At 42.8% G+C, this 71,717-nt stretch overlaps 5 protein-coding genes and 1 long non-coding RNA gene across 6 annotated transcripts; 1 reads left to right on the top strand and 5 right to left on the bottom strand.

Moving 5' to 3' along the window:
• Window positions 1-25,247: 25,247 nt before the first annotated feature.
• LOC136942571 (uncharacterized) lies at window positions 25,248-26,836 on the bottom strand. The gene is made up of 5 exons (XR_010876609.1): window positions 26,742-26,836; window positions 26,608-26,643; window positions 26,131-26,324; window positions 25,713-25,872; window positions 25,248-25,495 (listed from the first exon to the last, which is right to left on the bottom strand). It is a non-coding gene; the product is annotated as an uncharacterized lncRNA (long non-coding RNA).
• A 12,422-nt stretch (window positions 26,837-39,258) lies between these two features.
• Window positions 39,259-47,598, top strand: lmf2a (lipase maturation factor 2a). Its single transcript, XM_067234482.1, has 14 exons — window positions 39,259-39,392; window positions 40,111-40,364; window positions 40,447-40,475; window positions 40,758-40,951; window positions 41,062-41,240; window positions 41,386-41,524; window positions 41,607-41,735; window positions 41,814-41,919; window positions 41,996-42,092; window positions 42,242-42,424; window positions 42,579-42,747; window positions 46,034-46,145; window positions 46,233-46,341; window positions 46,497-47,598. Exons 1-14 carry the CDS (start codon window positions 39,299-39,301, stop codon window positions 46,950-46,952), a joined length of 2,250 nt encoding a protein of 749 aa, XP_067090583.1. The 5' UTR covers window positions 39,259-39,298; the 3' UTR covers window positions 46,953-47,598.
• Window positions 47,599-47,703: 105 nt separating this feature from the next.
• On the bottom strand, window positions 47,704-51,168 carry LOC136941721 (inositol oxygenase-like). Its single transcript, XM_067234278.1, is given in 9 exon segments — window positions 47,704-47,826; window positions 48,166-48,346; window positions 49,378-49,449; window positions 49,541-49,650; window positions 49,759-49,826; window positions 49,886-50,048; window positions 50,265-50,345; window positions 50,448-50,525; window positions 51,136-51,168. Coding segments are annotated over 9 exon segments (894 nt in total). The 5' UTR covers window positions 51,154-51,168.
• Window positions 51,169-58,012: 6,844 nt separating this feature from the next.
• On the bottom strand, window positions 58,013-58,728 carry LOC136941693 (zinc finger protein 83-like). The gene is given in 3 exon segments (XM_067234244.1): window positions 58,013-58,252; window positions 58,254-58,661; window positions 58,720-58,728. Coding segments are annotated over 3 exon segments (657 nt in total).
• Window positions 58,729-60,269: 1,541 nt separating this feature from the next.
• Window positions 60,270-63,260, bottom strand: LOC136941720 (zinc finger protein 271-like). Its single transcript, XM_067234277.1, has 2 exons — window positions 63,160-63,260; window positions 60,270-62,424 (listed from the first exon to the last, which is right to left on the bottom strand). The coding sequence occupies exon 2, from the start codon at window positions 62,191-62,193 to the stop codon at window positions 60,748-60,750; it is 1,446 nt and encodes a 481-aa protein (XP_067090378.1). The 5' UTR covers window positions 62,194-62,424; window positions 63,160-63,260; the 3' UTR covers window positions 60,270-60,747.
• A 5,513-nt stretch (window positions 63,261-68,773) lies between these two features.
• LOC136942223 (inositol oxygenase-like) lies at window positions 68,774-71,238 on the bottom strand. The gene is made up of 10 exons (XM_067235061.1): window positions 71,206-71,238; window positions 70,449-70,526; window positions 70,266-70,346; window positions 69,884-70,046; window positions 69,752-69,819; window positions 69,534-69,643; window positions 69,375-69,442; window positions 69,244-69,293; window positions 69,001-69,113; window positions 68,774-68,918 (listed from the first exon to the last, which is right to left on the bottom strand). The coding sequence occupies exons 1-10, from the start codon at window positions 71,221-71,223 to the stop codon at window positions 68,810-68,812; spliced, it is 858 nt and encodes a 285-aa protein (XP_067091162.1). The 5' UTR covers window positions 71,224-71,238; the 3' UTR covers window positions 68,774-68,809.
• Window positions 71,239-71,717: the final 479 nt, after the last annotated feature.

Raw genomic sequence — 71,717 nt, 5'->3', positions numbered from 1 at the left:
TACGTTTTGGGGGGCATATTTTCAGTTAGCAGATGGTACCGTTTGAATCGCGATTCCATCTTCTACTGCCGGGTAACGTCGTAGAATAATCTTCAAAGGGGTTGTTTATTCATGAATGAATGCAATATGAGTAGGCTAAATGCCTGAAAATATCATGAAAAGAGAAAAACTTAAAATGACGTTTAAATCATAGAGATTAGGTCAATTTTTACACCGGTCTGCAATAATGTCACGAAAACACGCGTGACTACCTTTGGCAGAACATTCGTTTCGCATCTGTTAACTTGGGGGATAGCTAGGCTAACTATAGCTTTACTGCAAGGCAGCTGCAGAAACGCCACAAGAAAAGAGGCCAGGGTGATAACTCTTTACTCATTTTACTTTGTGATATGACACACAATTGTGATGTGTAATGTACAATATAAGCTGATATTATTAAGGAAGTACATCTACTTTCGGAAACGGTAGTCTACTATTTCACTGAAGTATTAGCATCATGACATTAGCCTGTGTTGCCCGGGCAACACATACTACAGTGGTCTATGATGTATCTGTTTTCAATCGTTAAAATAAACATTCCTCACATATACATTTTCGTTGTAGGATTTATTATGACATTAGAAAACGATTTGTTGGTGAAATTACCATTACCTGTGGTTTCAAACCAGTGTAGCTCACTGCAACGCTGTAGCCTACCCGAGACACTAGTGTGAGTAGCTAACAAAAACTCCTCAGCTGTTCAAGTCAAACGGTGACAGAACATGTTCGGCACTCCCCTTACTCAAAAGTCTTTCAATAGTTGAAACAATCTGACTACTAACCTGAACTTCATTGCCACAGCCTAAACTTTGTCAATCTGTTCATGAAAATAATTAATTTCAGCCTAAACCGTACAACGGAACGTTAAATCGAATTCAACCAACGCAATCGCTACCAAGACGAACACAGCAGTAGTCTAGTACTGTACTGTAGTAGTACAATTTACCGGGGCAGCTTCTCCACACAGGGCTATATCGCATTTTGCGTTGTTACTGACAATGATCGCTACCAGTGAGCTTTTTATGAATGAGCGATTTTCCACTAAATAAATGTCAAGCTTATTTACGTTTTTGGGGGCATATTTTCAGTTAGCAGATGGTACTGTTTGAATCGCGATTCTATCTTCTGCCGGTAAAGTCGTAGAATAATCTTCAAAGGGGGTCCTTTATTAATGAATGAATGCAATATGAGTAGGCTAAATGCCTGAAAATATCACGAGAAGGGACAACTTAAAAGGACGTTTAAGTCATAGAGATTAGGTCAATTTTTACACCGGTCTGCCAAATGTATTCGTTTCGATTCAGCCTGTCAGCTGCCTCTTGCAGGGGAAATGAGAAGACATCATATTTCATTCTACACTTCACTCGTATTTTGAGTTGTAAATGAGCAGCAAAAAAAAGATGCTTTTAAATCTATGTAATCTTTATAAATAATAAGTAGGCCCGATGCATTTTTATATAAAATATACAGACCCCTGTGCAACCGACGCAAGCAAGCACACCCTACAATTTCCCCAGAAATTGTATCCTCTCTAGTAATAATGATTGTAATGCCAATTATGACATTCTTTGTGCATTATTTATTTAGGTCTACTACCCAGACACACCCTACCTTCAACAAGGATGTTGTATTGTTACCTCATCCAGAATGGAGTGAAGTTTGCAAGCACAAAACCAGAAGAAGGCTTCATGAAAGTGGCTATATTTTAAGTGCCTTTGAAATGAGAAAAATGTGGGACTGCAGGACTGTTATTGCAGAGATTAGAGAAGCCTTCAAGGACAGAATTCCTGAGGATGTCGGGTAAATATTCTGAATATTCATGGGTTAATTCACACATTGTTTTGAAATGTAATTTAAATTTGTTCTTTTTCCATTTTCTTTCCAGTATTGAACTTTTGATGCCATTTGGAAACAAATTGATTTCACCAAAGTTGCGCGAAGGACTGGAACTGAATGGCTTAATGATTCACAAAGTATTCAGATCAAAGGCTGTGTACATTAGACCATCAACCATCCTTCCAGTTCCTGTAAGCTTTAAACAAATAATAATTGTAAAGCAGAGCTTTTTGCTCTGTTTGAAGCACACAGTTTTCATTACCTTCCCCTCTGCCTTCAAACAGGCTAGAGTTACCCCTCTACTCAAAAAACCCTCCCTTAACCCTGCCGTTCTCCAGAACTACAGACCGGTATCACTGTTACCCTTCCTTTCAAAAACAATTGAACGTGCTGTATCTAACCAACTGTCTAACTTTCTCTCTCAGAACAACCTGCTTGACCCCAACCAATCGGGCTTCAAGACTGGCCACTCCACAGAGACTGCCCTCCTTTCAGTCACCACTGCCCTCCAGTCTGCCAGAGCGGCTTCCAGGTCATCCGTTATCATTCTGCTGGACCTTTCTGCAGCGTTTGATACGGTTAACCACCAGATCCTGCTCGCCAGACTTTCTGAGATGGGCATCACTGGCACTGCACTCCAGTGGATCTCATCCTACCTGTCGGGAAGATCCTACCAGGTTTCCTGGGGAGGCAAACTGTCGGGCCCTCGCCAGCTCTCCACTGGTGTCCCACAGGGCTCCGTCCTTGGACCCCTCCTCTTCTCTCTGTACACCACCTCACTTGGACCAATCATCACCTCCCATGGCTTCTCCTACCACTGCTACGCTGACGACACGCAGCTGTACCTGTCGTTCCCCCCGACCGATCCGGGGATCTCAGCTAGGATTGAGGCCTGCCTCACAGACATCTCCGCCTGGATGACCGAGCACCACCTCCAGCTGAACCTCGCCAAAACAGAACTTCTCATCATCCCGGCTAAACCCTCCATCTCCCACGATCTCTCAATCACCCTGGGATCTGCGACGGTGACCCCTTCATCCTCTGCCAGGAACCTTGGGGTTACCATGGACGACGAGCTCTCCCTCACGGCCCACATTGCTGCGGTCTCCCGGTCGTGTAGATTCACCCTCTACAACATCCGGAAGATCAGGAGATACCTGTCTGAGCACTCCACCCAGCTGCTAGTCCAAGCACTCGTCCTCTCCAAGTTGGACTATTGCAACTCGCTGCTCGCTGGTCTCCCAGCATGTGCAACCCGCCCTCTTCAGAGAATTCAGAACGCGGCGGCCCGCCTGGTCTACAATCTACCCAGACGCTCCCATGTTACCCCGCTCCTCATCTCTCTCCACTGGCTACCTATCATGGCCCGTATCAGATTCAAGACCCTGGTATTGACCTTCCGAGCAGTGAACGGGACTGCACCCGTCTACATCAAGTCTCTCCTGCAGCCTTACACCCCCACCCGCCACCTACGGTCTTCTTCAGACAACCGCCTGGTGGTCCCACCGCTCAAGACCGCCCGGTCCCAACACAAGCTCTTCTCCTGTCTGGCCCCCCAGTGGTGGAATCAACTCCCCACCTCCATCAGAGACACTGACTGTCTCTCCACCTTCAAGAAAAGGCTCAAGACGCACTTGTTCCGGGAGTACAACGGTACTTAGGAACGGTTCGCTTGACCCGATGTTAGTTTCCTCAAGGATCACAATGACTCTTGCTTAGAGACTTGTTGCTCTTGTGGTTAGTGGTAACTGATGAAAATTTTTGTTCTCGCTGTGATATATTGTTTTATTACTGTTGCTTGCTTTTTTCCACAGGTACACTTGCACTTATAGCTGTTCATGTTGTTTAATTGTAACTTGTTTAACTACATGCTCTTATGGTTCTTCCCTTTGGCACTTACTTTGGTTGTTCACAATGTGTGCTTCATGTTTTGGCTACTTGCGATGTTTTTTGGCTATCTTGTTGTTATGATCAGTGACCTATGCACTTTGTAAAGCTCTCTCTTGGAAGTCGCTTTGGATAAAAGCGTCTGCTAAATGAATAAATGTAAATGTAAATGTATTAGCCCCTTAATTTTTTTGATTGATTTTCTGATTACATTTTTGTCATTTACTTTTCCCTTTTTATGTTTGTTTTAGTTTAACAGTTCAGATTCAGAGGACAGTTGCGTAGAAGTTGACGCGTCATCAGCAAATGACCACACAGCTACCACTGCCAATCAGACCAACAACTGTATGACTACAAGGGCTAGGGGAGCCCAAATTGTATCAACACAGCAGGTTTCTAGGTATCCTTTCACAAGGAGAGCCAGAGCGAACCAGTCCTCTGCAACACAGCAAGGGTCCAGTGGAACCATTGCTGGAGCGAACCAGTCCTCTACAACACAGCAAGGGTCCAGTGGAACCATTGCTGGTGCGAACCAATCCTCTGCAACACAGCAAGGGTCCAGTGGAACAATTGCTGGAGCGAACCAGTCCTCTGCAACATAGCAAGGGTCCAGTGGAACCATTGCTGGAGCGAACCAGTCCTCTGCAACACAGCAAGGGTCCAGTGGAACCATTGCTGGAGCGAACCAGTCCTCTGCAACACAGCAAGGGTCCAGTGGAACCATTTCTGGAGCGAACCAGCATGTGGAAAATGTTGAATCAGCCAGCAATGACGACTACGCAACCTACCTTTCAATCATGGGTTCCATCTCAGATTTTTCTTCTGACGATGAGGAATTAACCCAAGCTATCACGGCCAGTCTCGAGAGTCATGTGTAAGTAACTGGGTAGTATGACATTGTTAAATGAGTAGATGTTATGAGTTAACAACTTAAAGCTATTCTGTAATAATTTAAGTACATTTAAGTTAAAACAATTCTCTTTCTCTTTCAACAGGGCTTCTGAATTCCATAACACTAAATCAGCGCAGGATGTACTCCTCAGTCTTGCATCCCAAATGATCAGTAACCAAAAATACAGATTCAACATCAATAGGTCCTCAGTACTGGATGGTGCCATGCGTGGCTTCAAACGACTGTCCTACAATCCCTCATACCAGATGTACATCAAGTTTTCAGATGACTTGGGAATAGATGAAGAGGCTGTGGACCTCGGTGGTCCTAGGAGAGAATTTTTACGATTGCTTATGGAAGCCTTGATACAGTCACCGATGTTTGAAGGAAAGGATGGCAAAATGAATTTGGGTCTGGACAGTTCTGGTAAATGCTATATTTGTGGTCCCAAATATTGATTGCTTTAGATTTCCCATAAACCCAGCCCTCGTTTTGTCCTATTCATGTTATCCTATGTTTTGTCTGTCAATGTTATGTTTTCTCCAGCTTTAAGAGAAGATCGCTATTTCATTGCTGGTCGGGCCATTGCTGTAAGTCTTGTTCACGGTGGTCCTCCTCCAGGATTCCTGGCACCAACACTGTATGCCTATCTAGTTGGTGAAAAGTCCTCAATAAAGCCTGTCTTGGAAGACATTGCTGATCCTGACCTGTATGAGAAGGTTAAAAAGGTAATTGGACTTAAAATATATTGTAAAATGCAAATATTGAGTGTATATTGTATTCCATGTTTGATTGCTGCAGCTCAATGGTTAAAGCAAGGTATCACTGGTCGAACAGAAGTGAAGAAAACAATAGCTGCACAAATGGAGGCACGAGTCTTTGGAGAATCATTATTTTTCCATTGCAGAAAGTGCATGTTTTTTAACTAATTTAAATTAATATAATTGAATAAAATATAAAACGAAGATTTAGTGTGTCCCACACAAATAATCAGAATACAGAGTTATAACTAACAAGTCTGATGCATTCTGAAGTGTGTGGCATTTATAGCAGTGAAGCAAATGTATTAAACATATACTGTCTGTTTGCGTTCTTGTTTGCTTAACCATGCGTGAAAATCTAAAAAATATTTGCAAATGTATTGTTTTGTTCCTTCTCTTGAGCGTTGTTTTTTTAGGTGTCAGAATGTACATCTTTGGATGACCTGTTACACACCACAGAACCACTGCAAGATTACTTGGCAAATGCTGGGTGCCTCAGGCCATTAAAAGGCATAGAAGACAGAGATCTACTTGTTCAAGACATCCTCATGTTTCAGGTGGTCCACAGAGTCTGTGGGGCACTTAAAAGGTCTGTGTCACTATTGTTAAGAAACCAAATTAGCAAATTAGCAAAAACCAATATGTATTTAAGATGATCAAATATCATTGACTATTTTCTGATAGCATGTTGCATTTTCTAGCTCATTCTGCATTAGTAATACAAATCATCTCTTTGCCCATCGCTATCCTAAAGATAAATCATTAGCATTCCAATTTGGAACATAAGTATTTTTTTTTTTTACAGATTTGGGGAGGGGCTGAATACCCTTGGTGTTCTGGATGCAATCCGAATGCATCCTAACAGTTTTAGGCCCTTAATGTGCCATGAACCATCTGCACTCACTGCTGACATAATGGATCACCTTTTCCACATTCACCTGTCTGAAGTGGGAAGCAACAAGAGAAGTGCAGAGGAACTTGTGGTACCATTTTGGAGGGACTACCTGCAGGATGTTGAAGGTAAATACTTTAGCTAGTTATGGCACCGCCTCTCATGCTATTGGTCACTCCAGATGTACACAATATTGACTAATGAAAAAACATTTGAACTACGATTTTCATAGTTGCATGACAATTGTAAACAACCCTTTGGCCAATTTGTTAACTGCTTTCAAATTGTCTGTATTTCCTTCTCTTTCATTTCCATTCACTATTTGTTATACAGGTCCATCTCAAAGTTGATTTATTTTAGTAATTCGATTCAAAAAGTGAAACTCCTATATTATATAGATTCATTACACACAGACTGATATTTCAAGTGTTTATTTTGATGATAACTGACAACCCAAAATTCAGTATCTCAGAAAATTAGAATTACTTAAGATCAATAAAAAAAAGGGATTTTTAACACAAATGTTGGACTACTGAAAAGTATGAACATGTACAACACTCAATACTGTTAAAGAATCGGGCTAGTAATCAGAAGGTCGCTGGTTCGATTCCCCGCCGTGTCAAATGACGTTGTGTCCTTGGGCAAGGCACTTCACCCTACTTGCCTCGGGGGGAATGTCCCTGTACTTCCTGTAAGTTGCTCTGGATAAGAGCGTCTGCTAAATGACTAAATGTAAATGTGGTGTGGCATGGCATGGAGGCAATCAGTCTGTGGCACTGCTGAGGTGTTATGGAAGCCCAGGTTGCTGTGATAGAAGCCTTCAGCTCTTCTGCGTTGTTGGGTCTGGTGTCTCGCACCTTCCTCTTCACAATACCGACTGCGAGCAAATCAAGCACAGGGATACCATGGTCCTTAACCCTTGTGTTATCTTCGGGTCATTGTGACCCATCAGTCATTGTGACCCACCGTCATATTGCGACAACTTTACTGCATACAAAAACAAAGTGAGGAATTTTCTTTTAACCGTCGGGCTGTCTAAGATACCCCACATTGCGAAGATTAAAAGTGCTAAAAATGCTATTTATTGTTTTTGTATTGGGTAAAAACAACGATGGTTCGTTGAGAACCTTTGGGTCATGGGACCCGAAGGCAGTACAAGGGTTAAACCAGGTACTGGTACCTTTGGCAGTGTGTGCAGGTGCCAAGTCCTGCTGGAAAATGAAATCCACATCTCCATAAAGCTGGTTAGCAGAGGGAAGCATGAAGTGCTCTAAAACTTCCTGGTAGACGGCTGCGCTGACCTTGAACCTGAGAAAACACAGAGGACCAACACCAGCAGGTGACATGGCACCCCAAACCATCACTGACTGTGGAAACTTTACACTGGACCTCAAGCAACTTGGATTCTGTGCCTCTCCTCTCTTCCTCCAGAATCTATGACCTTGATTTCCAAATGAAATGCAAAATTTACTCAGAAGAGAACTTGGACCACTGAGCAACAGTCCAGTCCTTTTTGTCCTTAGCCCAGGTAAGACGCCTCTGACGTTGTCTATAGTTCAAGAGTGGCTTGACACAAGGAATGCGACAGTTGAAGCCCATGTCCTGGATACGTCTGAGCGTGGTGTCTCTTGAAGCACGGACTCCAGCTGCAGTCCACTCCTTGTGAATCTCCCCCAAATTCTTGAATGGCCTTCGTTTCACAATCCTCTCAAGGCTGCATTTATCCCTGTTGTTTGTGCACCTTTTAAAAAAAATCGGTTTATTCCTCTTCTCTCCAGCATATACCGGGCCACTGCTGTGTTCTCCATGCCATGGTCACAGCGCATTCTTAAGGGAAGGCCAAAGCTCTGTACACCAGTGCAAAATAGTTCCAATACACTTGAGGCTCTATTGTTATTGAGGCACTGCAAGTATATGATGGTCCGACTAAAACCGTCAACACATCCATGAAAGACCATCCTCCACCTCACCAGTTTATGGTTTCCATCCATATGCCTGTGGGAAAATTGAAATGTCAATGAAAAAAATAACTATAACCGTGGTAAATATTTGTACAGAGCCAGAATGTGTTCCTAATTTGCTTAACCTATTGGTTGTCAATTTTTCTCAACTCTCATGATTTACGACATATCTGAAGCCTGTGATATGGCATTTAATGTAACCTTAACCCCCTTTACTGCTGTTGATGTGCATCAAGTCAAAAACCTTTGTGTGTTTGTACATTGATTTGTACAACCCGCAAAAAACATTCTAAAAAGTGTTTCATTTAGAAGGTCCATTGCCAGACAAATAATAAATTAAATGTTTGTGGTATGTCAACTCATTTACAGAAAGTGTTTAAAACAAAGGGTGAACTATAAAATTGACATGAAATTAAACAATAATATTGTATCATGTGGTAAATGGATTCCAGTGTTTTGGTATAAAAAAAGAAAAAAAAAAAGAAGAAAATAAACGGAACCATCTGAAACGTAAGAGTAGTTCCAACATTTGTATTTAATGTTACTACAAACATTTTCTGTGGTATATGGACTTCTACTGTAGTGTACTGTTGCAATAGTAAGTAAGTAAAGTAAAAAACATAAAAGTATTACTCGGCCAGTTTGTGTAAAATACTAACCATAACTTATTGGGCGTTTGAACATTGTAAATTCTTCGTCGAATTGCACGGCATCGCCGGAAGGCCCGTCCAACTGGATCAAGATATTGCAGACAGCGGCTCACACGCCAGCGTTGTATTCTGATGTTGCGTGATCGCAGCCCTCCTAACACATACCTTTCCCCTGCATTAGGGGTGGTTTGAAGGATCTCTCTAATAATGTCAGTCAATACCTCGTCAGACATTTCTGTATAAGTCAGTGGTCCAATTTCAAGTTGCTCTCTATGTCTGTTCAGTGTCCTCCTGCTGATTCCAAAGCATAAAGCTATTCTTTGCCAACTCATTCCAAGAGATAAACAGTGGGTAATTTGATCATGTAGAATACTGTACTGAGGGCGACCAGGAAGACCATTTCTGATAGTTGGAGGTGCTCTTGAATCAAATATAGCTCGTTGTCTCACTTCTAATGATCTCGAATTTTCATTTGAATTGATGATTGAACAAAGACAGGCATGCGTAGCCTCAAGTGCACCCAAACTTTCCCGACTGTCACTCCCTCCTAACTGCTGGCTAATCAAAATAAAGGAAAACATTGTCCGTGTGTAAGAATCAAGCTCACTAAATAATCTTTGCAAAACCATGCTGTCAGGTCCCATGCTGTCAGTTTCCCTTATAATGTCATGAACACACCGCATTGTATTTGTAAAAAACAACGTAATGTCCTCCTCATTACCATTAACTTCCACAAAAACAAACGGGCCTTGCAAAAGAAGGTAAATAAAATAAAAAATCATGTCTACCGTGCTAAACTTGCTAACATAAAACCGTAAAAGTCTATTTTAAGCGTCGTTCTACTGCTTGTTTTAATTGTGCCTTGTTGCTCCAGTTTAGCAAGCACTGCTCTGGAAACAAGGCTGTAAGCCAATCAGGAACTGAGAATTCAGTACTACTTCCTTTTCAATCAAACTGCCTTCCGTTTCAATCAAACTCTCTCACATAGACAAGTATTCTCTCTTGCACATATAACTATTCTTATTCACATAGACTAGTAATCTTACTTACATATCCTATCATTCTGTTTCACACATACTATTTATCTCTCTTACATATATTTTCATACTTTGGTATGATGGTGCATATAAGAGGGTATTTTTGTCTGTGTAAGAGAGTATGATAGTAAATAAAGGAGAGTTTGACTGTGCATGTGCGAGAGTATAATGGTGTATGTGCGAGAGTATAATGGTGTATGTGCGAGAGTATAATGGAGTATGTGTGAGGTTATGGTGTTGTATGTGAGACCAAGACGTTTATGTGCAAGAGTATAATGGTATATATGTGCGAGTATAATGGTATATATGTGAGGTCATGGTGTTGTATGTGAGACCATGTCATTTATGTGCAAGAGTATAATGGTGTATATGCGAGAGTATAATGGTGTATGTGCGAGAGTATAATGGTGTATGTGCGAGAGTATAATGGTGTATGTGCGAGAGTGTAATGGTGTATGTACGAGAGTATAATGGTGTATGTGCGAGAGTATAATGGTGTATGTGCGAGAGTATAATGGTGTATGTGTGAGGTTATGGTTTTGTATGTGAGACCAAGTTGTTTATGTGCAAGAGTATAATGGTATATATGTGCGAGTATAATGGTATATATGTGCGAGTATAATGGTATATATGTGAGGTCATGGCGTTGTATGTGAGACCATGTCATTTATGTGCAAGAGTATAATGGTATATATGTGAGAGTATAATGGTATATATGTGAGAGTATAATGGTATATATGTGAGGTCATGGCATGTATGTGAGACCAAGTATGAATTATGGCCTATACGGTCTCTCATAGAAATCCGATCATTTGCCGATGCTTATCCGATGTTATGAATAGAACACGACGGTTTTGCACATATTAAATCATCAAAATGCATAACTGTCCCACTTTACCTGATGTCCCATTACCTGAACTCACCCTATGTGTAGCCTATCTAATGGCTGGTTAAAGGGGTCATTGATTGCACAATTTAAAAATGTAGCTAAAAAACGCGATTCAAACGGTACCATCTGCTAACTGAAAATATGCCCCCCAAAACGTAAATAAGCTTGACATTTATTTAGTGGAAAATTGCTCATTCATAAAAAGCTCACTGGTAGCGATCATGGTCAGTAACAACGCAAAATGCGATATAGCCCTGTGTGGAGAAGCTGCCCCGGTAAATTGTACTACTACGGTACAGTACTAGACTACTGCTGTGTTCGTCTTGGTAGCGATTGCGTTGGTTGAATTGGATTTAACGTTCCGTTGTACGGTTTAGGCTGAAATTAATTATTTTCATGAACAGATTGACAACGTTTAGGCTGTGGCAATGAAGTTCAGGTTAGTAGTTAGATAGACTTTTGATTTAAGTAAGGGGAGTGCCGAACATTTTCTGTCGCCGTTTGACTTCCTAAACAGCTGTGTACTGTAGCTAGATGTTTTTGTAGGTTGTCTCGCGTAAGCTACAGCGTTGCAGTGAGCTACACTGGTTTGAAACCACAGGTAATGGTAATTTCACCAACAAATCGTTTTCTAATGTCATAATAAATCCTACAACGAAAATGTATATGTGAGGAATGTTTATTTTAACGATTGAAAACAGATAACGCTACATCATAGACCACTGTAGTATGTGTTGCCCGGGCAACACAGGCTAATGTCATGATGCTAATACTTCAGTGAAATAGTAGACTACTGTTTCCGAAAGTAGATGTACTTCCTTAATAATATCAGCTTATATTGTACATTACACATCACAATTGTGTGTCATATCACAAAGTAAAATGAGTAAATAGTTATCACCCTGGCCTCTTTTCTTGTGGCGTTTCTGCAGCTGCCTTGCAGTAAAGCTATAGTTAGCCTAGCTATCCCCCAAGTTAACAGATGCTAAACGAATGTTCTGGCAAAGGTAGTCACGCGTGTTTTCGTGACGTTAGTGACGCAGTGACGTTAGTAACGTCAGTGACTGTGGCTAGCAAATTAGCCACCGTTAGCTTCACTTTTCGCCACAAAAACTTAACTTACGCTTAAACCATGCAACGGAACGTAAATTCCAATAGAAGCAACTCAATCGCTACCAAGACGAAACTTTTGACACCTACGTTGTCTATGTAGGCCAAATATTGACTGAGTTTTAGGGGGGCAAAAAGAAATAAAAAAAAGAAAAATATATATGTGAGAGAACAAAGGTTGTGCTCTCGCCGAAGGCTTGAGCACACCCAATTAGGATTGGTAGTAGTAGGAGTAGTCCCGCAATCATATCATTCTACTAGACCTTTTTTTCATGGTCAAGTGTGTGGGATTAACTGATGAGGGCGCTGATTTGCAACTAACTGGTAGGCTACTCACATAGGGTGGGAGGTAACAAGGAGGTTTGAAGAGGTTACAAAAAGTGATCACGGACACAGATTTAAGTTAAGGAGTAGCGTCACACATATGTGATCGTTCGATTTCTGGTCTCACAGCGTAACATCGCATATATGCGATTTCGAACATTCCAACGGAATATTTTCCGATGGACAAAAATTATGCGACATATTCTTTAGTATGGCTTAAACATGTACAAATGAGAAGGCTAACAAGTAAAACAAGCATGGTAGTAGCACTGCAACGGGTATTGTGCTAGCTAACTTAGCCCGGAAGCTAACTAAAGCCAGCTAGCTACTGTTTTGGAAAAAACTGTGGGGACCAAATACGGTTACTGTAAAGGTTAAACTGCGGGACTGTTTCACTTTGAAACGCTCTTTCATACAGATGCAGTTCATTTCAGATCATAAATCTCTACTTGCAGTCGAACACGTATAAGTAAAAAACATTCTATATTTTAAACAGAAAGTGCACATATAAGTGCAAATAAAGACAGATCTAACAGATAATTACTCCTCTTAATTTTAAAGTTAGCCTCGTTTCTCTAAAAAGTGTGTCTATCAGTGGGAGAGCCTTTTCCAGTGTTCTGCCCTATAATCACAGACTATCCATTGGCCCCAGCAGACATGATATCGCGCCACGTGTTAACTAGCCTAACGATAACGTTAGTTTATCAGCAGTAAAAAGCGGTGGCTTTAATAAAACAATATTCGCGGCTACAGGAATAATTTTACCATAATGAGTAGTTAAACTCACCTCTTTCTTGCCTTTGAAGTCCATCCACCGAAATACTGCTGGGTTTGGTATCGGGGTTGCGCCATCACATCACTAGCATTAAGACTAGAGCTAACGCTAGCTGCTGAAAAAGTGCTGCTGCTGCCGCCGCTCCTTGATCGCGCACCTGATCCCGGTCTGAATAGCCGGCGCCTTTCGTCTTCAACATTAGAGCTGGGGTTAGAAATAGCCCCTGTTGACAGCTGTCGTGTTTCTTCTAACATGTTTGATAATGATGCCGATGCATTTGAGGTATTTAAAATTGTGTTAAGTAGTCCAATGGCTTCATTCAACCGCCCACTGTCTGCCATCTTGTCATGTCACTCTTGACAGGGAAGGTGGGCGTTAGTTACATGTACCCGAAATCCTTCTTCTTCATGTATAAACCAATCAGGAACTGAGAATTCAGTACTACTTCCTTTTCAATCAAACTGCCTTCCGTTTCAATCAAACTCTCTCACATAGACAAGTATTCTCTCTTGCACATATAACTATTCTTATTCACATAGACTAGTAATCTTACTTACATATCCTATCATTCTGTTTCACACATACTATTTATCTCTCTTACATATATTTTCATACTTTGGTATGATGGTGCATATAAGAGGGTATTTTTGTCTGTGTAAGAGAGTATGATAGTAAATAAAGGAGAGTTTGACTGTGCATGTGCGAGAGTATAATGGTGTATGTGCGAGAGTATAATGGTGTATGTGCGAGAGTATAATGGAGTATGTGTGAGGTTATGGTGTTGTATGTGAGACCAAGACGTTTATGTGCAAGAGTATAATGGTATATATGTGCGAGTATAATGGTATATATGTGAGGTCATGGTGTTGTATGTGAGACCATGTCATTTATGTGCAAGAGTATAATGGTGTATATGCGAGAGTATAATGGTGTATGTGCGAGAGTATAATGGTGTATGTGCGAGAGTATAATGGTGTATGTGCGAGAGTGTAATGGTGTATGTACGAGAGTATAATGGTGTATGTGCGAGAGTATAATGGTGTATGTGCGAGAGTATAATGGTGTATGTGTGAGGTTATGGTTTTGTATGTGAGACCAAGTTGTTTATGTGCAAGAGTATAATGGTATATATGTGCGAGTATAATGGTATATATGTGCGAGTATAATGGTATATATGTGAGGTCATGGCGTTGTATGTGAGACCATGTCATTTATGTGCAAGAGTATAATGGTATATATGTGAGAGTATAATGGTATATATGTGAGAGTATAATGGTATATATGTGAGGTCATGGCATGTATGTGAGACCAAGTATGAATTATGGCCTATACGGTCTCTCATAGAAATCCGATCATTTGCCGATGCTTATCCGATGTTATGAATAGAACACGACGGTTTTGCACATATTAAATCATCAAAATGCATAACTGTCCCACTTTACCTGATGTCCCATTACCTGAACTCACCCTATGTGTAGCCTATCTAATGGCTGGTTAAAGGGGTCATTGATTGCACAATTTAAAAATGTAGCTAAAAAACGGTAGGTTTTAGACCAGAGACAAAAAAGGTGGAGCCACGTACCTTTGTCACGCCCCAAAATGTGCTGCGCCCTGTTCTGTGTATTTCCACAGAATTACAAAGAAGAACGTTATTGTAGCATATTAAAATGGATGACGGTGGTAAATGCAGTGTTCCAGGCTGTACAGGGAATGCTGACACTTTTCAGAGTCTTCCTAAGGAACCAAACACTCGACGGGCTGTGATTGCAATCACTAACCCTAACCCTAAAACTTATGATAAATTACTATTTCCCTTTGCAGTTTCACTGGCCCATTTTACCTGAACAGCTGGCCCATTTTACCTGAAACTGCTCGTGCAAAAAAAGTTGGCACAGATGATGTTTCAAGAACTGTAGGGCCTATAATTATATTTTATTACATAATTTCAACACAAAATGATCAAAAACAGTCATTAGTAATCATAAAAACACATGGAAAAAGCATATATGGTATTGTATTATTATCCCAAACGATTTACCAAAAAGTGTCCCATTATACCTGATATCACCCTACAGAAATATCAGTTGTAAAAATGTCTGTATAAAAACTGACCCACCTGCAACCGACGCAAGCACACCACAATTCTGCATCCCCAGAAATTGTACCCTCTCTCAATAATAATTGGAATAAAGACCTGTTCAATTAAATGTACTCTTTCATCAATGTGAGCACATTCTCAGAATAATACAGCCCACCCCCTGCCTCTACAGAAAATAAGAGTCTGGGCCTGGCGAAAAGTCTTAAGAGAAACTTTCTATTTCTATGTCTATCTGTACTGTATGTAATGTTTTTTACCTAAAATATCTCAATTTTGGGGCATTCCAAGTAAACATTGTTCAAGTCTTTTGTCTTTTATTGTTAGGTACACAGGCCACCATGGTTAGACTGTGCACTGAAATTCTTAGGACAAGACAACTCAAAGTAACCTGGCATATAATGACTGTTGAGTGAATAATATCATCACTTTTATTATTGTTTTTATTGTTACTACTACTACTACTAATACTATTACTATTACTACTACTACTACTACTAGTACTACTACTCCTATTATTACTATGACTACACTACTACTACTACTACTAATACTACTACTACTATTACTACTAATACTACTATTACTACTACTACTACTACTACACAACTTCTATAAAGGTTCTTTAATCAAAATTGAAGAACCTCCAAAGGTTCCTCAAGGATTTTGTTGTTTTAACAGTGAGTGCTTGTTGAAAGTTGGTAAGTGTGCCAGTGATCCAAATGACTGAGCAAAGGTGTAGAAAGGCAGTCCCTGATGTTTGTCACGGTTGGTGTTACAGTAGATGGAAAGTCTCTCTTATCAGTGGAAATGAAAGGCCCTCTTTATCTTCTCGAAGAAGCCACATTTTGGCAAAGACCCCATTTCCAATTGTCCTTTTTCTGCCTTTTTCTCTTCCTTTTCTTTCTTCTTCATTTCCTGTCTTTGCTCTTCTGCTAACCTTTGCATCTCTTTCCTTTCTAGAGCTTTCATTTTGCGTCTCTCATTCTCCAGCTTAGTTTGAATCTCCATGTTTCTTTTTTCTGCCTGCTCCAGCTGCTTCCTCTGTTTCTTTTCCATCTTCTCCTGCGCCAGCTTTTCTGCTTTCTTCTGCTTTTCTATGAACTCCCTCTCTTTCTTTGCTGCTTTACCCTCCTCAGCCTTTATCTCATTCTCAATTTTCATCAACATGTCACTGTTGGAACTCTCCTCAACAGATGCCTCCTGTACTTGCAGCTTTGCCAGTCCACTCTCTAATCCTTCCTCCTGGTTGGCCAAGGGGTGGGTGTAGATTTGAGTGTTCTCAGGAAGAGGTGTGCAGGTGGGATGCTTGACCCCGTGGGGGTGCCTGGCCTGAGCTTCAAGGGGTTTGGTGGTGGTGAGGCCCAAGTATGCTCCATCTTTACCCAGTGGGAGGGGTGTGGGGGTTGGGGAGACTGGCTGATGGACGGGGGACATTGATGGCAGTTTGATATCTGCTGTCTGTGTTGGAGACAAGAAAATTGTTAGCACTGTAATGTAATACCCAACACAAAGGACACTTTTCTGAAGTAAAAAACAAATGACATGTTGGCATATAGTCTTACCTCCTCAAGCAGTTCATCCAGTATCTTCAATTCCTCCAAGATGGTAGGAGACTTAAGCACCTGTGTGTGAGGTGTCTTGGTCTCCTGCAGAATTTCAAGTTTTTTCTTAGAGATGAGCTCCTGCTCTTTCTGTCTCTGCTCTGCCTCCCACAGCTCTCGTTCCTTCTGCCTCCACTCTCTCCACCTCTCCTGCCTCTGCATGTCCCGACTGTCTTCTGCCAGCCTTTTCTCTGCCTCCCTTAGCTCTGCCAGCCTCTTTTCACGCGGCTTCTGTAAGATCTTTTTCAGGTCTACCCACCTTTTAATTATAAGCCTCGTTTCAGCATCCTTCTGTGCTGCCTGCATCTTCCGGGCCCATCTCTGTTCTGCCAGTATCTGTGGCCCGCTTTTTACCGCCGGTGTCCGTTCTTTCTTTTTCTTATCCATCCGCTTCTTTTCTGGAAATCCGCTCATGTTCTCTGTTCTGTTGGGAAAGAAAAGTGACTGCAGTGTTGACATAGACTTTTATAGTTATTTTACTCATTATGACCAACAGATATGACACATTGCTTTGTGACATCATAGCTACATTGTGACAACATTCTGACTTGTCTGCTGGACATTTGAATCTCCGATATTTTTCTAACATATGGCAAAAACATGGCGCATTCTATGCTATCACTGTAAAACATTAAAAATTCAAGCTTGCTGCGCACAATGCACTACTAAACTCCCCTTGCTTAACCCATTATACAACAGTTCAGGGACGCAAGTTTGATATCAGCTTTGGCAGGGACATCAATAAGAGCGCACAAATTTTTTCGCATTCATTTGAGCCCAAATGCTGTTTTTTTTTAGCTTCATGTAATAATGTTTTTATGTTTCAGTCAAAATAAGATGATCAGGCATCTCATTTAGAAACTATCTTTAGTTTTGTAATGTTTTCTTACCTATTCTGACTTGTGTGCCGAGTCTTCTGTGTGCGTGCTGCAGTGGCTATTTGGCAAGCTCAGAAGAGCGCGCTGACATGGAATTCGGTTTGTTTTCGGTTAAACACTTTTACAAGCGTTGATTGGGATACTGCGTATTTTTTTCCGGAATTATCAATCTAAATTAATGCACTGACTAATAAAGTAAATTGTTAAAACTCAAACTTTAGATTTTACTGGGGCACAGCAGATTTATACTGGGGCACGTGCCCCAGTTAAAAGGGTCTAACGACGCCCATGAGCCCCATAGTTATGACCACTTCTTTTCAACTCAAAGCTCTGACAAGTTTTGGATTTTGGACTCAACTGTATGAGTTTTCGAAAATGAAACCTGCATTCATTCAATGGTTGACTGCCAGATGTGTTGATTGAACTTGGGTATGTAAGTTAAAAGTTGAAGAAAAAAAACTTGCGGGGATGGGAGCAAGATTTTTTTTTTTGCCGCCTCTTTTGAATTGAGGGAGCAACCATCCTCAGTTCTACTTTATGAGCGGAGTGCGTTAGGGCTGAACTGCAGTGTGCACGGAGGTGAGTTCACATATCTTAAATCAAATATTTTCCATTTAACTTAGGCATAGTAATGTAATAACATTGAGAACATAATATAGGCCTACGTCTGCTTTTTAACGGCCTGGAAAGGCTAAATTCGTGGCCTTGATGTTAGCTAGCCCCACACACACACATTTTCAGACATTCTTTTTCATCAGTCATGCTTTGGATTAAAAGTAGCCTAACGTTATATTATGAACATAAATGTAGTGCCAATTGGTTTAGTTTTAAACGTGACCGCAATATTCGTTTTTTATTTCCTACGCCACAGAAACTAACAGAGTCCGTCTGTCCAATCAGGAGGGTCCGTCTTCTGCTAGATAGACCCTACCTTTTCCGTCAGAAGTTAATGTCGTTGTGTTTTCCTATTTGCCGTTGTGTTTTCCTATTTGCCGTTGTGTTTTCCTATTTGCCGTTGTGTTTTTCTATTTGCCGTTTGTGTTTTGCACTTTAGGGCCACCGTACATATCGCTGTCCTTCAATCAGCACAGGAACCATCGACATCAACGTGTCAATGTTTATGATGTAGCCCAGGACAGAGAGGAACCTTCAAAAGCAAATATTGCATCACTATGATGATTCTGCCAAAACAGGACACAAGAAAGCAGGGATGCAAACTTACAGGACAGAGCATCTTATGAACTCGATGCAGACAGGAGGATAGAGCATCTGAACTCGATGCAGAAGATAGTATATAAACAAGAGAACAGAGCATCTGTTGAACTTGTATCATGGACTTAAGGGATGCACTGAAACCGGTAGAGTTTTACCTTAGATAATTTAATGATTTGTAAATTGACTACTTGTATACATCTAACGAAGAATAAAATATACCCTTATTTTCTAAATCAGCAGTCTCATGCTGATAATTTAATTATAATTAAGAATTTGTACTGGGTATTGGCGACTACAAATGGTGTCAGTGCATCACTAATTGAATAGTCACTATTTTAAAAGACCTCTTTGTTCGGTAAAGGGGTTTGCCATCCTCCATCTTCAAAGTGAGCAAGTACCCCCAGGCTTTTATCAAGTACCCCCTGACTTTTATCAAGAACTCCTTGGTGCTTGTGTTACGGTGTGGTACAGAGTGGATCCAAACACAGCACAAATACAATTAGGTGATTAATTGGGTGTAGTCCTGAGTTGTGGTCTTGTTTGGTGAATCAGCGGGTCGGCAGGCAGGGACTGGGTTCACGGATGATGATCCTGTGCACAAAGAAAACAGGTTTACAGAAGGCAAGTGAATCAAGCAATGCTTGAGGGTCAAAAGCGCATACTACCACAGTAGCTGTGACAACGATCTGACGAGGAGTGGTTGGAAAGCCGGGTTGAAGTATGCAGGATGATGAGGTAATGGGCGGCAAGTGTGTAGGGTCTAGGCAGGATGATACCGGAGAACCAGCAGGGGGTGTAAAAGGGACAGGGACCAGGTCGTGGCCGTAACAGCTTGTCCAATTCCTAGAACCAAAGTGGGCTTTGAACCCTTTGGCTCTGGGATTGCGACTGTTCAAGATGTCAAACAGCCTGTCTGTTATCTATAAGCAAATATCTAAATGAACTGAAAGCACTGAAAAATATCACTTTAACTTAGTGTCAACAGGTATCAGATAGTAAACACCCAAGTATGAGGCATAGTTTGATTTCTCTCCATTTCCTCTCCATTTCCTCTGTGGCTATGCTTTTTAAAATTCAATTGCTGCATTGCTTTAAACCTGTAAACCTCGTTTTGGGGTAGCTGACCAACAGATCAACTTCAACGGGAGGGTGGGTGTTAAAGGGTTAAAGGTGTTAAAGCAATTAATCACTCAAATGTTGGTACGAACAGTAGAATGTTGGGAAATGTTTTTGGTCAATGATGCAAAACCCTAGCTGCATGACCTTAATTAATTCTGAAGTAGCCTCACAATCTTTGAACTCTGCATAGCCCATGTCTTGCAAAGTGTGGAGCGCCACTGCCACAGAGTCACTCAAAGTCTGAGCAGCCAGGGAGACCTTGATTGAGTTTATAAGGAGAAATGAAGAGCACATAAGCGCTACAAGATACAAACATCATCAAAAGGTATAAAAAATAATAAAGCCCTAGAGCCCATTTCCATTGCGGCCCTCTATACATAAATCATCATGCAACTATACCTTCATCTTCTGATTAGCAAAGTTCACATGCTTATCTGTGACTCGGTTGGCAGCATGTAGTCCACTTTTCTTTTGGACATTGTTCAGCAGAACTATGTACTTCCAATTGATACTGCCAGTTATGCTTCTAATTGGGCTGTATGCCTGCAGAATCAGATTTTTTTTTTCACTGCACACGTCAACTGTACAGCACCATAATCTGCACAATTATGTAAATACAATCAAAATGTATAAAAACAGTCAACCAGACCAGATAAGCAATAATGAGCATGTACCTGCAACATTGCGTGTCAGCTTCAGCATGTGGCAAGCGTCCATCATAACAAAAACATTGTCATGGGTTACTGGATGTGGGAAATGGGTCTTCAAGGGCTCACAGGGGTCTGCTTTTACATCGCACCAAAGTTGGGAGCACATACTGACATTTGATGCATGACCATCCATAGTCATGCACACCACCCTTATCTGACGATGATGCAGCTCTTCTAATGCATCTTCTACCAACACTTTCTGTGATTCTGGTGTGAGGGACTTGGTCAAATAATATGCGATTGGGGCTTTCCAATAACCTTGAAGCCCAACCACCATAAACACAAGAACCTCGGGAGCTGTGTCAGTCTCATTCAAACGATCCCCCATGTCCACATAATCCAAACATTGTTCGTGTCTGAGGATCATGTTGAACGTGTTTTTTGATGGACATGGCATCCAGCATCAGAGTGACACATCCGTATTTGACCTCATCTTCCTGGCGCCGTCTTTCCAGCATGTCCAACATCATTGTATTGAGACCAGGTCTGGCATCAAGAGAGCTCAGTCACCTTGTATAATTATAAAGTAGACATTTAACCACATAACCATTTAAGGCTCCAGACTGCGACCAGTTTTTGAGACAGTGCGAGCAACATGTGCGACCAACACATTTGGAATGTATTGGGTGTGCACAACGTCAGCACACGTTAGCAACGACGCATTGATATCACGTTCTAGTAAGACAGCGATATCAGCGAGCCCTCAGCATTAGTACCGTAGCTAAAAGTCTTGGAATGTTTAGGCTATTTTTCGCTAGGTTCCTACGAACATGTCTTTATCTGCCAGACAAGTGGCTTCGTTCTTTTGGTGAGCTGTCTCACGAGCCCTTCTTACCCGGCGTCATTGAGCCGAGCAGCTAAATACTTATTTAGCATTAGCGTTGTTAGCTACTGTATCCCTGAATGTGTTTGCGCTGTTGCTCAGCAAGTGTGGTGTAGGACAGGGGAGATTCTAGGATCAGACCTTCAGGGGTGCCCAGCCCCCAATGAGAATGTGACATGAATACAGTGCCATGCAAAAGTGCTAAACCCCATTGCTATTAAATCCCTAATTTCACTGGATAACAATTAATTCATTTATGTATTATGATGCAAAATATTGCATGAATGAAAAAACTAAGGACTACCAGCATCAGATGATAATAAACAATAATAATTGCCCAGATTTTTTTAGGGGTGCTGAGATGAAATGCTTGAGCACCCCTAAAAAGGGTCTAAAATCGCCCCTTCTAGGAGGACTGATTGATAAGTGCATCATACATTTAAGGCATAGCTAAGACTTGCATACAGTACGTAATGTCACATTAGATAATGTATTTAAACTCAAGCTTGTGTGGTGCGTCGCTGTATATCAGTTGTAAAAATTACCCATCTGCAACCGACGTAAGCACACCCCACAATTTCCCCAGAAATTGTACCCTCTAGTTACATTAATAATTGCATTGCAGGCAGTGCTTGAAGTGGAGAAAAAAGGGTGCCGGTACTCTCTTGCATTGGTAAATCATTATGAAATTTGAGATTTCTACAGTGAAAAACAAAACTTGGAGATATTGCTGGTACAACAACAAATTATTGTTAGCCTATTTATTAACAACATAAATGCATAGCCTCAGGAACATATTTTATCAGGGGGGTGGCTTAATGTTCCGGGGCGGCAGGGACGGACTAGGAGTAAAAATAGGCCCTGGACTTTTATCCAGACCAGCCCACCAGAACCGTCCCCCGTATACGCCACCACAGCTGCCTGTAATGCATGCATAGTCTGTTTGATGTGATGCTAGTTCGGGAGTTTGATACTTAAAGGCCAACTTTTTTGGCCTTTATTTGAGCACAAAATAGTTTTTTGAGCTTTGTGTAACATAAAAATTGCCGTTTTTTAATTGGTAAAACCTTGTCTAGTGAAAGTCATGTATTTTTTTCTCTTTAATTTTCAGCCCCACCCTTACGTTTCTTATCCTGGTTTTCCATCGTTATTCTTCTCCCGGTGTTTCCGATGGCCAGTCCGCTACTGCGGGGCTATTCCGCGGTGGTGGATTTTAAAGTCATATCATTTTAAATTCTTGTGCTGTCAGGGGGTGCTGCAGCACCCTCTGCACCCCTAGTTCCCGCAGCCATACATAAATGTATGTATTTATTTAAACAAGTTTGAAGCTCATGATTCGTAGCCTACCCGATGTTTCTGGTTGGACTTGGACCTCTGTTGACGTGTCTGTCTCTGGCACACGCGTTCTTTTAGTGCCTTTCTGAAGACAGGCTAACATAATTACTTACAAACGAAAGTCGTTTAGTTTCTAGGTTTGAAAGCAGCAGTGAAAAATCTGTTTTACTCAGGCATCAGCTGATGCTGTCTAGATAACTTTTTCGAATCTAGCGTACCGGCACGCAAGAAAAGGTGCCGGTACGCTTAAGAGTAAACTGTAGAGGTGCCAGTACTGCGTACCGGTGAGTACCGGCCCACTTCAAGCACTGATTGCAGGTCGATTTTAAAGGTGTGCCCCTAAATTTTCTGCTACCGCTCCTAAAATTTTCAGTCAGGGTGCTCCTATTATAAAAAGTTAGTCTGGAGCCCTGCCCTTGTGCTGCCTTTGGGTCACATGACCCAAAGGTTCATAACGAACCATCGTTGTGTTTACCCAATACAAAAACAAATACAAATAATGTTATTTTAACCTTCGCAATGTGGGGGGTCTGAGACAGCCATACGGCTAAAAGAAAATGCTTCACTTTGTTTTTGTATGTGGTAAAGTTGTCGCAATACGACGGTGGGTCACAACGACTGATGTGTCAGAATGACCCGAAGATAACACAAGGGTTATCCAATTCAGTGTAAAATTAGACATCATGAAGAATACCTTTGCAATGAACTGGGATGTGGTAGGTGTATATGCAGAGTATCTCTCAGGTAGTGATATGCCTTTGGACTAGGGGTGGAACGTAAGCGTGACCACTAACGCTAGTCCAACGAAATGCTATATATATCGTTATAACGCATCGTGACTAGCTAGCTAGCACATAGACTGCAGATCACTAAGGTTTACATCATTTACACGTTATGCCTATTGTTTAAGTCAAAATGAATCTTGCCACACCCTTGCACCTAGAATTGTTGTATATAAACTAATTATTATTAATATTAGCAGGCTGACAGACATGACTGTCCCACTTACCACACAAGCTGTCCCACATTACCTTAAAATGCTGCCTGAGTAAAAGAGGGGGTCATGTTATGTTTGAAAGTGTGTAGCTCCTAAAATACTGTGCATTCCCATTTCATTCCAACATGAAAATGTTCCTAAGCCCTAAAACCATTTACAGAAACACCACTGGGGTGAGTTAACAGTTCCTAAGTTTACTGGAGCCTCTACCAAAGAGTGTCCCACATTACCTGAAATCACCCTACAAATAGGGCCAAAAACATTACTGACGCAATCGGAATTTACATGTCATCTTCAATGTGCCGTATTCACTCGTAGAGGACCCTGGTTTGTTTTGCTTTTCCCTCCGTTGTACCGAACTTGTACCGAACCGTGATGTCTGAACCGCGGTATCCGAACCGTGACTTCAGTGTACCGTTCCACCCCTAGTCCAAAGGCATATCACTACTTACAAAGCGCTGGTTCGATGACAGTGAAAGTTGTTATTGAGTTGGGAATTTAAGTGCAGTGTGATGCAGTATTAAAAATGTGAGAACCGTCGAATTAAAATACTTTTATAGCATAAACAAAGCATTACTATATGTCCTACTTGAAGAATGCTGTCCCACATTACCTGCCCAGGTAGCAAAATTTGTCTGGCCCATCTCTGGGCCACATCCTTGCTCCAGTTCTGGCCCAGTTCTGGCTGGGTCCCCGGCCCAAAACTGATCCACGTACTGAAAACAGACACATACGATGTGTTCTGGCCCAGATGCGGCCCCCACCCTGTAAAATTGTAATATTGTGTTATGTGGGCCAGGTCTGGCCCAGACACTGTAAGACAGATATGGCTGAGTGTCGGCTTGGTCCCCAGCCCAGTTCTGGCCCAGACACTGTAAAGCACCTATTGTGTTATGTGGCCCAGGTCTGGCCCAGACACTGTAAGACAGATATGGCTGAGTGTCGGCTTGGTCCCCGGCCCAGTTCTGGCCCAAACACTGTAAAACTGTTCTGGCTGACTGTCGGCTTGGTCCCCGGCCCAGTTCTGGCCCAAACACTGTAAAACTGTTCTGGCTGACTGTTGGCTTGGTCCCCGGGCCAGTTCTGGCCCAAACACTGTAAAACTGTTCTGGCTGACTGTTGGCTTGGTCCCTGGGCCGGATGTGGCCCAAAAATGGCTACATGTATTCATTTTAGAAGGACAACATAAATTCAAAAATTTTAAAATATATAATCTTTTATAACAAATATAGTTCACTATCAGGAAAATGTACAAAAAAAACAAAATAAAAAATAAATATATCTTACATTATCTCTCACACCCACCCACCCATGTTACAACCATTTTAAACCACTATGGACAAATCACAATTAAAAATAATTTATTCAACATATGTACAGCAAAACAGAGATTGAGAAAAAAAACAGATTAAGAAACAATTTAAAATAGAACATGAACCAGCAAAACCAACCAACAAACTGATTAAAAAACAATTGAAAATAGAACCAAAAATAACAACAACAAACTTACTATATATATATAAATACATTTAAAGACCCTCCTTTAGCATCAAGCGCCTTTTTCTTCCTCCCTCCAGATCCGACGCCAGCTGAAGCCACCTCTTCATGGTGGCCTCAATGTCCGCCTCAGCAGCATTGGCTGTGAGGGGATTTCTTCTAACTGCAGCTTTGAAATAAAGCAATACATATTGTAAGATCACTTATCATTTCTAAATCAATGCGCAGCCAACATGCACATGTAAATAGACACTCATGCATACAGACATTCCTTGCCTCCAAGTTATGCATTAATATAATTGAATGCACACCTAACCGTGGATTAGTCCTTCATACATATCATCTGGAAGAGACAGGTAATTCTGTTGGTAAACAGATGTACTTACCAATCACAACTGCCCTGAGCTGCAGACTGGCCAGGCATGTCTTTCCATTGACTCCCCGCCAATTAATGTTTTTGGCGAGAGAGTTGGAGATGACCCTTTTTAAGGTTCTCCAGGTGCAGTCGCGCACATCCGCCCCCCCAATCAGTCCCAACCAGTTGACCTGAAACCGATAAAAAAACAATAATATAATAATATAGTTATATTCAAAAAATGAATAAACATCAACTGTGTCTGCAGTTAACCTGCCCTGTCTGTTTTCCATGTTTTCCTCCTCTACCAAAAATGTGATCCTAATTGTTCCCTCATATCAAAGTGGTGTTGAATCAATTTGGGTTTGAGTGTGTCGTTTTGAGAAAAAAACTTTCAGTAGCTGTGTAATAGTGCAATTGTTACGGAAATAAATAAATCCAAATTTCACCAGTCTTTGGTTGAACTCTGGACTTCTGAGTTTTTCCTCCAGACTGAGGAGTTGAGGAAGGTCTTGCAGAGGCAGTAGACCTTCCTCAATGTTGCCTGGCTGGAGCTGAACCTCTCGGTGCTGGAGAAGCCTGAGAATCTGTGTTTGTTGGTCCAGCACCATCTCTAATTTAGTCAGGACCTCCCTCAGTATGGCTATAACAAAGAAGTTAACAATAATGTTTTTAGATAAATACACTACAAACCTATACAACTCCATCCTCAAGGCCCATTCACACCAAGGACGATAACAATAACTATAAGTATAAGATACAGTTTTAGAAATCATTCTATACATACAATAATAGTCCACGCCACAACTATAACTGTAGCGGAACAATATAGTTTGGATCACTTTCAAAACTATTTTTTTCAAGGTGATGAACAAAAAACACAAATGCCAGTAACATGGCTGAGTAGAAATCACTATTGACCCTACCTGGTTCTGCTGATTGCTGGGGTGGGCCTGGCAGCACTACAAGAAAACAATATATTAAGGAAGTGAGGAAACATTATCTACAAAATGAATACCTACAAAGGAAAATCAATCAGAAAACAAAAGAATACACTCACATGTCGAATTGATAGGCTCCCAATGTGATAGGAGCTCTGAAAAAGAGCAGTTCTGGGATGCTGCTGACAAATTGGGGATGGTGGGGACTGCAGGGTATGCAATCGGGGGGGCAGGTTGACATGAGATTTTAGGGGCCGGCTCGTCTTCTGAATCTTCTTCAGGGGTGCCAATCCGGACACTCTTCCTATAAAATAAAAAAAATGTATCAAAGTAAAAAACAACTGTAAATATGACCTCAAAGCATCAAGGAATAGTAATGGTACCCATACGTTTTGCGCCTTTGTGGCCTTTGTGGTCCACTCCCACAATCAGTGTCCGATTGGAGGTCAGACCACGTCTCTGCCTCTTTGGCCTTCCTCCTGCCCTCTTCATAGCTGTCTGTAAAACCCAGTTACATTTAACCTTATTAGACTCAGGCTAAGAATTACACAAACACCATAAGAAATACAGTGTTGAGCCAAACAACAGGTCTGTTATACTGGCAAGTGGACAATATAATCTACATTTACATTTAGTCATTTAGCAGACGCTCTTATCCAGAGCGACTTACAGTAAGTACAGGGACATTCCCCCGAGGCAAGTAGGGTGAAGTGCCTTGCCCAAGGACACAACGTCAGTTGGCATGACCGGGAATCGAACTGGCAACCTTCGGATTACTAGCCCGATTCCCTCACCGCTCAGCCATCTGACTCCCTATCTAGGGACCACAGCATGCTGCAATTTACCAATCAAAGTCATGCATTGCGGAGGGTTGTGTAACAATGTACCTTAGCTAATGGTCATGCATACAATATGTCAGAATAAGTGAAACCTAGCTTTAAAAGTCAAATTTACCTGTTGTATACATCGTGCGGACCTCCCACCGGTCCCAGTCAAGGCTAGGAGCCATTAGGTTCTTGACGGCCTGGTGGAGGGCCATGCCCCTCAAGTTTGGCCAACCACACTGGCCATTCTCCTCCCAAATTGCTGGGACCAGCTCCACCTCATGAGTTTCCAAAAACTCAACTATTTTAAACATTCTGTTTGAAACAAATCTTAGTTATTGCAGGTAGGTATGGTACCAACACAAATAACTGACAACATCTGACCAACGTGAAAACTGAAACTATTTACAACCTCAAGTAAACAAAATAGCTGTGCTTGAGTATACAGATCTCAGCATACATGCAGCCCCCTTAACAAAGTAGCACTTGTGTAATGACCGGCTTGTTTGATGTTTGTGGGCTTTTCACGTCATCACGTAGGTGCGTGCAGCTGTAAAATGCTAAATGACTTGAATGGAAAGAAGTTCAATGCAGACGTTATGAAAAGAAGCAGCATTTCGTTTCTAAATAATCGTGTTTGGTGAACAGAATAATACTACATTTGGTTTCCCTTTGGAAAGCGGAGCGAGGTAATATGTATATGCGTTGCACTTGTCAAACTTGTCTTATTCTCATTCCTTTGTAATATTTTACCTCCGCACGTGCTATGTATGTAATTGCTAGCAGCACACGTTCGAGACATAATTCCTTTGTGCTATAACCTGTGTGTATTTACATTGTTGTATTTGTGCATTCTTTTGTATAGTTTTACGGTGTCTACGTGTACGATGTATCTTGATGCAAAGAAATCAACGTCGAACGGCGATAGCTAAGACATCAGTGAGAACCCTCTGCCCCCTCGTGCTTCCACCAAGGGGTTGCTAACAACTAATGTTAACCACAAACCGAGGCTATCCAAAAGTCAGGAGTCAGGTGGCTGAGCGGTTAGGGAAGCGGGCTTGTAATCAGAAGGTTGCCAGTTCGATTCCCGGCCGTGCCAGATGACGTTGTGTCCTTGGGCAAGGCACTTCACCCTACTTGCCTCGGGGAGAATGTCCCTGTACTTACTGTAAGTCGCTCTGGATAAGAGCGTCTGCTAAATGACTAAATGTAAATGTAAATGTAAAATCCAAGCACCAGAAGTCCACATGATATTAACTTTAGCATCAACCAGTCAACGGCAAAACAACCTCCCCAATTCCAGGGAGTCTCCAATCAAATTCTTGGCTAGCCTCTATATTTTACAACCAGGCTCAAGACATCAAGCTTGTAAAGGTAATTATGCAGCAGAGGTAAAAAGATAGTGGAGATGCTACTGGCTTTTATATCCTGCTCAGTAGAATGGTGAAGAGATTGCAGACTACAACATTCCTATCTATGCGTTTTTTGGTGCTACATAAACAACTGACTCTACAGAGAACCAAATGGGGAAAGGACTGTCTTTATCCTGCTGAAAGGGCTAAATTAAATCACTGACACAAGTGCAGTAGTGGCACTGCAACAAATTTGTCTTTTTTTGGTAACCTCACATATTTCTCAACATGGTCAAATAACTCAGTGATTTTCAGGGTTGATGAAATGTTGCCAACGAGGAAGATACCCAACTTACAAGAATTCAGAGGATACTCAAAAAATGGTTCGATTACTTCATATTCCCTGAAAACAATATGTATCTTATCCTGACACTGAAGGATGTTGTCAACCAAAACAATGCAACCACCAATCTTAACGCATCTGTCTCCTTCACTTGATACATTAATTTTGGTACCACCTATGAAAAGCTCCTGGAACTGAAGTACTGGCAGGCCCACTATAGAGGGTGGAACTGGGCCACGGTCATGCTCCTTCTGCAACTTTCTCTTTCCATGTGAAGCTTCATCATTCACTGTAAAAGGGGCCATTTCTGAGATCCGACGAATAACCTGGGCTAGTGGATGATGCGGGGTTCTTACCGTCTTTTTGATTTGACCTAAATAATCCTCAAACGGAAATCCCGATTTAAGGTCCAGATTGCCGTGTATCCTAACATCCTCGGAAAGATGGGTTAGCCCATGAACATTGTAAGTAACAAATTCAGTACCATACAATTCACCAAAATGTGTCACAAATTAAACAAGTAATGTGTGTGCAAAGTCATGAAGATTTGCTGACAATGAAGGACTAGCAAGGATGAAAATGGCAACCGATAACAACATGAAATTATTGTAGACTGAAGCTGACAACACATTTCGGAGAACCACTGGACCTGTGTACAACAAGAACTGTCGCAACTCTGTGGCTTTCCACCTGAGCCTCTCTGAAAGCTGTCTGGGTTTACGAGCAAAATCCATGGGAATGAAGCTTCTTAAGCCTACAAGTTCGTTTGAGATAAGCTGCATCTGATGAGAAGACAAGCGGCAGAGTAAGGGCCCTGATGCAATCCACAAATCCAACAGTCTACGTACTACCCCAAGACAGACGAGATGCATGTAATCATGAGGAAAAGAAGACACCATGCCTATGCCTGCATCAACTAATGGTGACTTCCTCATATGATGCTCATCATCAGACATCATTTCAAACGACAGATCAGTTCGGACTGGGCTATTGACTTCTGGAAATGTCATCCTATGTTTAAGATAAACGCCTGTTTGGAAACACTTGTCACAACCTGAGTAACCAGTGTGAGATTTTGTTCCTTTTAATGTAAGCTCTTGCTGGGGCATCACAGATGACAGAAGTGACCTTAAGGAAGCATTGTTTCCCCTTAATAATGAATCCTTTGCTCAGCCCTTGTAACTCACTGACAAGATCTTTTAGATACTCAACCAGACAACTTGGCTTTGAGTTGCCACAAAACAAAGCAATGACAACTGGCTTTTTGACAACACCCTTTATCAAGCCAAGGATTGGCCAGAACTGGACTGAGGAACTCTTAAACAAAGGTAATCCATCAACATTCAGCTGCAATTTGAATTCATGTCTGTTAGGAATGTGACACCAGATTCTTTCAAAGCTTTTTGCAAAAGCTTTTAAAATGCCAATGTAGTGGTAAGTACCACCAGCAACAACTTGGAGGGTGTAGGAGGTAACCGTATTAAGTAGAGTTCTGGCATCTTTTGGTAGAAAAGGATGATACACTCTCAAGATGGCCAGAAGTGCAGTCAAAGCTACTAAAGACACCCTGAAATGAACTGCCCAGTCACATAGAGAATCAGTAAGGGATGGACTAACATTTTCCATGTCATCATCATCCTGGGAATCATCTTCGCTGTCATATTTTAGTCCCTCATCAGCTTGATCCTGGTATTCCTCTGAATTACTAGCATTATCTGCAGGTCCACAGGCCTGTGGACCTGTGGAGGCTAGATCCACAGCTGCAGACTCACCAGGAAAGGAAGAAAATGTAGAACTCACCCTTTTAACTGCTCGTTTTCTAAGACTACGCCTATCCATGTTTTACCTGAGTTGTTTTTCTTTCTTTCTACTTTCGTTTTCTTTCTCCAACCTGAGGAAACAAACAAGTGAGAAATCAACATGATGGTGTTGCAGTATAAACATGTATTTTTCTGTTTATATTATAAAATACAGCATGTGGTAATCAATTAAATATAGATAGATATAAAACACTCAAAATATTGAAAACAAATGAGTTAATGGTTTATAAAAGTTGTTTAAAATCTAAGCAGAACATAGTGAATGGCATATTCAAAATGTCAATTTATTAAACGACAAACATGACATGATTTACTGATGACTTATTTGTAGAAATGTTGCCATTACGTTACGTCCATTCATATTTCTGTTATGAAAAACTTCTCCCATGCCGCCTTTTCCATACTCTAGCGCTCTATGTTGATCAAATTACTGTAGCATTCTGAAATCTGACACAAACTACTACACAAACTTACTGTAGTCTTAGAGAGAAAATTATTGATCAATACATTGAATTCCAACTTTATTTAATGACCCCATTCTAATTTAGAGTCATACATAAATCGAAATTACTATGATTTGTATAGCTGGGATATATATATACTTCTAGTGCTTAAAAAAAAAAAGACAATTTACAAACGCCGCTAGATGGCGCTACACTTGCAGCCGTTTTGAACCAACAAGTGCATGCGCGCTAAATCGAAGTAGAAGTCTTAGTGAGTTTGATAGTATCGTTGACATCGTTGGTCTCCATTATTACCAAGATGCCTCAGGAACATGGCAAATTACCCATAGCATTGGATTTACTGATTAAATACAAGTTTTTTAAGGGTTGTGAGTAGCCTATCAACATCAAAACGTTTAGTAGCTCTAAATTACTTCTAGACAAAAATACATGACCACATTTCTGTAAAACTTGCTAAATAAACATTATTTACCAACACTATATAGGCTACCTTTTAAGCTATGCTAAATATCTTGTTTAGCCAGTGGTCGATTGTGAAAAGAAGATACTGTAGGCTACCTACTAACGCTAGCTATAGAGCTAATGCTAGCTATTTTTTTAATTTGTGGAAATTCTGTTCTTTACCTCCTATAATCACTGGATGGTCATACCTTTTAAACAATAGATTATATTTGTAATCTGTCCGCTATTCTACATTGCTGACAAAATAATGTAGGCTATATTTCACACACTATTTAGCTAGTTAAAATGTGTTAATAATTAAAGGGTTAATCAAGGCTTCACTTACCGGTTCTGAATTCGAAAGTGAGCAGTTTCGCGCTCTGCAGTGCGGGATGGTCATTAACGGCAGTCGGCCTGTATCCGTTCCAGAGGTAGTGGGCCGATTGTCGCTTTACGGAATCGGGCCTAGGGCTGGATTGACATCTGCCGCAAATATTAATTGGCTCCAAACTGTAATTTCCACTAGCATCGGGCCACATAGTGTATTATGTCTGTCTGCCGCAAATATCTAGTTATGGTAGACAGGGTGTGGGCCACATCTGGGCCGGAGGAAATTGTGTCTGTTTTCAGTGTGTGGGCCAGTTTTGGACCGGAGACCCAGCCAGAACTGGAGCAAGGATGTGGCCCAGCCACATTTTGATGATCCAACTTGCCAATATGCCTATGGTGATAGGAGTTTCCAGTAGGACATCAGCAAGTAGAAGAAAAATACATAGGCCTAGATAATTAAAAAACACGGATACATAATAAATGCATATATGGGTTTGCTGACTAGACTCTACCATGCCAGACTCGGCCCAACCTAATGAGACCATCGGCTGAAGTTCGACCTGCACGGACTTCAGTCGATGGTGCCACTGAAGCGCCGCTTAATTGCACCAGTAACACATAACTTAAACCATAATCGGGCCAGGTACAGTGCAATGTAATCAGTACGACGCCATGCCAGAATCGGCCGACTTAATGAGACCGTAAGACTACTTCAGCCAACTGGACTTCAGCCGATATAGGGCCAACACTAAAGCATGCTCGTGAATCAACAACGTAACACATAACTTGAACCATAATCGGGCCAGGTACAGTGATGTAGTCAGTACAACTACACCATGCCAGAGTCGGCCCGACTTAATGAGAACGTATAGCTTCAGCCAACCCTGATTTCAGCCGATAGAGACAACACTCAGACTGAGCAGCATGCTCGTGAATCAACAACGTAACACATAACTTGAACCATAATCGGGCCAGGTACAGTGTGATGTAATCAGTACGACACCATGCCAGAGTCGGCCCAACTTAATGAGACCGTATAGGCTACTTCAGCCAACCCGGACTTCAGCCGATAGTGCCGACACTCAGGCTGAAGCTTTGCATCAACAACGTAACGCATCATTTGAACCATAATCGGGCCAGGTACAGTATGATGTAGTCAGTACGACTACACCATGCCAGAGTGGGCCCGACCAAGTGAGACAATACTTCAGCCGACCCGGACTTCAGCCGATTGTGCCAACATTCAGCCGGAAGCGGGCCGACAGTGTGGGTGACACGATCAGGTAATGTGGGACAGTCACATAAAACGTTTTTTTGTTTGTTGCTTTTACACATTTTTGTGTGTGTTTCAATCAGTGGTTAAACCCCTTCATTATGTTGCAATAGTACTCATTGTAACTTAATTTAAATTCCTTTGCCAGCCTTAATCATTGAGAAATAGAATGTCATGAGCATAATACGTTCTTCCTGAAGCAGTCAGTGATAAGCCCACGATGAGCCGACGTATCTGCGACGTTTGAAATAGAGCACAGAGATGAGAAGAAATCCGATCATTTGCAGATGCTTATCCGACGTTATGAATAGAACACAACGTTTCGATCTTAAGCCGACGTCGGCAAGACTAGGCTATGTGTGGGATATGCCGCTGAACTTTCGATGCGTTTTTTTCTGTACGGACCTCCTGTCAAGCCAGATCACGCATACTCAGATGATGTCAGACAAATAAAAACCACTGCATAGTGACTAGAAGTGTTGTGAGTCCAGATCAGCTCTGGTGATTGGATGTCGGTTTTGCACATATTAAATCATCAAAATGCATAAATGTCCCACTTTACCTGATGTCCCATTACCTGGACTCACCCTATGTGTAGCCTATCTAATGGCTGGTTAAAGGGGTCATTGATTGCACAATTTAAAAATGTAGCTGTAAAACGGTAGGTTTTAGACCAGAGACAAAAAAGGTGGAGCCACGTACCTTTGTCACGCCCCAAAATGTGCTGCGCGCTGTTCTGTGTATTTCCACAGAATTACAAAGAAGAACGTTATTGTAGCCTATTAAAATGGATTACGGTGGTAAATGAAGTGTTCCAGGCTGTACAGGGAATGCTGACACTTTTCAGAGTCTTCCTAAGGAACCAAACACTCGACGGGCTGTGATTGCAATCACTAACCATAAAACTTATGATAAATTACTATTTCCCTTTGCAGTTTCACTGGCCCATTTTACCTGAACAGCTGGCCCATTTTACCTGAAACTGCTCGTGCAAAAAAAGTTGGCACAGATGATGTTTCAAGAACTGTAGGGCCTAAATAATTATATTTTATTACATAATTTCAACACAAAATGATCAAAAACAGTCATTAGTAATCATAAAAACACATGGAAAAAGCATATATGGTATTGTATTATTATCCCAAACGATTTACCAAAAAGTGTCCCATTTTACCTGATATCACCCTACAGAAATATCAGTTGTAAAAATGTCTGTATAAAAACTGATCCACATGCAACCTACAAGCACACCACAATTCTGCATCCCCAGAAATTGTACCCTCTCTCAATAATAATTGGAATAAAGACCTGTTCAATTAAATGTACTCTTTCATCAATGTGAGCACATTTTCAGAATAATACAGCCCACCCCCTGACTCTACAGAAAATAAGAGTCTGGGGCTGGCGAAAAGTCTTAAGAGAAACTTTCTATGTCTATCTGTACTGTATGTAATGTTTTTGACCTAAAATGTCTTAATTTGGGGGCATTCCAAGTAAACATTGTTCAAGTCTTTTGTCTTTTATTGTTAGGTACACAGGCCACCATGGTTAGACTGCACTGAAATTCTTAGGACTAGACAACGCAAAGTAACCTGGTATATAATGACTGTTGGGTGAATAATATCATCACTTTTATTATTGTTTTTATTGTTACTACTACTACTACTAATACTATTACTATTACTATTACTACTACTACTACTAATAGTACTACTACTCCTATTATTACTACAACTACACTACTACTACTACTACTAATACTACTACTACTACTAATACTATTACTACTACTACACAACTTCTATAAAGGTTCTTCACAGAGCTTCAAAAGGTTCTTCAAGTAACCTAATGAAGGGGTTCTTCTAAGAACCTTTTCTTGAAGGTTCCTCAAAGCACCATAAGAGGTTCCTCCACAGTTCAAAATTGAAGAACCTCCAAAGGTTCCTTAAGGATTTTGTTGTTTTAACAGTGAGTGCTTGTTGAAAGTTGGTAAGTGTGCCAGTGATCCAAATGACTGAGCAAAGGTGTAGAAAGGCAGTCCCTGATGTTTGTCGCGGTTGGTGTTACAGTAGATGGAAAGTCTCTCTTATCAGTGGAAATGAAAGGCCCTCTTTATCTTCTCGAAGAAGCCACATTTTGGCAAAGACCCCATTTCCAATTGTCCTTTTTCTGCCTTTTTCTCTTCCTTTTCTTTCTTCTTCATTTCCTGTCTTTGCTCTTCTGCTAACCTTTGCATCTCTTTCCTTTCTAGAGCTTTCATTTTGCGTCTCTCATTCTCCAGCTTAGTTTGAATCTCCATGTTTCTTTTTTCTGCCTGCTCCAGCTGCTTCCTCTGTTTCTTTTCCATCTTCTCCTGCGCCAGCTTTTCTGCTTTCTTCTGCTTTTCTATGAACTCCCTCTCTTTCTTTGTTGCTTTACCCTCCTCAGCCTTTATCTCATTCTCAATTTTCATCAACATGTCACTGTTGGAACTCTCCTCAACAGATGCCTCCTGTACTTGCAGCTTTGCCAGTCCACTCTCTAATCCTTCCTCCTGGTTGGCCATGGGGTGGGTGTAGATGTGAGTGTCCTCAGGAAGAGGTGTGCAGGTGGGATGCTTGACCCCGTGGGGGTGCCTGGCCTGAGCTTCCAGGGGTTTGGTGGTGGTGAGGCCCAAGTATGCTCCATCTTTACCCAGTGGGAGGGGTGTGGGGGTTGGGGAGACTGGCTGATGGACGGGGGACATAGATGGCAGTTTGATATCTGCTGTCTGTGTTGGAGACAAGAAAATTGTTAGCACTGTAATGTAATACCCAACACAAAGGACACTTTTCTGAAGTAAAAAACAAATGACATGTTGGCATATAGTCTTACCTCCTCAAGCAGTTCATCCAGTATCTTCAATTCCTCCAAGATGGTAGGAGACTTAAGCACCTGTGTGTGAGGTGTCTTGGTCTCCTGCAGAATTTCAAGTTTTTTCTTAGAGATGAGCTCCTGCTCTTTCTGTCTCTGCTCTGCCTCCCACAGCTCTCGTTCCTTCTGCCTCCACTCTCTCCACCTCTCCTGCCTCTGCATGTCCCGACTGTCTTCTGCCAGCCTTTTCTCTGCCTCCCTTAGCTCTGCCAGCCTCTTTTCAGGCGGCTTCTGTAAGATCTTTTTCAGGTCTACCCACCTTTTAATTATAAGCCTCGTTTCAGCATCCTTCTGTGCTGCCTGCATCTTCCGGGCCCATCTCTGTTCTGCCAGTATCTGTGGCCCGCTTTTTACCGCCGGTGTCCGTTCTTTCTTTTTCTTATCCATCCGCTTCTTTTCTGGAAATCCGCTCATGTTCTCTGTTCTGTTGGGAAAGAAAAGTGACTGCAGTGTTGACATAGACTTTTAAAGTTATTTTACTCATTATGACCAACAGATATGACACATTGCTTTGTGACATCATAGCTACATTGTGACAACATTCTGACTCTCTGCTGGACATTTGAATCTCCGATGTTTTTCTAACATATGGCAAAAACATGGCGCATTCTGTGCTATCACTGTAAAACATTACAGCCTCATCAGAGGTGTTGTTAGACATACAACTCTACTGGGGCACAGGCCAAGTAGAGTTGGAAATTCAAGCTTGCTGCGCACAATGCACTACTAAACTCCCCTTGCTTAACCCATTATACAACAGTTCAGGGACGCAAGTTTGATATCAGCTTTGGCAGGGACATCAATGAGAGCGCACACATTTTTTCGCATTCATTTGAGCCCAAATACTGTTTTTTTTAGCTTCATGTAATAATGTTTTTATGTTTCAGTCAAAATAAGATGATCAGGCATCTCATTTAGAAACTATCTTTAGTTTTGTAATGTTTTCTTACCTATTCTGACTTGTGTGCCGAGTCTTCTGTGTGCGTGCTGCAGTGGCTATTTGGCAAGCTCAGAAGAGCGCGCTGACATGGAATTCGGTTTGTTTTCGGTTAAACACTTTTACAAGCATTGATTGGGATACTGCGTATTTTTTTTCCGGAATTATCAATCTAAATTAATGCACTGACTAATAAAGTAAATAGTTAAAACTCAAACTTTGGATTTTACTGGGGCACAGCAGATTTATACTGGGGCACGTGCCCCAGTTAAAAGGGTCTAACGACGCCCATGAGCCCCATAGTTAAGACCACTTCTTTTCAACTCAAAGCTCTGACAAGTTTTGGATTTTGGACTCAACTGTATGAGTTTTCGAAAATGAAACCTGCATTAATTCAATGGTTGACTGCCAGATGTGTTGATTGAACTTGGGTATGTAAGTTAAAAGTTGAAGAAAAAAAACTTGCGGAGATGGGAGCAAGATATTTTTTTTTTGCCGCCTCTTTTGAATTGAGGGAGCAACCATCCTCAGTTCTACTTTATGAGCGGACTGCGTTAGGGCTGAACTGCAGTGTGCACCGAGGTGAGTTCACATATCTTAAATCAAATATTTTCCATTTAACTTAGGCATAGTAATGTAATAACATTGAGAACATAACATAGGCCTACGTCTGCTTTTTAACGGCCTGGAAAGGCTAAATTCGTGGCCTTGATGTTAGCTAGCCCCACACACACACATTTTCTTTTTCATCAGTCATGCTTTGGATTAAAAGTAGCCTAACGTTATATTATGAACATAAATGTAGTGCCAATTGGTTTAGTTTTAAACCGCAATATTCTTTTTTTATTTCCTACGCCACAAAAACTAACAGAGTCCGTCTGTCCAATCAGGAGGGTCCGTCTTCTGCTAGATAGACCCTACCTTTTCCGTCAGAAGTTAATGTCGTTGTGTTTTCCTATTTGCCGTTGTGTTTTCCTATTTGCCGTTGTGTTTTGCCTATTTGCCGTTGTGTTTTTCTATTTGCCGTTGTGTTTTGCACTTTAGGGCCACCGTATAAAACGGAAGGTTTTAGACCAGAGACAAAAAAGGTGGAGCCACGTACCTTTGTCACGCCCCAAAATGTGCTGCGCGCTGTTCTGTGTATTTCCACAGAATTACAAAGAAGAACGTTATTGGAGCATATTAAAATTTTACCTGAAACTGCTCGTGCAAAAAAAGTTGGCACAGATGATGTTTCAAGAACTGTAGGGCCTAAATAATTATATTTTATTACATAATTTCAACACAAAATGATCAAAAACAGTCATTAGTAATCATAAAAACACATGGAAAAAGCATATATGGTATTGTATTATTATCCCAAACGATTTACCAAAAAGTGTCCCATTTTACCTGATATCACCCTACAGAAATATCAATTGTAAAAATGTCTGTATAAAAACGGACCCACCTGCAACCGACGCAAGCACACCACAATTCTGCATCCCCAGAAATTGTACCCTCTCTCAATGATAATTGGAATAAAGACCTGTTCAATTAAATGTACTCTTTCATCAATGTGAGCACATTCTCAGAATAATACAGCCCACCCCCTGCCTGTACAGAAAATAAGAGTCTGGGCCTGGCGAAAAGTCTTAAGAGAAACTTTCTATGTCAACATTTTTCAAAACGCCCCATGTTTAGGGGGCAGAAGAACTAGTTTTTTCAGCCTCACTTATTGAAAGCAAACATTTTCACTGCAGTATTTTTATTTGATTGATATGACTTGGCTTTAATTGTGAACTGTTCATGCTATTGAAATTTTACTACCAATTTGGGGAATTACATTTGACTTAACACCATAAGTGTAGTGACCTTTATTTTGAAACATTTTGGTTCACTCTACCGGAAAGCAGTTTCCTTGTAGCCTGCTGCTGAGGGTCCAGCTGTAAAAATACTTGCAAAGATCCATCGGGTTGGTTGAGAGCTGTGGCTGATCCACAAAGTAGCCTACACAGATAATGGGACACAACATGCTGCCGCGGCGTATGTTCCTCTGGTGTATGGCTGTCATCTATATGTTTGCTTTTGTCTCCCTTTACCTCCAGATACCAGGTGAGATTACTAACGTGATCGCTTTTACCTGGATGAGAATCCTCTTTCTGGCGATGTAGCTAGCTTCCTAGCTAAAGTTAGCTTAATGCAAATGCCTCGAACTTTCTGTACTGCTGATGCAAAGATGAAACTTAATTGTAAATGTTTGCACTAAGTGCCTTATATAACTAAAAGCTAAACTGAACAAATATATAAACGCAACATGTAAAGTGCTGTTTCTCGACCTGAAATCACAAAATGCCGCATGAAGATTATAGTTTACAATATATGACCTAGTGAATAAATTCTAATTGACTGTAACATGCGTTTTCATTTTCGTTCAGTTTAGCTAGTGCTTGGTTTGGAGAGATGACTTACTTTCCTGTAACTTGGGTTTGAGTTAGAACGGTTGCAAAATGTTGTCCTACAGTACCACTGAGTACTGTTTCTCTGTATATAAACTTTCTGGTAACTACTGGGTATCTTATCAGCTAGTGTGTTTTATATGTGTAATGAATTCATAGGTTTGTAGTGCTAGGCTAGAATTGTGTTCATTGTCTTTTCTTTAGGGAAATAGTTTAGTATTTTAGAAAACAGGATGTGCATTCTCTTCACCCATGTGCATTAATCACAATAAAAAACAAACAACAAAAAACATTTTGTAATAGAAATGCACACATTCAGATTGTACCAGTTGAGTCCAGCGTTGTGATGTGAATGCTTGTATGTGTGTTGGAAGGTCTCTATGGTAATGAGGGACTGTTGCCTGCACGGTGGCAGCTGAGATACAGCGGCAAGCCTCTGTTGGACCAGATTCTGTCCTCTCCTACTCTGTTATGGCTGGGGCCGAAGCTGGGCCTGGACACGCACACTGCCATGGAGCTGCTCTGCCTGGTAGGGGCAGCCCTTAGCCTGGCTGCTACACTGCTGGAGAGTCTGAGAGACAGCCTAGTCTATTTCTGTTTGTGGGTGCTGTACCTGTCTCTGTACCAGGTGAGTTACAGCAGGTATAGTCCATCTATCTATCAGCTTTGTATGTCAGGCAGAATTTGTAATCTCCAACACTCTGTCTTAGGTTGGCCAGGTCTTTCTCTACTTCCAGTGGTGAGTGTTCTCGAACCGAGTGTGATGGAGGGTGTGAGTGACGTCCCGAGTGTGTGTTTAATTAACAAACGGGTTCCATCTGGTGTGTGTCTGACAGAGTCTGACTACTGTGAGCAGTCAGTCTATATTTGCCATGTCATGACGACATCTAAGCAACTTCAGAGCACAACTGCTAAACAACCTCGGAGCATCACACACTATGAACACAAATTATTATTTCCTAGGCCACCTTCTCTCAATATTTTCTTATTTTTTTTCCCTACTTGCCCTGATGGTATTCAGGGACAACCTGCTCCTGGAGACAGGGTTCCTGTGCGTCCTCGTAGCCCCTTTGACATTGGTGCGGGGGTCGAGAGGGGTCAGGGAGCATGACCCGGTAACGTTCTGGTTGGTGCGTTGGCTGCTCTTCAGACTGATGTTTGCCTCTGGAGTGGTCAAACTTACCTCCCGCTGTCCCACCTGGTGGGGCCTCACAGGTGTGTGTGTGTGTGTGTGTGTGTGTGTGTGTGTGTGTGTGCGTGCGCTCCAAGACTCTTAACTCCTGGTATGTTTGTTGGCTTGACTCCAGTGTAATATGTGTGTTTAGCCCTGACCTACCACTATGAGACCCAGTGTATCCCTACACCCCTGGCCTGGTATGCCCACCAGCTGCCTGTGTGGTGGCACAAGCTCAGCGTGGTTGGCACCTTTGTCATTGAGATCGCAGCACCCTTCCTCTTCCTGTGCCCTCTACGAAGGCTCAGGCTTGGGGCCTTCTACATGCAGGTGTGTTTGGGGTTGGGGGTGGTGGTGGTTAGTTGTGTACATGTGAGTTGACTAGTTATTTCCAATCGTAAAACGTGATTAGATAACTTGAGGAACCAAACCGTTTGTCTCTTCGTTTCTTTGAGTGCCCTCTTGTGGTGTGTAGGTGTTACTGCAGGTGTTAATCATCACGTCTGGCAACTACAACATCTTCAACCTGCTGACTCTGGCTCTCTGTCTGTCCCTGTTGGACGATCAACACGTGCATTTCTGGCTACGCAGGTCACAGAAACCGAACAGCTGTGGTATGGTCATACACACACATCTATGCACACTTAGGTATTTTCTTGTGTGGGTGTAATGTCCATCCTCCTTGTTTCCATTCAGGTTCCAAGGTGTTTTCTTGGGCCTGTTTGATGGTGGAGCTGGCAGTGTGGTCTCTGATGTTCTATGGAGCAGTCATATGCTTTGAGCTGCAGTTGGACTGGGACAAAGGGAGTGTCCGCTCAAGGACAGGTGTGTGTATATATGCGTGTATGTGTGTGTGTCTAGACAGTACCAATCTGAGATTGTTTTGCTTTTTCAATCTTGCAGCATTCACCTACCACCAGTTTAACCAGTTCCTGAAGACTGTCACCATTCCCAGTGTCTGGTTGGGCATCCTCTCTCTTACCTGGGAGGCGGTCACTGCCATGTTCAGGTGTGTGTCCTCACAAAGGAACTTACAAAGGTGTGTAAAAAGTCTTGTCAACGGTTGTTTGTGTGTGTTTTCTCAGGTGTGCGTGTGTTCAAGGCTTTCTGAAGAGATTCTGGGGGACTCTACAGTGGATAGTGTTTGCTGCTGCTGCTGCCTCCATTTTCGCCGTCAGTCTGGTGAGTGACCTGGCTGGTCGAGTCCCCCTCCCCTCGTCCACACATGTTGCATGGGTGATACGTTAGGGATCGGAGCCAAACGGGTGCATCCACCTCTGACATTCTACAGGACGAAGAGTGAGGTGTTTGCGTTGACTGTTTCCCTCCAGGTGCCTTTCACCTACGTGGAGTACGACTCTAACGCCAGCCTGTGGCCGGGGGTCCGCCGGGCGTACGAGGCGGTGGACCGCTACCAGCTGGTCAACTCCTACGGCCTGTTCAGGAGGATGACCGGGGTGGGGGGGCGACCTGAGGTGGTCATCGAGGCAAGCATGGACAGAGTGACGTGGACGGTGAGAGACTGGGGAGTACGGAGTGGAACGAGTAGAGGGGGAAGCAAGGGATGGGCTTGTTTTTTTTAAATGGTCCGGCTTCGGTTTATTGGATTGTGTGCGGTCAGTGGATACGTAGCACACCTGTTAACCCTGCAACCACATCCACCTGCAGGAGATCGAGTTCATGTATAAGCCAGGGAACATGAGTGCCCCCCCTGCGGTGGTTGCTCCCCACCAGCCCAGGCTGGACTGGCAGATGTGGTTTGCTGCCCTGGGACCCCACACACAGGCCCCGTGGTTCACCAGCCTCGTGTACAGACTGCTGCAGGGCAAGAGAGACGGTACACACATTCTCTCTCTCTCTCTCTCTCTCTCTCTCTGTCTGTCTGTCTGCCTGTCTGTCTGCTGTTGCATGCTGGGAGTGAGTGTGCGGAGCGTCTGGAGGGTGGCTGTGAGTGTGGCTGGATACCCTGCTGTTTGGTTTGTGTTGCTGTTTTTTCATACTGTATTCCCTTTACCAGGTCTGTGTCACTGGTCTGTTCGTCACAAGCACTGGTTTGGTTTCGGGGGGGCTTGGGGGGGGTGGGGAGATCGGGAATCTGCAGCCAACTTTTTTACATGGGTACATGAGTGTAAAAAACGCCTCCTGGATGAATAGCGCAATAGTACTGCTTCTTGATGCTGTACACAAAGCAAACATGCTAGTAGAGCAGGGGATTGTGCTGAAGGACACCCAAACACAAGTGTTCCCCTTACAAACCCAGCTAAAAGGGTCACGCTTTCCAATGTGCCTCCTTTTCTTAGAGACGCTGTTTTAGAACGGGAGCTATCCCGACATGGTCAGCTAGTCTCGGCGATCAAGAAACTATCCATGGGTGGAAAGTCTGTGTTAATGAGACACGCAGTATCGCATAGAAGAAAAGTTCACATGATACTAACAATGGATTATGGAAAGCTAAACATTGCCTTCAGATTTAAGATGGAAGGCTATGATTATGTGATTTTTTTTCTACCACCGAAAGGATGAAAGGTTTTGGATGTGGAAGGGAGGGACATCTAGTGCGTTCGTGCCCAGCGCAGGGGAGCAAAGACCAACAGCTTGACGGCCCAGCTCAGGCAGATGAAGGCCCTAGTGATGCCCCATAGACGGGACATGAAGCCCCGGGAGGGGAAGCGGGTAGTGGTGAGATTGATGTGAACGGTGGAAGGGAGGAGGTGGGGCAAGAGGACGCGAGTGTCAGTAGGCCGGAGTTGGAGAGCGAAGAGGACGATAACGAGATGGGCAAGGAAACGGCCGAGGCCGTGGCAGAGTCTTTACTAACCAATGAGGAAACCAAACTAATGGACGAAGAGGCAGCACTCAAAGTCCCTACAACCAAGCAAAAGTCAGGAACGGGAGACACAGGATTGAAACCTAAAAGAAAGACCAAGCGGGCCAGTCAGCTAAAAAGGCATCCCTGGCGAGCAGGAGGTAGACAACGGGTGCACAATAGAGCATATTAAGCTCCTTTCTAGAGAACACAAAGGGGAAAAAGAATGTGCAAGTGGGAGATCACTTTTCTGACACTTTTTTATTTATTGAATCTGCCATCTCGCTCATGAAAACTACTGAAGGGGAGTCCATGACGAGCCAACAGGTCTGCAGGCTCAAGAAAATTGTACAGAAACTGAAACTTACACCTTTTGCTAATGAAGTTCAATTGTCGCAATCATGAGCTCGGTTTAATTTTTTTCAGGGATATTGTGTATGTTAAACAAACTGTCTAATGGTGGATATAAAGATTGCATCTTTAAACCTTAACGGGGCCGAAGTGCCAAAAAAAGAGCAACTTTATATGAGCTGATAAAGGTGAAGCCTCGAGATGTTATCTTGATAAGGAGACCCACAGCGATGCTGCCAATGAAGTAGATTGGCGTAGGAGTGGGTGGGGAATGGGGTACTCAGTCATAAAACTTCCATTAGTGCTAGGGTGGCAATACTGTCCGCCAAAAACTTCTCACCAGCCTCCTATGAAGTGGAGGACAGGCTGTTAAAAGTGAAAGCTAAGTTTGAAAATGTAACGTGTATTTTGTAAATGTCTATGCACCAATGGCAGCCGCAGAACGGCTGATTCTTTTGGACAAGTTGTCCGAAACACTTTCTGAATGCAATATGGAGGAGTATCTATTTCTTGGTGGGGATTTTAACAGCACGATAAGTGATTCAGACAGAAACCATACAGAACCCCACATGGCCTCCTGCTGTAGCCTGGTGCGCCTAGTTGAGGCCCATGAACTATGTGATGTATGGCGGAATCTAAATGGTGACACTAGACAGTATACTTGGGCTTGGTAAACCTAGGGGAAACACTGAGAGAGAACTTGTCCTTTTTGTGAGTATAGAGAAACAATTTTCCACTGCTTCATGGAATGCGACAGACTGCGCATACAGTTCTTTTGTCACTAGATAAGTTGTTCCGGGCTTTGGGAGATGTCTTTAGTATCTCCGGTTTCATTGTAGGCCATCCCTACTGGAAAAAAGACGAGATGCATTGGGACAGGCCAAGTTGGCAATCTACCGCAGTAGAAGATGCAAGGTGGACACTGGGGTGGTGCAAAATTTGGTGAAGGCTAGGATAAGGTGGGAATACAGGTTTTACAAAGCCGTTTGAACTTAGCAACGGATGTTGCTAAGTTCAAACACATTTGGGGGTGGGAAAGAGCACTCTGTTGCATAGAGGAGGAGGAACTAGTGTTTGTGGATGCCTTAAGCTAGACGTTCTGCTTGTGTCAATTAGTGCTAATGCCTGTTGTCTTGTGTTAGCCTGGTCCTAACCGGACCCTAGTACATTTCATTTGTACAGAGGGTCTGGGATCGCTCCATTGACAAGCGTTAACTTCCTTGAAGGTGGGTACTCTGATGAAGTTTAAAACTATTGGATCTGCCCAGAGCCACTCTGATCTGCCATAACCAATCGCTAGCGTTCGCCTTAGCCAAGTCCTCTACTGTAATGGAGCTAGCTGTCGTAGCTGGAAAATCAAACTTTTCCCGAACCCCGTGGGGAGGAGGGCCAAAACATCATGGCCACCAACAAAAGATTGTTCTTGCTCCGGCTTTACCTTTTGGATATTCGGCAGCGTTGCCACAACAGACCGAATGAATGGCTTTGCTCGCATCTTTCTCCGCCGCCATTACTGAACTACAACTCAAACTAGCACACGACATCAACGTCATCGTTCTCAGCCACTCCCTCTGTTCGCTGATTGGCCATACAAAAAATGGATTTGAGAAAACCGACTTATATGCCGAATTCCCAGACCTAGTACAGAAGCAAAATCTAAATTGAGCGGAAGTACGTAGGAGGGCAGTGCCAGGCTAGTCTTGTGTGTGTTTGAATTGGGTTTTTTGTTTTGTTTTTTTATGTATTGTTGTGCTCTGTGTGTACATAGAATAGTGTAATGTCCAGCCAATCCATAAGGGACAAATAAAGGTGTGTTGAAACTCAAACTCTCTCTTTCTGTTTCGCTCTCTCTCTCTCACTCTCTTTCTCTCACTCACTCCCTCCCACACACACACACACACACACCACACTTTTTTTTAGACAGTCCGTGTGTGAACCAGATCTTTTTTTCTGTGTTTCCGTCCAGTCATTGAGCTGATCCAGTCCGATGTGTCTCGCTACCCATTCCTGCAGCAGGCTCCCTCCTACATCCGAGCCCACCGCTACAAATACTGGTTTACAGAGCCCAAGTCTGATGGGTCAGCACACACACACACACACACACACACTCTCTTTTACCTGAATTTTTGTGTGCTTGTATGTAACACACTCTGCCTTGTTCGTAGCTCGTACCCTGACCGATGGTGGAGGAGGGTGTACTCAGAGGAGTTCTATCCCACAGTGCACCTGGGTGACACCTTCCTGGAGAGCATGCTCAGTCAGCATGGGCTCAAGGTAAACACCAGAACGTAAACAACAAGCATGTAGGAAAACACAATCAGCAGCACTGACAAACTGCTGTGCCCACTGGTTTTGAGGTGGTATTGGTCTCATTCTGGTGTGTAGGGACTTGTAACCTGACTGTGTGTTGTGATGGTGTGTGGTGACAGGACAGGTCTCCTCCCCGGCGTGTTCCAGAAGCCCCTCTGGCCCAGGCTGTGAGGTGGGTACGCTCCCAGGTGAGGGGTGTGTCGGCCCCTCTGCTGCTCTGGAGCCTGTTTGCCTGCAGTGCCACCATCTGTCTACTCCGGGGACTGCGCCACTCCTGTGCTACTAAACACAAACACAAACCCACCGCAACCAATTCTGACCACACGGACACCATACCTGATGGTAACTCCTCGCTGGAGGAAGAGCACCAAGAGCAGGAGGGGAAGGAGCTGAGAGATGATACAGTAGAGGAAGAGAATTGTGAAGGAAATAGTGTAGCAGAGGAAGACAAGCAGATGGAGGAGGATGATGAGGAAGAAGAGGGCAAGGTGAGTGAAAAGGATGACATGGAAATGCTACGAAAGAGAAATATTACGTGTGAGGATGAGAGGCAGGGCAACTCCCCAGTTAGTTGAAGGCTATCTGTCCAAATTACCTGTTTGTCTTATTTTCTCTGACTAGAAAACAGATTGTATTTTTCATGTTTTCAGTCTGAGAAAATAAAACATTTGTCACGCATGTCACACCTGCCTGTGAGTTATTAAATATTCTGCATCCTCTACCTTTCAGACTGTATGGCCTACAGATATCTTACTAGCCATTTTCTAACTGTTTCTGCTTGTCTCCACTGGTTACAGTTGTGCCAAGATGATGTTTGGTGATGTATTATGTACGTCGTGTGATCGTGTTGTCATGGTTGATAATGTCAATCTCGGTTTGTCATGATTATAGGGGCACTTCTGTGGTAAGAATCAGACAATGGAGGAGAACATATGATAGAAAGTGTCATATGTAAAAAAATATCATGTTCTTTTTGATACTATGCTGACAATCAAGAGAACATACCTTTTGGTATAGTTCCATGTTTTTGTGTCTTGTGTGTGTTAAATGTTTGCTATGCCTCTAAGATACTGTAAGTATTTTAACCAACTGCACTATTTCCCATTTCCACAAATGGTTTTTTTTTCTACTTTTGTCAGTGTTGCAAAAAAGTACATCGCAAAACTATATCTTTTGGACACTTTTTTGTATCATTTATAATAAAGCAAAAATTGTCACATACTTTTACTTTTTATTGTTTAATTGTTTAATTAATCAAAATTGTATGAACAATATAGGCATTTCACAAGGAAAAAAAGGGAAGGTGCTTTAGAGCGTGTGTTTCAGTTACCACCGCAGAACTCCAGGGCAGTACTTGTTGATGAGAGACTGGTAGTAAGGCTTGAGGTTTTCAACATCAGGCAGATCTGTGCTTTTAGTGTAGAGGTCAAACTTACTGTAGAGGGCACAGAACAAAGGTCAGATCAGAGACAACGGCAACAAACCATTTAGAGAGCACGTGTGTTAGAGGGACCTACAGTTAGGTCCATAAGTATTTGGACATTGACACAATTTTCATCATTTTGGCTCTGTATACCACCACAATGGATTTGAAATGAAACAATCAAGATGTGCTTTAAGTGCAGACTGTCAGCTTTAATTTCAGGGTATTTACATCCAAATCAGGTGAACGGTGTAGGAATTACAACACATTTTATATGTGCGCCCCCCCCCCCCCCCTTTTTAAGGGACCAAAAGTAATTGGACAATTGGCTGCTCAGCTGTTCCATGGCCAGGTGTATGTTATTCCCAGGGCAGCATGTGTAGGTCTTTGTCATTGCACAGGTGCATGTAGTCGCCATGGGAATGCCAGGGGTAGAAGGAATGGAAGCGGATCATATAGAGACCCTGGGGGAGAGGGTGGAAACAGGTGAAACTCGGTCATTCACTCCCTCACCTACACTTGTTGAACTTCATGACTGTAGAGATGCTCTGGAACAAAACATTTACATTACATTACATTTACATTTATTCATTTAGCAGACGCTTTTATCCAAAGCGACTTCCAAGAGAGAGCTTTACAAAGTGCATAGGTCACTGATCATAACAACAAGATAGCCAAAAAACATCGCGAGTAGCCAAAACATGAAGCACACATTGTGAACAACCAAAGTAAGTGCCAAAGGGAAGAACCATAAGAGCATGTAGTTAAACAAGTCACAACCAAACAACATGAACAGCTATAAGTGCAAGTGTACCTGTGGAAAAAAGCAAGCAACAGTAATAAAACAATATATCACAGCGAGAACCAAAAATCTAAATCAGTTACCACTAACCACAAGAGCAACAAGTCTCTAAGCAAGAGTCATTGTGATCCTTGAGGAAACTAACATCGGGTCAAGCGAACCGTTCCTAAGTACCGTTGTACTCCCGGAACAAGTGCGTCTTGAGCCTTTTCTTGAAGGTGGAGAGACAGTCAGTGTCTCTGATGGAGGTGGGGAGTTGATTCCACCACTGGGGGGCCAGACAGGAGAAGAGCTTGTGTTGGGACCGGGCGGTCTTGAGCGGTGGGACCACCAGGCGGTTGTCTGAAGAAGACCGTAGGTGGCGGGTGGGGGTGTAAGGCTGCAGGAGAGACTTGATGTAGACGGGTGCAGTCCCGTTCACTGCTCGGAAGGTCAATACCAGGGTCTTGAATCTGATACGGGCCATGATAGGTAGCCAGTGGAGAGAGATGAGGAGCGGGGTAACATGGGAGCGTCTGGGTAGATTGTAGACCAGGCGGGCCGCCGCGTTCTGAATCCTCTGAAGAGGGCGGGTTGCACATGCTGGGAGACCAGCGAGCAGAGAGTTGCAATAGTCCAACTTGGAGAGGACGAGTGCTTGGACTAGCAGCTGGGTGGAGTGCTCAGACAGGTATCTCCTGATCTTCCGGATGTTGTAGAGGGTGAAAAACAAGATACGTTGGGAGTATGCTTCTCGTGTTGAGGTCAGAGGGTACTGTATCTGCTGTGTAGATACTCACCATCATGGCCCCAGGACATCAGCACATTGTCCAGCCCACAGTTGGAATTGTAGATCCCACACTCAGTACTAGAGAGACACAGAAGGAAGGAGACCCTGAATCAAAGGGCCACAGCTTGAACCAATTTGATGGGATGTTTGAAGAGAGACATTATTGTACTTGTAAGCGGGGTTTTCCTCGTCTGGGCTGTCCAGGAACGTTTTGTCTCTGAAGACGATGCCGTTTTGAAACCTGCAGCCCACTGGGAATGTGTCCCAGACTACAGCCCACTGCAATACAGCATCACAGTTAGCCTAGCATGGCCTATCTTAGCCTAGCCTAGTTTAGCCTATCATGGCCTAGCCTGGCTAAGTAAGTCCATGTGTTTCACCTCTCACCTGGGGTTCCCCCCACAGTGCCATTATCTTCCCGATGTCATGGATCAGACCCACCAACTGGAACCAGTCTAGGGGAGGGGACCTGTTAGACTTGTGTGTTTGTGTGTTGGAGGTTGTGCACGTTTACCTTTGTCTGGGTGTTCTTTGCGTATGCCCTCAGCAGTCTGGAAGGCATGGAAGGAGTTGGGAAAGTCCACATCAGGATCAGATTCATCCACCAGCTGGTCCAAAGACATGATGGCCTCCATCACCCCCATCTGGGCATGTCCACAGTTGGACCAATCAGAGTACTGCAGAGGCGGAGGAGAGGGCGAGGGGGAGAGAGAGAGAAGGTCATGGTAGTATTACAGGTGGGCGTATTCAGCTGTCCTTTTCTTCCGCACATTGCGTATCTGCTTTCGAAACATTTCTGTTCTGATTTCTGTGAAACATGACTTGGTACAAAATGAACTTTTCCGAGTGGAGCAGAGTGTTTTTTCTTTGCCATACTCTCCCAGCACACAAACCTTTTGTTTGACAAAGTCCAGGGTCTGGTTGGTGTGCTTCAGCTTGTACGTGTTTAACACACAATCGATCAGACTCCCACTCTGTCACACACACATACACACACACTGTTGTGCACACAAAGTACCCACAACAAACCCTTAAGACCCCCTTCACGACCTGTTGGAAGACGAGCTGACGTTCACCTCAAAGTTCCTGTACTCAGCCTGGTCTTTAGAGTCAGTCTCCAGATTTGGTCGATATGCCAGAGACGGATCTGGGCCCTTGGAACACATAGACAAACAGGCTGATGTATACGGCTGATACAGACATTAGATGGCCAAACAGACAGACACAAATGAGACATCTTTTTCGCAAGAAAACATGCATGCTGTTTTGAAAACTCCATCTGAACTAACCTAGGCATAGTACTCTGTCCTATAACCCTGTTTCATGTTGAATATGGATCATAGATCCATATTGTGGATTTATCCCTTTAAATCCATTGAAACGTCTGATAGTGAGGTTTGGCATAGGCTTAATAAAACCACAAAACTGTAATTCGTCTTCAATTCTAAGTAGCTGCAAAATATGGTTGCAAAAATAAATATATACCAATAAAAAGCTAACTAGTTGGTTCCATTGTCCTGTAATAGGCAGGCCTGAACCAACACACTAGAGGACATGTATACTATTAACATCAAGCATAATATGTTGCTGAATGATGTTCATGTTGTTGCATGATGTATTGAAGCATCTGCGAGCATGTGTCATCTTATAGTCTATGAAATGTTACTTGTCACAGTGCTAGCCCATGTCAAAGACCTTCCTATGCTAAAACCCTTACCTAAAAGAGACACAAATACCAACACAGTATTGCTCTGTCTGACGTACAAGGTTAACGACCCTCATTTTGAGTGGAAGAGTAGTCCCAGGAGATGAGGATGTGTGTGAGAGGCAGCTCTTTTTAGCTGGACTGCTGTCAAACTCCTCTATATCTGTCAGTCCAGCATTTCTGCACAGGTTGTACAGGAAATGTAAACACACCAATGTGTTCACGATTAGCAGGAGCAGAACAAGAATTGCAGGAGCAGAAAACGATTTGCAGAAATTTACAGAAATAAAGGTTCATCGGTTGTCCTTCACATTCACACACTGTTGTCTTTATACTTAACAGATCATATACTGGACTGGGGGTCAGATGGCTGAGCGGTTAGGGAGTCGGGCTATTAATCAGGTTGTTGGTGTGATTCCTGGCCATGCCAAATGACGTTGTGTCCTTGGGCAAGGCACTTCACCCTACTTGCCTCGGGGAGAATGTCCCTGTACTTTCTGTAAGTTGCTCTGGATAAGAGCGTCTGCTAAATGACTAAATGTAAATGTAAACATACAATGTCCCAAAGGCCCAACTCCTTCTCAGGTCACCTTCTGGCAGCAACCTTGCAGCTGGGTTTCACTGTGCAACCAGGCCTACCAAGCTGCTGCTGGGCCCAGGGTTGATTGTAATGGCACACTGGGACTTGCAGATGACCTGAAATAAATATTTGTCTTTCTGCTGTGTAAGATGTAGGCCTACTGCTTTTAACTTGAGTTGAACGCTGTTAAACACTGCCATGGTCAGCAAACACTTGCCATGTCTACTTCAGAAAGGATACTGTTCACAGCTGTATGAGTCAATAGGACATTACCATTACCTGAATGACTTGTGATCGGGAGGTTATGCCTGTTCTGATGATGGCATAAACCATGTTAGATTGTTGGCTCTATGTGCATTGTTTGGGTCTCCTCTCCATTGTCTTCTGTTTTGTCTTTGGTTCTGTTGCAGGATGGCAGGCAGGTAGAGGAGCTGTGATTCCTGCAGGGGCACACCTGTGATCTGTGCCTTGGTCCTTAATAAGCTGTGCCCTAACAAGCTGGGTCTCTCCATTACTAGCAGGAACATCATCACTGTTTGCTTTTTAGTGTGTAATGATTCTATTCACTCTACACTTGCACTGATCCCACACCCATTCCATACACTTCTAATTTACCAACCATTTCTTTGTAAGCACTTTTTATTAAATAAATACATTGTTATCCTTATTACCGTGGCTTGTCACTTCCTGAAGTTCTTATCTAATCTTCCTATGAATCAAGTTATGACAGCATTAAACAAGCCCTGGTTGGCTACACACCTCATGTCGGTCTTATACAGATGTGTGTATTGGCACTGTATTGGATATTCAATTCTTCTGCCTCTCTCCATCTCCCCCTGGTCCTCCCCCAGCACCAAAGGTGTGCCCAGAGGCCAACACCTGTGACATAACCCTGAGACTGCCCATACACACAACCCATGTACAGTTCAAACAGTACATGGAGTCTAGGATAATACAGTCACCCACCTTTGGGCAGGCATAATGTCACAGCCACAAACGTGACCCCGTTTTTGGTTTTGCCCTGCCCTACTGTGTCCGTGTCTGCCATTGTCTTCACCTGTGTCTCATTCAGTGGTTTCAGTTCTTGTTTGTATTATCATGTAAACCTGTGTCTTGTTTGGTTCTGTGTATTTTAGGTTCCTGTTTTGTCCAGTCTTGTCCTTACCCTTGTTAACGTGAGTACCCTGTCCAGTGCCGGTCCTTCCTATAGGCGACATAGGCAGCCGCCTAGGGCAGCATGAAGAGGGGGTGCTGTTGATAAATCTTGCCTAGGGCACCATATGTACGAGGACCGCTACTGACCCTGTCTGTTTCCCAATTAAAAGAATAAACCCTTTGTTTGAGGCAATGTCTGGCTACTCTCCTGCGTTTGGGTCCTACGCCACCACACACTGTAACACATAAGGCATATTTGAATTAAAGACATCAAATTAAATTGTATAACCTTACTTTTAGAGTGTTTGATTTTAAAAGGGTTTCTAAGTAGCATTGGCTTCTGAGTGTAGGTGGCAACCTACAGATATTACCGATGGACTTACAAAAATGTCTATTATAATTCTTTTAACTTCTCTGTAATCAATGCATCTGCAGTCGTATCCCAGAATGGAAGCTCAGTTCAAATCTAGTATTTTTCACCCGTTACCAAGACACTGTAGCCTAATGATGGTACATTGTGTTAGTTTGGAGTATGTTATTAGGCTGAATGTAGGAGAAAGTGTATTACATGAGAAGGAAATGTATCAAAAGATTATGGTGTGATTTCCCAGATAATAAAAATTGTGTTACCCATATAGATGGTGTAACTAAAGGGTCAACGACCTGAGCGTCAGGTCACCTCATAAAAGTAGAGGGCGCATTGCGTAATTTGTTATGGAAAATCATCCCTAGTGAGCGGGCGCTATGAAGATAAATGAAAGTTGAAAAATTATCACAATTATTTTATTAGTAGACTAACACTGCATTGCGAGAGCAGGTTTCTGCTCTTTCGTGTTTTTCTGCTGACATTGACATTGAGAACTTAGGTTGGACATCTTTGAACAGTGCTAGTTCATGACTATACCATATCAAGCTTGATTGTCCATTTACCTACCATTTAGTTAGCTGATGATTAGCAGTGTACAATATTTTGTGTTAACTGGGTTCATAGGAAGATTAGATTTGATGTTCCTGCTAGTAATGGAGAGACCCAGCTTGTTAGGGCACAGCTTATTAAGGACCAAGGCACAGGTCACAGGTGTGCCCTTGCAGCAATCACAGCTCCTCTACCTGCCTGCCATCCTGCAACAGAACCAAAGACACAGAAACAGAACACAGAGAGAGGAGACCCAAACAATGCACAGAGCCAACAATCTAACATGGTTTATACCATCATCAGAACAGGCATAACCTCCCGATCACTACAAGTCATTCAGGTAATGTCCTATTGACTCATACAGCAGTGAACAGTATCCTTTCTGAAGTAGAGCAATGGCTAGTGTTTGCTGACCATGGCAGTGTTTAATAGCATTCAACTAAAGTTAAAAGCAGTAGGCCTACATCTTACACAGCAGAAAGAAAAATATGTATTTCAGGTCATCTGCAAGTCCCAGTGTGCCATTACAATCAACCCTGGGCCTAGCAGCAGCAGCTTGGGTAGGCCTGGTTGCACAGTGAAATCCAGCTGCATGGTTGCTGCCAGAAGGTGACCTGAGAAGGAGTTGGGCCTTTGGGACATCATAGATGATCTGTTAACCCTCGTGCCGCCTTCGGGTCACATGACCCAAAGGTTCATAACGAACCATCGTTGTGTTTACCCAATTTTACCCAATACAAAAACAAATAAAAATAATTTTCTTTTAACCTTCGCAATGTGGGGGGTCTGAGACAGCCATACGGTTAAAAGAAAATGCTTCACTTTGTTTTTGTATGAGGTAAATTTGTCGCAATACGATGGTGGGTCACAATGACTGATGGGTCAGAATGACCCGAAGATAACACAAGGGTTAAGTATAAAGACAACAGTGTGTGAATGTGAAGGACAGCCGATGAACCTTTATTTCTGTCACCTTGGCTGTGTATTTCACTTTTCTAGGTCTATAAAAGGAAGATGACCGGTCAACAAATTGGCATCACAATATATTGGCACGAGAACCTATCACTTCATAACTGCTACCTCCAATCACTGTACATATTGTCCTGTCACTGAACATACTGTCCTGTAACTGTAGGCTACATACGTTTGCACTGGCACCAATTACTGTTATATGTAGTTTTATATGGCATCATGGTCCTGGGGGAATAGGTTTAGTGTTTATTTTGTATTTATTTAGGAGGTTTATTATATGTTAGCTTGTCATAGGTGTACACTTGTTCTGAGTACTTATTTGTCATGTTATGCCAGGTTGTTTTGCGTTGTCTTGTCCTAAGAATTTCAGTGCACAGTCTGACCCTGTGTTGGTCTGTGCATCTGACATTAAAAGACTTGAACTTGAAACTCTGTTTCGTTTTTATTATGTACAACCATATGCAATTGAAAATGACAAAGTTTGCGCATTTGCGCACAATACTGAGGCAACGCAATCGCAGTGCAAGGGAAGTTCACAAAGCTCCAAGCCAGACAGCCTGATATTACTGCATTTATTTGTCTCTGCACCAATTGTTATATCATAGAGTATTGCAATTGGTTAGCTAACTAGCTAACCAATATTGTATTTGATAGTAGCCTAGCTCGCACGAGCATCCTAAGACCTACTTTACTTACGTATTAGATGTTACAATTGTTGTCGTAATTTCCCATCGGAGATTCAAGAAAGCAGACTTGCAAGAAAACCAGACGCTGATTGAGCCAAACCAGGCGTTAATTTCGTGTGGTTTGATAGACACGTCTCAAAAAAGCACGCGTTTATTTAGACGCGTGCTTTGTGACAAGGTTCAATTTGAGGCGAAAAAGACGCCGACTTTGTATGGAAGTCGGCGTAATGGACGCCGTCTTTGCATGCAAAGTCGGCGTCAATTACGCGTGGTTGACACACGGGGGTGTCTTAATACTTGCCCACTTGGCCTTCCATACACTTGGCCGACGCTTGGCGTAGCGGCGTCCGTGATTGTCAGACGCTTGGCGTGTTTACATATTCTCTTGTCCTGCCATTTGAATTTGTATGTGTCAGGCAATTGTTTCTTATAGCCGGCGTCGCTATTTTAGTATGCAGGATGGGTTTACAAAAGGAGAAGCTAAACCAATGAGTTTGATTAGCCTCCTATACTTGCTCAGGTTAGGTGCGCTATGTTTATTTGCATTTAAAATACCTTTGTTATTATTTGCTCTGAAGGTAGCGTTTGTTTCTGTATTGATTTTGTTACATTGTCATAACGTATTGATTATCTTACTATTTTGATAATAAACTATGTTTTTGCATTTAAAGTTACTTGTGCCTGCTTTCAATGTTTGGACAATATTATTTGCTGGAGTCCTACTTTTATTTAAAAAAAAATTATATAAATATTGGATTTAGTGCTAGTTGGCACAGCAAGTAAACTAACAATTTAGTGAAGGATATACACATTTGTTTTTACTTATTCTCCAAACTATCATATTCTTACTCAACAACGATGATAACATTGGCAAACACCAATGACAGCTAGCCTGCCTAGCCAGCCAGTTGCACAGTTTCCTTAAGGCTTTTTAAATTATAGTTTCAAAGTAAAAACGAATGGGTGAAATTTCTTGGTTAGTTACAACTTTTAATTGACAAAATTGACAACAGATGTTAAAAAAACTTGACTTTAATCGAAGGATCGCCTCACATGGTCACTTCCGGTCGCACGAGATGATAATACTAGACATTCTCTGATAATACCGATATGGCATAATGGTGAGCTAGCTGCTTACCTAGCTATCCACATAATGTCAGACGCTTGGCGTAGCGGCGTCCGTGATTGCAGACGCTTGGCGTAGCGGCGTCCGTGATTGTCAGGCGTAGCGACGGTTGTATGTTGTTCTGGAGTGTGAGGGCACTAATCACCCCCCATACTAGGTCTTCCATAGAACGCACCTAATTTGACAACCACTCGTCACTCACTACTCAACTCTTGATTTGCCAACTGTGCGCCCCACAAGATGCAAAGTTTTTTTTTTTACGCATTTAGCAGATAGATAAACATATGAAGGATGTTAACTTTTACAATGCGATTTTTTTCCAATCAGTAATTACATACATGTTAAACAGCCTTTAGATTTTTCATTTTTATCTCACACACTTCTGCCACGGGGTGCCACCCCTCAAAATCTCCTGCCACCCTCTTGCCACCCCATGAATATGGTTCTATATCCGCCCCTGACGGTCAGTAGGCTAGCTCACTATAATTTTGTCCGGAACTTGAGTTACTCCTACAAACAAATGCTTCGTAACTAAAAAGTTTTTTAATTGACAAAATGGACAACACATATAAACAAACTTAATTCAAGCGACAAACTTGCCGTAGCCTACTCCATCCAAACCCGGTCGAGTGTGGTAGATTATGGCCGGTGCGGATTGCATTCTATTGAAACAAATGGACTAAACATTTTATATATAAAAATAATATATCCTGATATATAGCCTAGCATTACCGTCCGTGCTACAAAATTATCCTGTGATTACGTACATTTTAGGACATAGGCCTACTGCCCAGCCCTATGTTTCACACATCTCTGTTCCAGTCGTCCAGTGAGTTAGGAGAGAAGGGTGTAAACTGCCCTGTTATCAGGCCATCATTTGGTAAACAGGACAATAAACCCTTTTGTTTTAGAACTATCCAGTCTCTTGACCCTTTACTTGCAAATGTAAATACAGCTAGGTGCGTCCGTATTCTTCAACAATGGATAAATATCAGTGCGCATTGGACGACGGATCATCAAATTCAAATACAATTTATTTGTATAGCCAGTTTTACAAGCATGTCACAGAGGGCTTCACATACGATACGCCCATATAACTGCCCCTCAACCAACCTAAACCCTCAAGAAAGACAAGGAAAATTTGAGAAAAAATAGAAGAAACCTTGGGAGGTGCCAGTTCAGTGCTCCCCTAGCTCCAAAGACAGTTGGTGAAACAGAGGTGCAGAACACAGGCTGTTACGCCCCTCGCCCGGTTTGCATGTGTGTTCTGTGTTGTGTGTTTGTCCAGTGTTACGGCCTTTCCCCCTAGACAAGGTTCGTAACACATGCTAAACAGTCTTACATCAATAAGTCAGACAAAAAAATTGAAGAAACCTTGGGAGTAGCAGTCTAACAGTAGAGGATTTAGGATTTTTTAGTTGTAGGCCGGTAGTTCTTCCAGCTGTGGGTCATACAGAAGTTCTTTCAGGTGGTGACTGCTGGGACAGCTTGGCCCCAGACATCACTGCTTTGGGTTTTTTCTATTGTGGACACGCAGGCGACTCTTCAGATGGTCATTTGTTTTACCTGAAGAGTCACAGAGGTCACCACTGTAGGCCTTTTCTCCAGTGTGGATCCTGAGATGCCTTCTAAAATTGTAATTCTGGCTAAAGGTTTTACCACATAGGTCACAGCTGTAGGGCTTCTCTCCAGTGTGGATTCTGCTGTGAACTGTCAAACTGCTATCACTGCTAAAGGTTTTTACCACAGAGGTCACAGCTGTAGGGCTTCTCTCCAGTGTGGATCCTGAGGTGCCTTCTAAAATTGTAATTCTGGCTAAAGGTTTTACCACAGAGGTCACAGCTGTAGGGCTTCTCTCCAGTGTGGATTCTGCGGTGAGCTGTAAAACTGCTTTCACCTCTAAAGGTTTTACCACAGAGGTCACAGCTGTAGGGCTTCTCTCCAGTGTGGATTCTGCAGTGAACCGTTAAATGGTTAACTCTGCGAAAGGTTTTACCACAGAGGTCACAGCTGTAGGGCTTCTCTCCAGTGTGGATCCTGCTATGAGCTCTGAAATGGCCAGCCTGGCTAAAGGTTTTACCACAGAGGTCACAGCTGTAGGGCTTCTCTCCAGTGTGTATTCTGCGGTGAACAGTGAAATGAAATCGTCCCTGTGCCAAAAAACACCAAGGTCATCTGCATGAACGACTATCGCCCGATATCACTGACCTCTGTCATCATGAAGTGCTTCAAGTGGCTAGTCAAAACATTCATTTTCTCATCGCTGTTTCCCACCCTGGACCCTATGCAGTTTGTATACCGGTCCAACAGGTCTACAGACGATGCCATCACCCTGACTATGCACACCGCTCTCTCCCACCTGGAAAAAGGAATATGTATGCGAGGATGCTGTTCATTGACTACAGCTCAGCATTCACCATCATCCCCTCCAGACTCGTCTCCAAGCTTGTGGACCTGGGACTAAGCACCTCCCTTTGCAAGTGTATCTTCAACTTCCTGACGGGGAGGCCACAGGTGGTGAGAATCAGTGACCGCATGCTGCTTCAGGTCAGCTGCAAGCAGGTCAGCTGCTTCAGGTTCCTCGGGGTGAACATCAGCAATGATCTCACCTGGTCTGCTCACACGGTAGTTAAAGCTGCCCAGAAACGCCTGTTCTTCCTGAGGAGACTGAAGAAGTTTGGCATGGACTGAGTCACCCTCACTAACTTTTACAGATGCACAATAGAGAGCATACTGACTGGTTGCATGAGTGTGGTATGAGAGCTGCACAGACAGGGACCGCAAGGTCCTACATAGTGTGATCAGGTCTGCTGAGTTAATCATCGGCAGGAAGCTTCCATCCCTACAGGACACCTACCACACGATGCTTCAGGAAAGCTGGCAGGATTCAAAGAGACTGTTACCACCCATCCTTCAGTCTTTTTACCCCGTTGCCTTCAGGCGGGCAATACTAAAGCATTCGGTCTTGCACACGTAGACTGGAGAATAGTTTATTTTCCAAGGGCCATCAGGCTTCTGAATGGACACATTCTCACCACTTTCTCACTAAACACTTTACACACTGGCCGGGTTTCCCAGATTCGTTAAGAAGCTCTTAACGCTAAGAGCTTCTTAACGAATCTGGGAAACCCAGCCACTGTCACTTTCATCTACTGGTTGTACTATCAGCAATATTGCACTAATTGTTACCCCACTTGTCTTTAGGTTAGTATAGGTTTATACGGTTAGTGTAGGTTAATATGTGTATTATTACAGGTTTAGTATACTGTATTGTATATTATTTTGTATATTTAGGAGTTGTTATTTTCTTATCATAGATGTAATCTATGTTCAGGGTACTTATATGTTATGTTATGCCAGGTTGCTTTGCGTTGTCGTGTCCTAAGAATTTCAGTGCCCAGTCTGACCTTGTGTTGTTCTGTGCATCTGACAATAAAATACTTGAACTGGAACTCAGCTAACAATCAGACTAAAGGGTAGAACAGTGGTGAAAACCAATCCTCCTGTGGACACATAACAACTTAAAATACAAGAAATGGTATTACATTTTAAAACCAGCACATACAACTCATATTCACCTCTTCTTTGTCAGGGACACATAAAAAGGCTCTCTCTTGATAGTGACTTAGGACTCCAGCAAATAATATTGTCCAAACATTGAAAGCAGGCACAAGGACAAGTAACTTTAAATGCAAAAACATAGTTTATTAGTAAGATAATCAGTACATTATGACAATGTAACAAAATCAATACAGAAACAAACGCTACCTTCAGAGCAAACAATAACAAAGGTATTTCAAATGCAAATAAACATATCGCACCTAACCTGAGCAAGTATAGGAGGCTAATCAAACTCAGTGATTGGTTTAGCTTCTCCTTTTGTAAACCCATCCTGCATACTAAAATAGTGACACCGGCTATATGAAGAAACAATTGCCTGACACATACAAATTCAAATGGACCATCACCGGTACTTCGCTGCAGTAAGCCAAATATGCCTTTGCAAGACAAGAGAATATGTAAACACATTTTGGGCCTCTGCACGACAAAACTCTAGGCTATCAAACCAGCAAATATACATTTTACAACACTGAAAACATTACTAGACACTAAAGATTAAGAATCCTTCAAACGTGATGCATAAAATACGAAATTAATACCAAACATGACATGAAAACTTGGGTCATACAGAAGTTCTTTCAGGTGGTGACTGCTGGGACAGCCTGGCCCCAGACATCACTGCTTTGGGTTTTTTCTATTGTGGACACGCAGGCGACTCTTCAGATTGTCATTTGTTTTACCTGAAGAGTCACAGAGGTCACCGCTGTAGGCCTTTTCTCCAGTGTGGATCCTGAGGTGCCTTCTAAAATTGTAATTCTGGCTAAAGGTTTTACCACAGAGGTCACAGCTGTAGGGCTTCTCTCCAGTGTGGATTCTGCTGTGAACTGTCAAACTGCTATAATTGCTAAAGGTTTTACCACAGAGGTCACAGCTGTAGGGCTTCTCTCCAGTGTGGATCCTGAGGTGCCTTCTAAAATTGTAATTCTGGCTAAAGGTTTTACCACAGAGGTCACAGCTGTAGGGCTTCTCTCCAGTGTGGATTCTGCTGTGAACTGTCAAACTGCTTTCACTACTAAAGGTTTTACCACAGAGGTCACAGCTGTAGGACTTCTCTCCAATGTGGATCCTGCTATGAACTCTGAAATGGCCAGCCTGGCTAAAGGTTTTACCACAGAGGTCACAGCTGTAGGGCTTCTCTCCAGTGTGGATTCTGCGGTGAACTGTGTAATGGTTAGCTCTGCGAAAGGTTTTACCACAGAGGTCACAGCTGAAGGGCTTCTCTCCAGTGTGGATCCTGCTATGAACTCTGAAATCGCCAGCCTGGCTAAAGGTTTTACCACAGAGGTCACAGCTGTAGGGCTTCTCTCCAGTGTGGATTCTGCGGTGAGCTGTAAAACTGCTTTCACCTCTAAAGGTTTTACCACAGAGGTCACAGCTGTAGGGCTTCTCTCCAGTGTGGATTCTGCGGTGAACCGTTAAATGGTTAACTCTGCGAAAAGTTTTACCACAGAGGTCACAGCTGTAGGGCTTCTCTCCAGTGTGGATCCTGCTATGAGCTCTGAAATGGCCAGCCTGGCTAAAGGTTTTACCACAGAGGTCACAGCTGTAGGGCTTCTCTCCAGTGTGTATTCTGCGGTGAACAGTGAAATGGTTGGCTCTGCTAAAGGTTTTACCACAGAGGTCACAGCTGAAGGGCTTCTCTCCAGTGTGGATCCTGCTATGAATTCTGAAATCGCCAGCCTGGCTAAAGCTTGTACCACAGATGTCACAGCTGTAGGGCTTCTCTCCAGTGTGGATCATGCTATGAACTCTGAAATGGTCAGCCTGACTAAAGGTTTTACCACAGAGGTCACAGCTGTAGGGCTTCTCTCCAGTGTGGATCCTGAGGTGCCTTCTAAAATTGTAATTCTGGCTAAAGGTTTTACCACAGAGGTCACAGCTGTAGGGCTTCTCTCCACTGTGGATTCTGCTGTGAACTGTCAAACTGCTATCACTGCTAAAGGTTTTACCACAGAGGTCACAGCTGTAGGGCTTCTTCACAGTGTGGATCCTCATGTGCTTCTTGAGGCTACTGGATGAGGAAAGGCTCTTCCCACATGTATCACAGTGATGTGTCTCCATAACTCAGCTCTCTCTCTCTCTTTGTTCTCTGTCTGGTCTCTCTGGATCCTGTTTTGTATCTAGTCTCTGGAAATGTGTTTCTCCCCGGTTGATCCTGTCTGGTTACTGCTGTTTCTGGTTGAGTGTCTCTCTGTAGTCTCTAGTTGAGTCGCTGTAGTCTCTCTGGAGCCTTAAGGTGTCTTCTCTGTCTAGTATCCGCCCATGATTAAGTAGGATTGGCCAGTAGCGGATCTGGAAGAAACAGTTCCAAGTTAATGAGAACTCAGACAAAGAAGTTATTTTACATGTGAAAGCTGTCATAATGTCCACTTTGCATATGTAATCTTGATCATTTGGTGAGAGGTTGATGTTTTTCAGGTTTATTTTTTACTGGAGAAACAACACTGTGATAAAAACGTAATCTCTGGCATACAACTCCTAATAGTAATACTTTTTGAAAATAATAATAGCCTGTATGATTAATTACTACACAATAAGCATTACATGTAATGTAAATAAACAATAAAATGACTTTGGATTGGAATTGCAAAGTTTTAAATCCAATAATATTTACATACTTTATTCTATTGCATGTGTCTCATCTAATTTTCAATGTTAAAACGGATAGCTACAACATAGGAAATAAATTACGGAATGTTTATAAGCACTCAATTTATATTGGCTCCACTGCAGCAATACAGAACACAGCACACTATCTTTACGCTGCCCACAAAACTGGAGTACGTACCTTGAGACTCACAAGACTGTCTGCATCTAAATAACATAAAATAATATTACATAGGCTACACTTTTCACAACGTACTAACATATCCCCATGAATAAAGACAAACACTGAATCTAGCTAACAACACAATCGAAATAAAGCTAGAGCTAGCTAGCTAGCACCGAAATGAGTTTAAAACCAAGCACAAAGTCGCAAATCCTGGATACAACGTCAAAAGCAACGCATATAATGCTGGCACTTACCTTCATAGTAGTTAAAACTGCAACAGAGCTCACAATAAATGTTCACAATGTTAAAACGTAGGGAAACTTCACTTTACGTTTGACAAACTACATTGATTTAGAGCTCACGTTAACGTGGATACAAACCAGTAGGTGCGTTCGACTTTATGCAGCGCCGGCGTCGCCTGCAGCTGCTTGCAGCACGGCTGACTTGAAGCAGCCAATGGCATTCTCAGCTTCAAATCAGCCGGCTGCAGCCGGATGCAGCCGCATGAAGTCGAGCACACCTAATGACTGTAAAAAGTCAAGGATACAAACACACGAGATGCAGTTGCACATTTGAAACACCAGATGCCACCAGCACGGTAAAAACGTTACAATGACAGGCATGCATGCATCATCATATTTTCATAAATTTTCGTATTACCGTTTTTTTCAAATGCTTACACACAAATTCCTTACCTTTCATACAATTTCTGAATTCTGACACTCAAACACCAGAACCACACCTCAAATCTGCAAAACAATACGCACATTTTGGGCCTTTGACTCAGTTTTCAATTTCATAAAACACTTTTTGCAAAACACACACACAATTCTCCACGTAACACACAAAATTCTAACAGGAAGCATCTTGATTTCCTTTTTCAAACACAACCAATCAAAATGCCACACTAATTCATCAGTGCCTTACACTAACTCCTCACATGTGCAAACACTCATTGCTTTATTCAACACCAACCAATCATGGCTTTAGAATAGGCAAATTAGCCTATAAATAGCCTAATTTGAGTTGATTTACAGTGGTGGGTATAATTTGAACCTTTACTGTAGAAAAGATAACAGGTATGTAACAATATAATGTAATATACACATGTTCTCATGTACACATAATAGCTGTTTCAGCACAACACACGGTATACTATACACAAACATATTTTAGCACCCATGCATCCATTGACTGCAGTGCACTGCATGATTGGTCACAGTCTGGTGGATTGCTGTATCATACCGTGCAACAGTACAGTGACTGTAAGAATACATTCTGACAATATTGTAGAAAATAGTATATATTACTGTATGCTACAGTTCATGGCACTCACAGACACACCATTCGGTAATTACCTTTTTCAAAATTAGGTTTGGTTTCTGTCCTACTAAACTCTTTCTTTTGTACTGTGTAATACTGTATACACAACCATAAATGCTGTAAATGTCTATGCACCAGTGGCAGCCGCAGAACGGCTGATTTTTGGGGACAAATTGTCCGAAACACTTTCTTAATGCAATATGGAGGAGTATCTATTTCTTGGTGGGGATTTTAACAGCACGATAAGTGATTCAGACAGAAACCATACAGAACCCCACATGGCCTCCTGCTGTAGCCTGGTGCGCCTAGTTGAGACCCATGAACTATGTGATGTATGGCGGAATCTAAATGGTGACACTAGACAGTATACTTGCTAGAGATAATGATGAGATAATACCATCTCCCTGGCTAGGTTGGACAGAATATATTGCTTCAAGCACCAGTCACGTGTTCAAAACGTGTTCAATAAGCCCAGTAGGGTTCTCAGATCACAGCCTGTCAGGGGTTGTTTTAATTAATTCTGTGAAGCCAAGAAGTGCTTATTGTGTCAGATGTCAGAAGTTTACGCGTATTCAGCAGTGGTGGGATGTGGGCAATGTCCAAGCCCAGCAATTCTGTACTCAGTACACTTTCAATGTAACTGGGGAGATAACCTGATCAATCAAAGCTCTAGAGACGGATATCGTTGAGTTCCAAGCTCTTGCTAACAAAACAAGAAAAATAAGCCACGTTCAGGGGCTCAAAACTAGAGGCCACATTGGCAGACCTTCTGGGTACTCGTGCACAGGGGGCCTTGGTGAGATCCAGATTTCTGAATATCTCTGAAATGGAGGCCCCGTCAAAGTTCTTCTTTGGCTCAGCGGCAGGTTAGGAGCTCAGGACCTTTCCTGAAATACGGAGAAGGGCTGCAGAGTTCTACACTGAGCTGTATGCTAGTGAACAGAAAGACGACGACTGAGGAGTCAAGAAGATGTGACAGCATTCCTCAGGTGTCTGCGGAGGAAAACGTGCAGCTTGCACACATTCTGACTGCACTGGGACTGTTAAATGCACTGCAGGGCATGCAGAGTGGCAGGGCTCCTTGTAGGCTTTGTGGGTGAGGATCTGCTCAAGGTCATAAATGACTGACCAGCGGGGTGTTACCCTTGAGCTACAAGTGAGCAGTCATGACATTGTTGCCAAAAAAGGGACCCACAAGAGATAAAGAACTGGAGACCAGTGGCCCTGCTTTGCACTGATTACAAAATCCTCTCCAAAGCTCTGGCAAACAGACTAAGGGAGGGGATGGGTGAAATGATACATACGGACCAGTCCTACTGTGTCAATAATGGATAACATATCCGAGATTATTTAGACCTTTCTCGACTTTTCGGCCAGGTCACTGGGTTGATTTCTCTGGACCAAGAAAAGGCTTTTGGTCGGGTTAAGCACCAATATCTTTGGCGCACAATGAGGGTGTTCGGGTTCAGCCCTGAGTTCATTGCCATGGTCAGTATGCTCTACGGAGATATTGAAAGTGTACTGAAGGTCAACGGTGGGTTAAGTGCTCCTTTTAAAGTGATGAGAGGGATTAGGCAGGGGTGTGCCATGTCTGTGATGCTCTATACCAGGGGTCCACAAACTTTTTTCTGCGAGGGCCAGATAATATTTCCTTTCTTTAATGTGGGGCCGGGTCGGTCTCTAACAGAAAGTGACATGGGCCGGAGTGACTACCAGTATTATTGTGAAGATTTTATTATGATTTTAAATTGATTTATTATGCTAGATTAGTTTATTATTTTGTTATGCACCGTACATCCGTACATATCAAGGGATATATAGACTATTAAAAGAGCATTATTACTATCGTAATGACCTTTTCTCATATTCATTGCTATTGAAATCAAAACATTTACTTACTCATGCATATTAATCAGTGTGAACTGATTGTCTCTGGCATTGTTCAGAGGGCCGGTCCAAATGCGTGGGCCGTAGATTGGGGACCTCTGCTCTATACTATCGCTATAGAACCACTACTCAATTGTATAAGAGCTGAAATGAAGAGAGCAAAGTGGAGTTATCCTCTGCAGCTGCCTGTCTGCGTATGCAGATGATTTAATAATTGTCATAAAAAATCTGATAGACGTGGACACTCACAAAATTGGTGGAAAAGTTTGGGAGAATGTCCTCGGCAAGGGTGAACTGGGGGAAGAGGTGTGCCTTTGAGCTGGGGCATTGGACAAGTGGACTGCCCACTTTACCTGGAGGGCTGAACTGGTCCAGAGGAGGGTTTAAGTACTTGGGGGTGTTTCTGGGGGATTAGGCATCTATGCAGAGGAACTGGGACGGAGCGGCTGTCTCTGTACAGGGAGGCCCTGACTGAGGAGGACTGGGGTCTACTGAATGCAGGGACAGCAAACCAGCGTCTTTCAATTAACAATGATTTTTTTTCCAAGGCTGAATGTGACTCTACCGGAGAATGACGCCCCATATGTCAACCCCCCCCAGAGGGAGTGGGGCTGGACACAGTGCGGGGAAAGGGTTTGTATAAACTGTGTGTAAGGGCCCTGAATAGGGAGAAATTAGAAGGCAGATCTGACACCCCATGGAGGGCCAAGCTGGGGTTACACGCAGAGGAGGGACCAGCCTGGAGAGCACTTTATAAACCACCATTAACCAAGTGGGTGGGGGACGTACAGTGGCTGGTGTTACATGGAGGAAGAACTAGTGTGTAGAACTAGTGCTAGACGTGGTTTCTGCTTGTGTCAATTCGTGCTAGTGCCTGTGGTCTTGTGTTTGTTATATTTTTGGGTGTTTGTTGATGTATTATTGTGCTCTGTGTGTACATAGAATAGTATAATGTCCAGCCAACCCGTAAGGGATCTATTTCTCTCTCTCTCTCTGTCTGTCTCTTTCATTCTCTTTCTCTCACTCAGTCACTCAGTCACTCACTCCCACACACACTCACACACCACACTTTTAGAGACAGTCCGTGTGTGACCCAGATCGTTTTTTCTGTGTTTCCGTCCAGTCATTGAGCTGATCCAGTCTGATGTGTCTCGCTACCCATTCCTGCAGCAGGCTCCCTCCTACATCCGAGCCCACCGCTACAAATACTGGTTTACAGAGCCAAGTCTGATGGGTCAGCACACACACACACTCTTTTACCTGAATTTTTGTGTGCTTGTATGTAACACACTGTCCCTTGTTCGTAGCTCGTACCTTGACCGATGGTGGAGGAGGGTGTACTCAGAGGAGTTCTATTCCACACCTGGGTGACACCTTCCTGGAGAGCATGCTCAGTCAGCATGGGCTCAAGGTAAACACCAGAACGTAAACAAGAAGCATGTATGAAAACACGATCAGCAGCACTGACAAACTCTGCTGTGCCCACTGGTTTTGAGGTAGTATTGGTCTCATTCTGGTGTGTAGGGACTTGTAACCTGACTGTGTGTTGTGATGGTGTGTGGTGACAGGACAGGTCTCCTCCCCGGCATGTTCCAGAAGCCCCTCTCGCCCAGGTTGTGAGGTGGGTACACCATACATGATGGTAACTCCTCGCTAGAGGAAGAGCAAGATCACCAAGAGGAGGAGAAGGAGGAGGAGGGGAAGGAGCTGAAAGATGATACTGTGGAGGAAGAGAATGGTGAAAGAAAAAGAAAAAATAGTGTAGCAGAGGAAGACAAGCAGATGGAGGAGGAGGTGGAGGATGAAGATGAGGAAGAAGAGGGGGAGGCGAGCGAAAAGGATGACATGGAAATGCTACGAAAGAGAATGAATAAGTGTGAGGAGGAGAAATGAGAGGCAGGGCAACTCCCCAGTTAGTTGAAGGCTATCTGTCCAAATGACCTGTTTGTCTTATTTTCTCTGACTAGAAAACAGATTGTATTTTTCCTGTTTTCAGTCTGAGAAAATAAAACATTTGTCACGCATGTCACACCTGCCTGTGAGTTATTAAATATTCTGCATACTCTACCCTTCAGACTGTATGGCCTACAGATAGCTTACTAGCCATTTTCTAACTGTTTCTGCTTGTCTCCACTGGTTACAGTTGTGCCAAGATGATGTTTGGTGATTATGTACGTCGTGTGATCATGTTGTCATGGTTGATAATGTCAATCTCGGTTTGTCATGATTATAGGGGCATTTCTGTGGTAAGATTCAGACAATGGAAGAGAAAATATGATAGAAAGTGTCACATGTAAAATATATCATGTTCTTTTTGAACATGACAATCAAGAGAACATACCTTTTGGTATAGGTCCATGTTTTTTTTATTTGTTTGTTTGTCTTGTGTGAGTTAAATGTTTGCTATACCTCTAAGATAGTGTAAGTATTTTAACAAACTGCACTATTTCCCCATTTCCACCAAAAAATAAGTATATTTTTGTCAGTGTTGCAAAATATTACATCGCAAAACTGTACAAAAAAATGTACATCTTTTAAACGCTTCTTTGTGTCATTTATAATAAAGCAAAAATGGACACATACTTTTACTTTTTATTGTTTAATTGTTTATTGTTTAATTGTTTAATTAATCTGAATTGTATGAACAATATAGGCATTTTACACAGGGAAGATGCTTTAGAGCATGTGTTTCAGTTACCACCGCAGAACACCAGGGCAGTACTTGTTGATGAGAGACTGGTAGTAAGGCTTGAGGTTTTCAACATCAGGCAGCTCTGTGCTTTTAGTGTAGAGGTCAAACTTACTGCAGAGGGCACAGAACAAAGGTCAGATCAGAGACAACGGCAACAAACCATTTAGAGAGCATGTGTGTTAGAGGGACCTACTTGAACTCTCTGACCCAGGGCAGCATACGTAGGTCTTTGTCATTGCACAGGTGCATGTAGTCGCCATGGGAATGCCAGGGGTAGAAGGAATGGAAGCGGATCATATAGAGACCCTGGGGGAGAGGGTGGAACCAGGTGGAGAAGCAATTTGGGAGATTTACACACACACACACACACACACACACACACCCACACACACACACACCCACACACACACACACACTCGGTCATTCACTCCCTCACCTCCTCTGGAATGGTACACTTGTTGAACTTCATGACTCTGTAGAGATACTCTGTAACAAAACAAGATACGTTAGGAGTATCCTTCTCGTTTTGAGGTCAGAGGGTACTGTATCTGCTGTGTAGATACTCACCATCATGGCCCCAGGACATCAGCACATTGTCCAGCCCACAGTTGGAATTGTAGATCCCACACTCAGTACTAGAGAGAGACAGAAGGAAGAAGACCCTGAATCAAAGGGCCACAGCTTGAACCAATTTGATGGGATGTTTGAAGAGAGACATTATTGTACTTGTAAGCGTGGTTTTCCTCGTCTGGGTTGTCCAGGAAGGTTTTGTCTCTGAAGACGATGCCGTTTTGAAACCTGCAGCCCACTGGGAATGTGTCCCCGACTACAGCCCACTGCAATACAGCGTCACAGTTAGCCTAGCATGGCCTATCTTAGCCTAGCCTAGTTTAGCCTATCATGGCCTAGCCTGGCTAAGTAAGTCCATGTGTTTCACCTCTCACCTGGGGTTCCCCCCACAGTGCCATTATCTTCCCGATGTCATGGATCAGACCCACCAACTGGAACCAGTCTAGGGGAGGGGAGGGGATGTGTTAGACTAGTGTGTTTGTGTGTTGGAGGTTGTGCACGTTTACCTTTGTCTGGGTGTTCTTTGCGTATGCCCTCAGCAGTCTGGAAGGCATGGAAGGAGTTGGGAAAGTCCACATCAGGATCAGATTCATCTACCAGCTGGTCCAGAGACATGATGGCCTCCATCACCCCCATCTGGGCATGTCCACAGTTGGACCAATCAGAGTGCTGCAGAGGCGGAGGAGAGGGAGGGCCATGGTAGTATTACAGGTGGGCGTATTCAGCTGTCATTTTCTGCCGCACATTGCGTATCTGCTTTCGAAAACTAAACAGAACATTTCTGTTCTGACTTCTGTGAAACATTACTAAATGAACTTTTCCGAGAAGAACAGAGAGAGAAAAAGGCTGAAGTGTTTTTTCTTTGCCATGTTCTCCCAGCACACAAACCTTTTGTTTGACAAAGTCCAGGGTCTGGTTGGTGTGCATCAGCTTGTACGTGTTGAACACACGATCGATCAGACTCCCGCTCTGTCACACACACATACACACACACTGTTGTGCACACAAAGTACCCACAACAAACCCTTAAGACCCCCTTCACAACCTGTTGGAAGACGAGCTGACGTTCACCTCAAAGTTCCTGTACTCAGCCTGGTCTTTAGAGTCAGTCTCCAGGTTTGGTCGATATGCCAGAGACGGGTCTGGGCCCTTGGAACACATAGACAAACAGGCTGATGTATACATTATATATGATTATGATATCGGGAGTCAGATGGCTGAGCGGTTAGGGAATCGGGCTGTTACTCAGAAGGTTGTCGGTTCGATTTGACCAAATGACGTTGTGTCCTTGGGCAAGGCACTTCACCCTACTAAATGACTAAATGTAAATTATACAGACATTAGACGGCCAAACAGACAGACACAAATGAGACATCTGTTTTGCAAGAAAACATGCACGCCGTTTTGAAAACTCTCAGTCCTATAACCCTGTTTCATGTTGAATATTGATCGATTCCTTTAAATCCACTGAAACGTCTGATAGTGAGGTTTGGCATAGGCTTAATAAAACCACAAAACTGTAATTCATCTTCAATTGTAAGTAGCTGGAAAATATGGCTGCAAAAATAAATATATACCAATACAAAGCTAACTAGTTGGTTCCATTGTCCTGTAATAGGCAGGCCTGAACCAACACACTAGAGGACATGCATACAATTAACATCAAGCATAATATGTTGCTGAATGTTGTTGCATGATGTATTGAAGCATCTGAGAGCATGTGTCATCTTATAGTCTAGTGCTAGCCCATGTCAAAGACCTTCCTATGGCAAAATCCTTATCCAAAAGAAACACAGTATCCAACACAGTATTCTTCTGGCTTACGTACAAGGTTAACAACCCTCATGTTGAGTAGAAGAGTAGTCCCAGGAGATGAGGATGTGTGTGAGAGGAAGCTCTTTTTAGCTGGACTGTTGTCAAACTCCTCTATATATCTGTCAGTCCAGCAGGAAGGCTAACCTTTCTGCACAGGTTGTACAGAAAATGAAAACATACACACACATGGTCACACTTTAACTCCCAACTCACGCCCCCAACAAATGGGGTTACCTGACTGGATCACCTGTGTGTGTTTTTCCTGTGGGACCAGTGAGTGTTTAACTGAAATCTACTGGTCTGGTTCCAGCTGGTACGGGGGATTGGTTGTGTAAAGGGGGATGTTTGAAAGTCTGTAGGTTATTGAGTTTAAGGATGAACAGGAAAGTACACGCACACACAAGGACAAACACATTCTTACAAACACAGACTGGCAAAACAATCACACACACACACACACACACACACACACACACACACACACACACACACACACACACACACACACACACACACACACACACA

Source organism: Osmerus mordax, chromosome 4 (genome assembly GCF_038355195.1).
Source record: "Osmerus mordax isolate fOsmMor3 chromosome 4, fOsmMor3.pri, whole genome shotgun sequence".
NCBI classification, from domain to species: Eukaryota; Metazoa; Chordata; class Actinopteri; order Osmeriformes; family Osmeridae; genus Osmerus; species Osmerus mordax.
This window is presented reverse-complemented; position numbering and strand designations above follow the sequence as displayed.

Excerpts from the sequence above, each read along its gene's own strand:
- LOC136942223 (XM_067235061.1), bottom strand. Across the intron at positions 70,047-70,265 it reads TGGACTTTGTCAAACAAAAG|CACTCTGATTGGTCCAACTG; the intron begins GTTTGTGTGCTG and ends CCGCCTCTGCAG. Across the intron at positions 69,820-69,883 it reads CAAAGAACACCCAGACAAAG|ACTGGTTCCAGTTGGTGGGT; the intron begins GTAAACGTGCAC and ends CCCCTCCCCTAG.
- lmf2a (XM_067234482.1), top strand. The coding sequence starts at position 39,299 with ATGGGACACAACATGCTGCCGCGGCGTATGTTCCTCTGGTGTATGGCT. Across the intron at positions 40,952-41,061 it reads CACCTGGTGGGGCCTCACAG|CCCTGACCTACCACTATGAG; the intron begins GTGTGTGTGTGT and ends ATGTGTGTTTAG. Across the intron at positions 41,736-41,813 it reads GAGTGTCCGCTCAAGGACAG|CATTCACCTACCACCAGTTT; the intron begins GTGTGTGTATAT and ends TCAATCTTGCAG.
- LOC136941720 (XM_067234277.1), bottom strand. The coding sequence starts at position 62,193 with ATGGAGACACATCACTGTGATACATGTGGGAAGAGCCTTTCCTCATCC.